This window comes from Hylobates moloch, unplaced genomic scaffold, assembly GCF_009828535.3.
Source record: "Hylobates moloch isolate HMO894 unplaced genomic scaffold, HMol_V3 SCAFFOLD_10, whole genome shotgun sequence".
In the NCBI taxonomy this organism is placed as follows: domain Eukaryota; kingdom Metazoa; phylum Chordata; class Mammalia; order Primates; family Hylobatidae; genus Hylobates; species Hylobates moloch.
In genome coordinates, this window is record NW_026652285.1 from 27,623,557 (window position 1) to 27,692,294 (window position 68,738).

The 68,738-nt window shown below is 50.1% G+C and overlaps 3 protein-coding genes across 17 annotated transcripts in view; 1 reads left to right on the forward strand and 2 right to left on the reverse strand.

Annotated features, from left to right (window-relative positions):
- Positions 1-5,723: 5,723 nt before the first annotated feature.
- LSM12 (LSM12 homolog) lies at positions 5,724-40,420 on the reverse strand. 3 transcript variants are annotated; one of them, XM_058445729.1, is made up of 6 exons: positions 40,151-40,345; positions 37,498-37,631; positions 10,937-11,046; positions 9,188-9,280; positions 8,507-8,636; positions 5,724-7,385 (listed from the first exon to the last, which is right to left on the reverse strand). In XM_058445729.1, exons 1-6 carry the CDS (start codon positions 40,272-40,274, stop codon positions 7,293-7,295), a joined length of 684 nt encoding a protein of 227 aa, XP_058301712.1. In that variant the 5' UTR covers positions 40,275-40,345; the 3' UTR covers positions 5,724-7,292. The 3 variants fall into 3 exon arrangements, with proteins under 3 accessions (XP_058301712.1, XP_032019692.1, XP_032019691.1); XM_032163801.2 differs by lacking the exon at positions 9,188-9,280 and having other exon boundaries at positions 8,507-8,633; positions 40,151-40,420; XM_032163800.2 differs by lacking the exons at positions 5,724-7,385; positions 9,188-9,280 and adding an exon at positions 7,814-8,188 and having other exon boundaries at positions 8,507-8,633; positions 40,151-40,356.
- A 4,563-nt stretch (positions 40,421-44,983) lies between these two features.
- G6PC3 (glucose-6-phosphatase catalytic subunit 3) lies at positions 44,984-50,611 on the forward strand. 2 transcript variants are annotated; one of them, XM_032163802.2, is made up of 6 exons: positions 44,984-45,454; positions 48,426-48,532; positions 48,948-49,038; positions 49,237-49,355; positions 49,578-49,719; positions 49,950-50,611. In XM_032163802.2, exons 1-6 carry the CDS (start codon positions 45,237-45,239, stop codon positions 50,311-50,313), a joined length of 1,041 nt encoding a protein of 346 aa, XP_032019693.1. In that variant the 5' UTR covers positions 44,984-45,236; the 3' UTR covers positions 50,314-50,611. The 2 variants fall into 2 exon arrangements, with proteins under 2 accessions (XP_032019693.1, XP_032019694.1); XM_032163803.2 differs by lacking the exon at positions 49,237-49,355 and having other exon boundaries at positions 45,126-45,454; positions 49,950-50,126.
- A 389-nt stretch (positions 50,612-51,000) lies between these two features.
- HDAC5 (histone deacetylase 5) overlaps positions 51,001-68,738 on the reverse strand; it is a 47,230-nt gene continuing 29,492 nt past the window's right edge. For 11 of the 12 annotated variants that reach the window (XM_032163814.2, XM_032163805.2, XM_032163804.2 and 8 more), the window contains 24 exons: positions 67,757-68,016; positions 67,496-67,667; positions 67,274-67,388; positions 66,860-66,990; positions 66,565-66,711; positions 66,356-66,468; positions 65,884-66,015; positions 65,455-65,677; positions 62,734-62,945; positions 61,742-62,026; positions 60,827-60,992; positions 59,271-59,404; positions 58,800-58,920; positions 58,058-58,107; positions 57,792-57,899; positions 57,011-57,066; positions 56,831-56,918; positions 55,019-55,138; positions 54,657-54,754; positions 54,363-54,481; positions 53,412-53,545; positions 53,058-53,142; positions 52,763-52,928; positions 51,001-52,678 (listed from right to left, as the gene is read on the reverse strand). In XM_032163814.2, coding sequence (XP_032019705.1) covers positions 52,639-52,678; positions 52,763-52,928; positions 53,058-53,142; positions 53,412-53,545; positions 54,363-54,481; positions 54,657-54,754; positions 55,019-55,138; positions 56,831-56,918; positions 57,011-57,066; positions 57,792-57,899; positions 58,058-58,107; positions 58,800-58,920; positions 59,271-59,404; positions 60,827-60,992; positions 61,742-62,026; positions 62,734-62,945; positions 65,455-65,677; positions 65,884-66,015; positions 66,356-66,468; positions 66,565-66,711; positions 66,860-66,990; positions 67,274-67,388; positions 67,496-67,667; positions 67,757-68,016 — 3,275 coding nt within the window. In that variant the 3' untranslated portion in view covers positions 51,001-52,638. The remainder of the gene's footprint in view (positions 52,679-52,762; positions 52,929-53,057; positions 53,143-53,411; positions 53,546-54,362; positions 54,482-54,656; positions 54,755-55,018; positions 55,139-56,830; positions 56,919-57,010; positions 57,067-57,791; positions 57,900-58,057; positions 58,108-58,799; positions 58,921-59,270; positions 59,405-60,826; positions 60,993-61,741; positions 62,027-62,733; positions 62,946-65,454; positions 65,678-65,883; positions 66,016-66,355; positions 66,469-66,564; positions 66,712-66,859; positions 66,991-67,273; positions 67,389-67,495; positions 67,668-67,756; positions 68,017-68,738) is intronic. The other variant, XM_032163806.2, reaches the window with a different exon arrangement.

Consider the following 68,738-nt stretch of genomic DNA (forward strand, 5'->3'; position numbering starts at 1 on the left):
CTGACTGCTGAGTTACATGGCTACATGTCCTGCCTGGAGCCAGTACGTAAGGGCAACAGCAAGACACTTTCAGAAAAGTCTCATCTGAACAAAACTGAAGTGTACATGATGACAGCACACATTTACAAGAGTGAAGGATCCCATATTATACTCACTCCCTTTCATAAATATCCTCAGCTCAACTCCCCTCTCCCTCCACAGTATAGACTGGATACATCTCTCAACCTGGCTGTACCCAACTATTCACCTTCTGTGTGTCTGCACTAAGGACACTCGACATGATTGGCAGAGGCACACAATGGGTGCCTATTTACCCCCAAAATTCATGAGCACGCATCTCTAAAAGGGCACTCAACAGTCTTACCCTATTCCCCTTTCAGGTTAACTGGGCCACCAGACAGGAAGTCACTTACCCTCACCTCCCTCACAAATCTACAGACTCACCCCCTAGCACTGCCCTCTCAGGGAAGAAGGGCCCCTCCTATCTGAGGCAAATCTACCCACTGTGGCCAGAGATCCCAACCTCTAGTCTTTTCAGAGTTCACAGGTGATGTGACAGTCACTGAATGTCTAACTCCATCCCACACTTCTCTAAGCCCAGGCTTGTTATCCAGCTGCCCATTTGCCATCTGCTCTTCAGTGTTTCCTGGGCAAGACAAAATGGCAATTCAAAAATTCCAGATTCTTCCACAAACTTCCTCTCCTATTGTTTGCCACCTACCTAGAAGGCATCTTTCATTCTTCTCTGTCCCTCACTACTTTGCCCTCACATTCGGTGCATCAAGTCCTGTCAGCTCTGAAACCAATTCTCTGCCACCACTGTCTTCCACCCAGACTGCTGCACCGACCCCTAACCCAGCAGACTCCTTGCTTCCGCTGCCACCGTCTGATACTGGACCAAGTCCCGTGGCTGCCCATAGCGCCAAAGAACCCAGTCTCTAGGATAACTGTAAGGTTCTGCACCACCTGGCTCCACCTACTTCTCTATCGTGCTGCTCAGCAGGCTTCAGCCGCCTGTCTTCTGTCAGTTCCTGAACATCCCAAGCTCTTGTCAACCTGACTTTAGCACCTGCTGTTTTCTCTAGCCAAACACTCTTAGCTAGCACCTTGTTCTTCAGATTTCAGCTGAAATCACATCTCAGTGGCCATATAAATATTCTCTCGAGACATACAGGCCCCTCCCTCCAGTAAGCATAAGCAACAACTTTAAGCTAGGAGACAGACCAGAATAAAAGGGGCCAGATCAGTAAAAGAATCCACCACTTGCTGGTCCCTCCACGAAAGACCTGTAAGAAGTTCTTGTCTAACACTGCAGGAGTCCGCACCAGAGGACCAAAGAAAAGGGAGAGGTTAGTTGATCAGTCACTGGAAATATGCCTTAGCCTCACCTTACCCAGCCAATTAAGAAACTTAGCTCCAATTTAGACTTTTCAACAAAACTGGAAATTATAGAAAAATGGGAGAGGCCAGATAGGAAGGGGGACTACAATCTGACCAGACTTGGTCCCAGCTGCCAGAGTCTGCTCTAGAGAAACCTGAGGTAGATTCCTGTTGCGTTCTGGTCTGGAACCAGGTGCATCTCTCTTTCTTCCCCTGTATCCTTTATTGGTCGTTTGTCCTCTTTCCAAACTTGAACTCTAAGCTTTCCTCAAAACCTACTCCTGGATCACTTTTCATATTGACTCAGGCAACATATCCAGTTATTACGCTGATGACTTTAAAAACTCTATTTTCCGTTCTGTCTCAACAACTGGGTGCTAGCAAATACAAAATGAGTGAATAACTTTCCCTGCCTTGGAGCCTCAAGACACCCCAATAGACCACTAAAGATAAATCTAAACAAATACCCAAAAGGCAACTCATATAGGAATCAGTTTCCATTCCAATTGTCAAGAATGGCTTCACGGGTGGCCCTGAAGCAGGGTATTGTAGAGCAAGATAGAGATCACTGAGGTTGGAAGTAATCTTAGAGATCATCTAGCCCCTTACCTTATATATATATATATATATCAATTCTAAGATGCTAATAAATTGGAGTATACCATTGACTTAACTTTGTGGACTGGAACCAGTTGGCAAGTTTCTTTTGACATCATGCACTGCACTTTCAGAAACACAAGGGGCAAGGAAAGGTGTCTAAAAATCTAGAAAACAACATTTGTATAGGAAAGAATGTGAAAGGATAAAAAAAGATGTTAACAATGTTTTAGGGGGTGGTAGATGAAAATGTCTGCCTTGTTTTCTAGTTTTTCTGTAATGAGCCACGTAAGGTTGTTTTTTGTTTGTTTTTGAGACAGAGTCTCGCTCTGTCGCCAGGCTGGAGTGCAGTGGTGTGATCTCAGCTCACTGCAACCTCCGCCTCCCAGGTTCAAGCAATTCTCCTGCCTCAGCCTCCCAAGTAGCTGGGACCACAGGTGCACATCACCACGCCCAGCTAATTTTTTGTATTTTTAGTAGAGATGGAGTTTCACCACGTTGGCCAGGCTGGTCTTGAACCCCTGACCTCAAGTGATCCATTCGCCTCGGCCTCCCAAAGTGTTGAGATTACAGGCGTGAGCCACCGCGCCTGGCTGTGTAAAGTTTTTATAACATAAAATAACAAATTTGTTTTGAAACTATTACAGTCACACAATGTATCACCAGAGCATCTTTTTCAGATACTTCATACTGTTTATCTGATTATGTTAAACCCCTAAAATTTAGGCAATATATGCAGATGATTCCAAGTTTTCTTTTTTTTTTTTTTTTTTTTTGAGGCGGAGTTGCACTCTGTCGCCCAGGCTGGAGTGCAGCGGCGTGATCTCGGTGCACGGCAAGCTTCACCTCCTGAGTTCAAGTGATTTTACTGCCTCAGCCTCCCGAGTAGCTGGGACTACAAGCATGTGCCACCACGCCTGGCTAATATTTTTGTATTTTTAGTAGAGACAGGGTTTCACCATGTTAGCCAGGATGGTCTCGATCTCCTGACCTCGTGATCGCCCGCCTCGGCCTCCCAAAGTGCTGGGATTACAGGTGTGAGCCACCACGCCCGGCGGATTCCAAGTTTCTTAAAGAGGAATTCTCTGGCACTGATGGCCTCCAGCAGTGAGAGGAAAGTAAACCTACCATGTAAATCTAACATCCTCCAACCAGGCAACCAGCTCCCTCCCACACTCTCACTTCTGCCACTGTCCTTACCACTCATCCTGTACATTTCAGCTTCCAGTACTACACATTCTCACCACAGTACCCTCCATGCTGTAGCCGCCATACCACGCAGGACAGCACACTCAATCTGTGTATGAATGAAATGCCTCTATTTCCTTTACCAGTATGTCTCAACAGGAGAACAGATTTTGAGACACATTCTTAGCTTCAAATATGTCAAGGGGCCTTTACCCTCCTCAATCAGTAGTTCACAGGCTGGAGCCACTGAACTCATATTGAAGTGCTTGAGCAATTTTCAAATTTTCAAAACACCAAACAGAAATCAGCAATGAGCTGCTCAGACTTGAATGGCACAGATTCAGTATCAACTCACTGTGGTAAGGCTGTTTATACAATAATTAGATGCTCTAAATAGCAGCAACTCCAAAGATGTGTGCACGGTGGTGGCGAGATAATCAGGTGCTGGGTGTAGAGGTGTGCGTGTGTGTATATTTGGGGAGAAAGGAGAACACCCCAAAACAAAGCCAAGGAGACACTGCAAAACTACTGTCCATGCTGCATCATAGATGTAAGCTCTCTGCACCACGCTCTTCCATGGTTCAATATGCTTTCAATCTAGGTGGCAATTTCTGCCATTCTCACTAATCTCCCGTGTTCCAGCCTCATTCTGGCAAACAAAAGTGAGCAGTACACATGCCATCACTTTGGAAAGTCCCAGTGCATTAGGAACCCATGAGTGTTAAGCCTCAGGCCTTCTTCTAGCTCTGCTACCACAAGCAGGTGGGGCACATCTAGACAAGTCACTTGGCCTCAGTGGAACTCATTCTCTATTCTGAAAAATACTTTTGAAAATTATAATCAAGGCCAGGTGCGGTGGCTCATGCCTGTAATCCCAGCACTATGGCAGGCCGAGACGGGTGGATCACCTGAGGTTGGGAGTTTGAGACCAGCCTGACCAACATGGAGAAACCCAGTCTCTACTAAAAATACAAAATTAGCCAGGCATGGTGGCACGTGCCTGTAATCCCAGCTACTCGGGGGGCTGAGGCAGGAGAATCGGTTGAACCCAGGAGGCGGAGGTTGCAGTGAGCCAAGATCGCGCCATTGCACTCCAGCCTGGGCGACAAGAGTAAAACTCCATCTCAAAAAAAAATTATAATCAAAAGCATTCCTTAGGCACTCCAAGGAAGGGTTAAGGGGTGAGATCTGTGAGACCCCTACCCCTGCCTGAACCAGATCTGCCCAGGTGCTTTACATATTAGCCTCCCTTAAAATGCCATCTAAACAAAGCCTTTTTTTTTTTTTTTTTTTAAGAGAGACAGTATCTTGCTGTCACCAGGTTGGAGTGCATCCTAGAGTGCAGTGGTACAATCACAACTCACTGCAGCCTCAACCCCCCTGGCTCAAGCGATCCTCCCACCTCAGTCTCCCAAGTAGTTGGGACTACAGGCCATGTACCATCGCATCTGCCTAATTTTTTTTAAACCTATTTTTTGTAGAGATGGGGGGTCTCACTATGCCATCCAGAATGGTCTTGAGCTCCTGCCTTGGCCTCGCAAAGTGCTGGGACTACAGGCATGAGCTAGTGCACCTGGTCTAAACTAAGGCTTCTAAAGCAAACATGGAACTTCTGGAAATCATCTACTCCAATCTCACCTCCAGATTTAACTATCCAAGGATCAAGCTAACATTTATACTAACATTTACAGAGCACTTTCTAAGTATTAGGCTTTTAAAATATCTTATTAACCCTTCATATCAATCCTAGGAGATGGATATTATTTCCACATTTACAGTTGGGAAATTTAAGGCTAAGAAAGATGAAATGACTTATCCAGGAACAACATGAAGAATGAAGTTATCAAAGCCCTTGTTCTTTCTTCCACACCTCACTGCCTGCCTTTCCAACCACACTAACTCCACCTCCTGAACTGCTTAAAGTTCCACATCATTTTAGCAACTAAAACTAAGGAGTCAAAAGTGCTTCCTGCCAAACCCAGTTGGTACTCACTTCCCCTGCATTTACAGAATTAAGACTAATGGGGGGGGGACAGGAAGATGCGGGACACATGATGAAGAGCTTCCTCCCAAGGCTTGCTGTTTCCCACTAATCACCTCCACTCGTTTCATTGTATCTCTTAGGCTTTCTAGATCTTACAAGGTCTCTTCCCTTCTCCCTCTCACCTTCTCTAAGTCTACATTCCCATGTAGGCTAAATCAAAGGCTCAATTCTTTAAATCAAGTTCTGACCAGTGGCAGGTGGATCTGAAAGTTTACTTCTCAGCTCACCGACCATTTGTGCCCTCCAAACAGTCCTGTAACAAATGGTTCTATGTATGTGACTACAGCCTTTTCCCCACACTCCACCTACACACCACTCCAAACCGTGGACCCCCATCTTAAATTACACCCTGCATTATATTTCTGGATGAGTCCATGGGGGTGAAAAGAGAGGGTAAATAGTGGGAAGAAGAGACTCTAAAGGGAAAGGTCAAATCAGACAGACGTACCGTCTTAGGGTACCTTGGATCCTCTCCCCTGGGGCCTCTAAAGGACGCACAAACCTGAGACATGAGTGATGGTTAAAAAAATTTGGGTTTTATTGTTTTTGCTAAATAATACTAAAAAAAAAATTCATTTTGAAGGCAGGGCTTGAATTATTTAATTTTGATCCATTTATTTAATTAAAAAAAAAGGAAGGGGAAAGAGATCATGGCCAAAAAAAATAGTAGTTAACCCCCACCCCACCCCCAAAGCTCTAGCCAGTCATGTGAGCATCACCCACATCCCACTCAGTGCCTGATATTCGGATGGTGGCATACTCTGCCCCAGGAGACTGCCTGAAGGCACGGGGCAATGGGTACCAATTTTAGCTCTCAGCAGGTTAGTCAACCAGACAAACTGGTGGGCTGAAGTCCAGAAATTCTTTCCAGGTTTTCTGCTCATTGGCTGAGCACATACAAACTGTCATAAGCTTGTAAAATTTAAGGGGAGTTGAGGTGGGGCATAAGAGCAAGAGGGCAGCAGGAGAAGAGAAATTATGGGTCACCCAAGCTTTTTCCTGGGCTAGTGGCTCTGGATATAGATTTAAAGAGAGGTCAGAGTAAATGGACTCTAGGTTTCTTATCAAAGAAAATTATCCCTCAAAGAGGAGCTGAGATGTGCCATGCAAGAGAGTTCTTCCTGCAGAGGCACAGGAGAAAGGGCAGCTGACTCTCTCATGTGGAGAGAGTGGCGAGGAAGTTCTTCCAGTACCATAAAGTAAGACAGGCAGAGGGAGAATCCTGAGGTTTGGGCCAAATGTGAGACTGGTACACACACAGTTAAAGACTAAAAAGCCATCAGGAACCCTCAAAGCCAAATTCTATCTGCACACTGGCTCTACAAAGTTCACAGCAAGAATCTCTTGCACCAAGTCAAGTTAGTGGCCTAGCTATGATGGATGGTGGGGAGGGCAATACATTTTTTATTTTCAGAGGGATGAGGTGGGAAGAACAGCCATGATCTAGTAAAAAGAGACCTGCAAGAAGCAGAAAATATTTAGAGAACATTTTAATATATATTTTCATATATATATTTAAAGTTAAGAAAAATAAAACTAATTCAAGCCATGCCCTGTGCAAAAAAAAAAAAAAGAAAAGAAAAAAAGGAAAAGAAAACAAAAATTTAAAGTGAGACGTTTGCTGCTCTGGTCTCAACTTAAGAATCACAGTCAGCTTGTTACTTTTATTTTGGAAGAAAAGATGTAAAAGTTTCTTTCAATCATTCAGAAGGCAAGTGTAGCCACTTATAAAAACAGAATGGCAGGAACAGACTAGGAAAGGAAAGTCAGAAGTAAAAGGGCGGAGTGGGAAAAGAATTTTCAAAAATAAAATTAACAAGGTGACTGTTCCAGAAGAGGGCTGTGAAAAGGACATGGTGGACCGAAGTCTGTTAGTCAAGTAATGATTCAACTTTTAAATTATTCTCTTGTTCTTTTTTGTTGGGTGTTTTGTTTGTTCAAGTCTAAGATTTGGAAATGCTGACCCTTTGTTAAGAGCCAACAGGACATATAGGATCCCTTCCCTCCCCCGGCCTGCCTCCGCTGAAGCCACCACCAGCGCCTCCTTGGCTGGATGCTGGAAGAGTCCTCCATGTGTACGGACTCAGGATGACAGGGCAGCCTCCTTCTGTGGTTGCTGGGCTTGTGAACGCTGCAGTATCTTTTGGCTTTCCACGTCTCTAAAATGTTTTTCAACCTGAAAAAGACCAGGCAACCCAGGTCAATAAAGGAGATAGGGAAGAAAGGTCTCCCAAACAATCCAACCCAGGTTTCCACAGCCCCATCCTGGCTGTCCAGCCCATGTAATAATATCCAGGCACCTTTGCCCTTGCTGTCTATTGGCCTTCCCAACCACAAGGTAGGCCAGGGCCTCCTGCTTCAGCCACATTTTTTTTTTGCATTTTCCACTAAGATTGGCTAGAAGAAGGTGAATCTACAAACTAAACTATAAAATATAATAAGGGGAGATTATCATGACCTAAACTCCTCCTCTCTTCTATACACAAGTAAAAAATGAAAAGCTGGTGGAGGAATTACAGTCTTATCATACCTCCTACATCTACAATGTTGGTCTCCCAATGTTCCTCAGAGGAAAAAAAAAAGCAGGAGTGTTTTCTAAGTTTAACAAATGCTAAGTCCAGTGACATATGTAGGGTCAGAGACACCGACGGCAACTGATTTATACCAACTAGATCTTTCTAGAAGGGTATCTGCAGCTAAGAAAAACCCAAAATGGGGCCAGGCGTGGTGGCTCATACCTGCAATCCCAGCACTTTGGGAGGCCAAGGTGGGCAGATCACTTCAGGTCAGGAGTTCGAGACCAGCCTGGCCAACATGGTGAAACCCCATCTCTAGCCGGGTGTGGTGGCATACGCCTGTAGTCCCAGGTACTCGGGAGGCTGAGGCAGGAGAATCGCTTGAACCCGGGAGGCGGAGGTTGCAGTGAGCTGAGATCGTGCCACTGCACTCCAGCATGGGCGACAGAGCGAGACTCTGTCTCTAAAAAAGAAAAACTCAATATGGGATGAGAGAAACTGCTCAGGCCCAATACCATGGAACAGTCTTGCTAATTCCAAAAAGCCAGCAAACGACATAGGGTCACCCACTCACTTCATTCCACACCACCCAGTGGTTCCATTCCCACAGGAGTGGCCAAGCAACAGCTGCAGAGCCCCACAGTACAGGGAAGGCAGGGAGCCCAGACAGGGCTGCTAGAGGAGGCAGAGACTGTAGCACAATGTCCTGGTCTGGTGCTAAAGACTGAAGGCCGGAGGAACCATCCTCTCTCCCCTAAAGTCTGAAGGCTCCTTTACTTACTATTTTGCGTACATGGCTCAGTGCACTCCCTTCTTTGCCTTTACAGTTTTCCACTTGATATGGGGGTGTAATAACAACTTCTTCCATGACTACGATGTTTTTTTCTTGCCATTTACAGTCTTTAATGCTGGAAGGAGAAGACAGCAGGCAAAATGTAACCTCTTGGGGGCATCCCACATCTCCTGTCTGATGAATAAATAACTCCAGAAGGCTGATCCCAAGTTCCCAGCTCACCACTCAGCCAACAACTAGATGCCAGCAGCCCATATAGTAGCCAAGAAACATTCCTTGGGTGCCACTGGCTAGAAAAGCAATGAAACTCATGCACATTTATTCTTGGGAGAGCCCAGAAATTGTTACTCTGAAGCATCAGAGACCTGGAGAGTCATAAAAATGTGATGGTGGCCTCAAGAATCCAAACTAAGATAGCAGCCTAGGGCAGAGGCTGGCAAACTTTTTCTCTTAAGGGTCTCTTAACAAACATTTTAGGCTTTGCAGGCCATATCATCTGTTACAACTAGCACTGAGTTCTGCCATAGTTGTACAAAAGTAGCCATGGACAATAGGTAAAACAGATGAGCAGATGTGGCCTGCTGGCACAGTTTGCCAATCATTGGCCTAGGGAGAAATACCACCTTTAGAAAGACAGGAGAACAGGCCAGGCGCGGTGGCTCACATCTGTAATCCCCGTGCTTTGGGAGGCCGAGGCGGGTAGATGGCTTGAGTCCAGGAGTTGGAGACCAGCCTGGGCAATATGGCAAAAACTCGTCTCTACTAAAAATACATACAAAAAATTAGCCGGTAGTGGTGGCATGCGTCTGTAGTCCCAGTTACTCCGGAGGCTGAGGTGGGAGAATCACCTGAGCCGGGGAGATCGAGGCTACAGTAAGCTAAAATTGCACCACTGCACTCTAACCTAGGCAATAAAAGTGAGACCCTGTCTCAAAAAAAAAAAAAAAAAAAAAAAAGAAAGGCTGGGAGCAGTGGCTCACGCCTGTAATCGCAGTACTTTGGGAGGCCAAAGCGGGCGGATCATGAGGTCAGGAGATCAAGACCATCCTGGCCAACATGATGAAACCCTGTCTCTACTAAAAATACAAAAATTAGCTGGGCGTGGGACTGTGCGCCTGTAGTCCCAGTTACTCGGGAGGGTGAAGCAGGAGAATCACTTGAACCTGGGAGGCAGAGATTGCGGTGAGCCAAGATTGCACCATTGGACTCCAGCCTGGCAACAGAGTGAGACTCCGACTCAAAAAAAGAGAGAGAGAACAAACTCCCCATCTTACTATGATCTATACTCTGACCCTTATCACCCATAATGGGAGCTGCTCTTCAGACTGGCTCTTCTCAATTATCAGACAGTTGGGCACTTGCCAGACTGGGAAAACCCATTCCAGTTCACAACTGGGAAGCCCCAGGGCAGCTGATGCGACTGGGAGTTCCTTCACATACCTGTAAATGTTCAGATACTCACACCATGGCCTCAAACAGCTCTGATGCCAGCTGCCATCTGTGCACCAGATCCAGGGTGGTTAAACAGAGTAACAGATGGCAGTGTGGGGCGGGGGGGAGGGGGGGTGGAGAGGGGTGTCAAATTTTCCAGTTTTTCAGCAGCTAGGGAAGCTAGTGGAGAGTCAAATGACTTCTGCTGTGACAAAATGTCTTTTTTTTTTTTTTTTTTTTTGAGACAGAGTTTTGCTCTTGTCACCCAGGCTGGAGTGCAATGCACAGTCTCGGCTCACCGCAACCTCCACCTCCAGGGTTCAAGCAAATCTCCTGCCTCAGCCTCCCAAGTAGCTGGGATTACAGGCATGCACCACCACGCCTGGCTAATTTTGTATTTTTAGTAGAGATGGGGGTTTCACCATGTTGGTCAGGCTGGTCTGGAACTCCCGACCTCAGGTGATCCGCCCACCTCGGCCTCCCAAAGTGCTGGGATTACAGGCTTGAGCCACCGCGCCCGACCAACAAAATGTCTTTTAAGAGGTGGTAAGAAGGTGGCCTGCTCTAACTCCCTGTGTTCATCCCAATCTACACTGGGAAAAGTGATACAGATATAACTTTCCCTTAATAAAAACTGCATCAGCTTTTAAAGAAAGGCACAAAACAACAAAATCAAAGAGAAGAAATCACTAGTTCTAAGTTATGGACTACTAGGTCTAGAAGGGACCGTTAGGGATAATCTAATCCAAAACTAAGTTTTACACACAAGAAACTAAAGACCAGAGAAGACAACTTGTCCATGATTACACTTCTGTGTGGAAAGGGAGCTATAGCACCTGCACCTCTGGATGCCGGTGTATTGCCAATACCCTACCCAGCTTCCCCAGTAGACTTTTAGGAAGACAATCACCCAAAAGCCTGCCACCAGACAGCACAACCAGGTAGCATTACCCCAGGACAAAGGACCTCTCTGATCCCCCAACTCACGTCTTGTGAATGGTCTGGAAGAGCTGCTGGCCCTCTAGAGAGACACCAGCACTGATTGCATAGGCCTGGCTCAGCTTCTCCTCCTTCTCTGTCCGTGCTTTGCTGGCAAGCTAAGGTGGAAGAGAGGAAAGAGACTCAGAATAGGATTCATCTTCATTCTTCCCAACAGTCAGGACCTAAGCTGAAAAAAGGAGGCCAGGAAAGACTTGTTTGGACAGATTCTGTTTTCTCAGAAGTGAAAAGTTAAACAAATTTTAAAAATCCACAACATACCTGAAGTTACTGGTATTCCAAGAAAACGTTCCTTCCTTCCTTCTAATATTTACTGCATACCTACTATGTGCCAGACATTCACTATGCTAGGCTAAATACAGCCTGAAGTGGGTGGGGGAGACAGACTATAAACAAGTAACCGAAATCAAGGTAATTTCAGACAGTGATAAGCACTAGGAAGAAAATAAAGCACTTTTAACATTATAGAGTGTGGCTGGGGGACTATGTGATGGCAAATGATGGTCAGAGATTTAAAAATATATACATTTCCCGCCAGAGGTGGTGGCTCATGCCTGTAATCCCAGCACTTTGGGAGGCCGAGGCAGGTGGATCACAAGGTCAGGAGGTCACGACCAGCCTGGCCAAGGTGGTTGAAACCCTGTTTCTACTAAAAACACACACGCAAAAAAATTAGCCAGGCGTGGTGGCGGGCTCCTGCAATCCCATCTACTTGGGAGGCTGAGGCAGAGAATTGCTTGAACCCAGGAGGAGCAGGGTGCAGGGAGCTGAGATCGCGCCACTGCACTCTAGCCTGGGTGACAGGGCAAGACTCCGTCTCAAAAAATACATACACACATACACATACACATACACACATACCAACACACACACACACACACACACACACACACACACACACACACTTCTAACTGGGTGCATCATTGAGGTCGGGAGTTCGAGACCAGCCTGGCCAACATGGTGAAACCCCGTCTCTACTAAAATTACAAAAATTAGCCGGGCGTGGTGGTGCGCGCCTGTAATCCCAGCTACTCAGAAGGCTGAGGCAGCAGAATCACTTGAACCCAGCAGGCAGATGTTGCAGTGTGCCGAGATCATGCTACTGTACTCCAGCCTGGGCAAAGAAGAGAGACTCTGTCTCTTGAAAAAAAAAAAAAAAAATATATATATATATATATACACACACACACACACACACACACACACACACACACATACACATACACACACAGAATTTCCATTTCAAAGTGAAAATGAGGATTTATCAGCTGTTGTGCTAGAGCCTCCAGTTTAAAAATTAATACATACCACACCTTCACAGATCACAATTTGAGACTCTAAAAACTCTTACAGAACCATTATCTGTGCTCACACAGGGAGCCAGGACTCAAGTAAATTTAACCATAAATGCTGTCCACCTTTAACTTCAGCTAAAGGCAACCCTGTCCTGCTTTTGAGAAAAATGAAGAGTCTGAATTCTACGTCATGTCTGTTCCTTCACTGCCCTCTGGTGGAACCATCCACAAACTGATCAAAAGAAAATCTAGTAAAATCTGGTAGTCTACTACAATCTTTTAACTTCTACCCTGTCAATCCCTATCACCTCTCCAGCACATTTCTGATCCCCACCCCACACTACTGGTTGCTAGAGATTCCAGAGGTACAAATTTGTTTGAGTGTAAGACAAAACAAATGTGCTAGACAAGGTAGTTAAAACAAATTAAGAGGCCGGGCGCGGTGGCTCACGCCTGTAATCCCAGCACTTTGGGAGGCCGAGGCGGGCAGATCATGAGGTCAGGAGATTGAGACCATGGTGAAACCCCGTCTCTACTAAAAATACAAAAAAAAAATTAGCCAGGCGCGGTGGCGGGCGCCTGTAGTCCCAGCTACTCAGGAGACTGAGGCAGGAGAATGGCGTGAACCCGGGAGGCGGAGCTTGCAGTCCAGCCTGGGCGACACAGCGAGACTCCATCTCAAAAAAAAAAATAAATAAATAAATAAATAATAAAACAAATTAAAGGCAAACAATGCATCTTAAAAGTCCAACAAATAATGTGGAGACTCTTCAGACCCATGAACATAAACAGCTGAGTCTAACAATGCTGCAGCCCATGTGCAAACACATGCGAGAACACATAATTTGTCCCCAAACATCAGTTCCTTAAATAAAAAGGGGCACTGGCCGGGCCCAGTGGCTCACGCCTATAAGCCCAGCACTTTGTGAGGCCGAGGTGGGCGGATCACCTGAGGTCAGGAGTTCGAGACCAACCTGGCCAACATGGTGAAACCCCGTCTCTACAAAAAATACAAAAATCAGATGGGTGTGGTGGTGCGCGCCTGTAATCCCAGCTACTCAGGAGGCTGAGACAGGAGAATTGCTTGAACCTAGGAGGCAGGGACTGCAGTGAGCCGAGATTGCGCCACTACACTCCAGCCTGGGCGACAGAGCAAGACTCCATCTCAAAAAAAATGGGGAGACCATACCTACAGCATGTTCCAAAAGTACCTTGATGCTTGGAATCTTCAAACATTTATATTCTGCTTTTACAGTGATCCATCAAACCATAAACCAAGCATAGTTTTTTTTCTTAGGATTGAGTTTCACTCTTGTTGCCCAGGCTGGAGTACAATGGCACGATCTCAGCTCACTGCAACCTCCGCCTCCCAGGTTCAAGCGATTCTCCTGTCTCAGCCTCCAGAGTAGCTGGGATTACAGTTGCCCGCCACCATCCCTAGCTAACTTTTTTTTTTTTTCTGAGACAGAGTCTCGCTCTGTCACCCAAGCTGGAGTGCAGTGGCGCAAGCTCTGCTCACTGCAAGCTCTGCCTCCCGGGTTCACATCATTCTCCTGCCTCAGCCTCCCAGGTAGCTGGGACTACAGGCGCCTGCCACCACGCCCAGCTAATTTTTTTTGTAGTTTTTTAGTAGAGATGGGGTTTCACCGTGTTAGCCAGGATGGTCTCCATCTCCTGACCTCGTGATCCACCCACCTGGGCCTCTCTAAGTGCTAGGATTACAGGCATGAGCCACTACGCCTGGCCATTTTTTTGTATTTTTAGTAGAGACAGGATTTCACCATGTTGGCCAGGCCAGTCTCAAACTCCTGACCTCAGGTGATCCACCCGCCTCAGCCTCCCAAAGCGTTGGTATTACAGGCGTGAGCCACCACGCCAGGTTCCAAGCATAGTTTTATAGCAGAGGAAGTAAACCGAGTGACTTAATTCTTTGTTTATAAAATTAAGCACTTTGTCAAGGCTTAGGTTTGACTATGAAAAAGAAGGAGGCCTTCAATTGCCATGGGTATTCTTGTCCTTGCAAGTTTCAAAGACTGTCTTAGGAAGGAGGAGCGGGCGTGAGCACAGAAGACCAGCTCATGCTGTCATTTCAGCCTCCCTGGGTAAGAGAGGGAAGAATGGCAAAACTCTGCAGTGATCTGAAGCCAGAGCTCCTTTTTCACAGGATCTCTAGGACATGGAGAGAGACAAATACAGCAGCAATATATATATAATCTTTCAAGACTGGCTGCCATTCTGGCCCCACCAGGCTATAACTTTACAGACAAATAAACACACAGGCTGACAGCATTCCAAGCAGTGGCAATCCCAACTGTAATAAGAAAGCCTTGTAGTTTCTATGGAAAGAGCTGCTGATGATGTATTTTAAGCAGCAACAAGCAACACTTATTCAAGCACCAAAAAAAACCCCGGTAACAAGGAGGAGTTTCCTTTTTTTTTTTTTTTTTGAGACGGAGTCTTGCTCTGTGTGGCCCAGGCTGGTGCAGTGGCGCAATCTCAGCTCACTGCAGCCTAAAGAGGAGTTTCCTTGAATCTTGCTTTCCAAACAATGCCTTAAGAAAATCTGAAGTCGGCCAGCGCTGTGGCTCACGCCTGTAATCCCAGCATTTTGGGAGGCTGAGGCAGGAAGATCACTTGAGCCCAGTAGTTACAGACCAGCCTGGGTAACATAGTGGGACCCTGTCTCCATTTAAAAAAAAAAAAAAAATCTGAAGTCTTCAAGGAAAGAAGGAAAAACTGGAGGGTGGCAGAGCTCCTGGGAAGCATCTAGTGGTCAGGCTGGCATTTACCTTATAAGCAGGCTGGAAGATCTCACTTTGAAACCTCAATCCCCTTTAAAAACATTTATTCCTGAAAATCCAAATCATCTCCGAATGCTGGGTCAGAGAAAGCTGCTTCTATAAAGCTTGTGTTGACTAGATAGTCTGAACGCTCAAAGAGTAAAATGTCGTTGTCACCTACATAGCAGCTTAAAAACATAACATCACCCCATTTAGTAAGAGACAAGAGTTGGCTCAGGAAACCAGGCATCTATGCAGAATGTTTAAGAATGGAACTGACAAATAAAGCTAGAGAAGGGGAGAAAAAAAAGCTGGAAGAAGAGCCACTTGAATTTTTGCCAGAGAGAAAATAAAATGGATATAAATCTCAGCCAGAAGTGATTCTTTAGACAGGCTGAGTAACAATGACACACTGGTTATAGAACAATGATTTCAAAATACACCCCCCACCCCCGCCCAAAATACCAGTTGTGCAAGTGCAATCTCCCCTAAAGGCTCCAAAAGCAAAGGAGAATGGACAATTCTCTATTTCAATTCTAATGCAAACATCCCAAATGCTAAATGATGTAAGGGGTCACTTGGAAAAGTCAGCAGAAATGACTATAAGCTGACTGTATGTATTTTCAGTTTGCCCCCAATATACTCAACCTACAGTAATGCTTTAGGGATCTGGAATCAGCTACACGGATCTGCTTTTACCAGGAAGCTGTACAAATGGGATAAAATCTCCTAGAGAGAACCCCATCAATTAGGGGTCCCCATCAATGTAGGAGACCGCTCTCAATAAAAGAAACTAGAAGTGTTTCCTTTTCTCAAAATTGGGGGTGGGGAGAGAGAGATTACCTTGCCCTTTTTTGTCATGAAAACTCATGCAGAACATGAATACGCCTTCTTTTGTAAAGCAAACGATTATCACTCTACCCTCAATTTAGCTGCTGTACAAATCTAAATTTTCCCACGTATTTTTGCAAATGACTATACACCTATAAATGGCCCAATTATTCCAAGTTAGTAAGTTTATGGTTTTTGCCAAACCACTGGAGAGAACCAATAAAAGCTGCCCTCAGTAGAGAAAGTGTAGAATGTGCCCTTTAGACTTGGGAGGGCCACCAAGATTACTTTTTAAAATCTATTTCTTTTTTTTTTTGAGACGAAGTCTTGCTCTGTCGCCCAGGCTGGAGTGCAGTGGTGCGATCTCGGTTCATTGCAACCTCTGCCTCCCAGGTTCAAGCGATTCTTCTGCCTCAGCCTCTCAAGTAGCTGGGATTACAGATGCCCACCACCACACCCGGCTAATTTTTGTATTTTTAGTAGAGACAGGGTTTCACCATGTTGGCCAGGCTGGTCTCGAACTCCTGCCCACGTGATCTGCCCGCCTCAGCCTCCCAAGGTGCTGGGATTATAAGCATAAGCCATCACGCCTGGCCTTCAATCTATTTCTATAGTTTTTCCTTTACTAGATATTTCATCTAAATGGAACCATATAATATGTTGATTTCTTTTTTTTTGAGATGGAGTCTTGCTCTGTCGCCCAGGCTGGAGTGCAGTGGCGCAATCTCGGCTCACTGAAAGCTCTGCCTCCCGGGTTCACGCCATTCTCCTGCCTCAGCCTCTCTGAGTAGCTGGGACTACGGGCACCCGCCACCACGCCCGGCTAATTTTTTGTATTTTTAGTAGAGACGGGGTTTCACCATGGTCTCGATCTCCTGACCTCATGATCCGCCCGCCTTGGCCTCCCAAAGTGCTGGGATTACAAGCGTGAGCCACCGCGCCCGGCCTAATATGTTGATTTCTATAGTTTTTCCTTTACTAGATATTTCATATGAATGGAATGATACAATGTGTTGACTTATGTCTCTGGCTTCTTCCACTTAGCATATTTCTGAGGTTCATCCATTTCGTTTCATGTACCAATAGTTTTTTAAATTGCTAGGTAGCATTCCACTATGAGGATATAGTTCTACCTTTTATATATTCATTCACTAGTTGATGGACAGTTGATCAAAATCTGAATTGTTTCCAGTTTTGTTTTTTGTGTTTTCTGAAACAGAGTCTCACTCTATCACCCAGGCCAGAATGCAATGGCACAATCTCAGCTCACTGCAACCTCCACCCACTGGGCTCATGCAATCCTCCCACCTCAGCTTCCCAAGTAGCTGGGACCACAGATGCACACCACCACACCCGGCTAAGTTTGTGTATTTTTTTGTAGAGATGGGGTTTCACTGTGTTGCCCAGGATGGTCTTAAACTCCTGAGCTCAAACGATCCACCCACCTTGGCCTCCTAAAGTGCTGGGATTACAGGTGTGAGCCACCCTACCCGGCTGTTTCCAATTTTTGGCAGCAGTCACACACAAGTCTTTGTGTATGTAAAAGTAAAAACATTTTACTTTTTAAAAATAAATTACATTTTACTTTTTAAAAGTAAAAAGTCTCTGTGTGTGGACATGTTTTTACTTTTTTGGGTAGATACCTAAGAGTAGAATTTCTGGGTCATATGGTAAGTGTATGTTTAATTTTTAAAGTAATTGTTTTCCTGCTAGTGAAGTTTCCTTAAAAACAAAACAAAAGGGCCAGGTGCAGTGGCTCACGCCTGTAATCCTAGCACTTTGGGAGGCCGAGGCGGGTGGATCACGAGGTCAGGAGATCGAGACCATCCTGGCTAACACGGTGAAACCCTGTCTCTACTAAAAATGCAAAAAATCAGCCGGGCGTGGTGGCGGGCGCCTGTAGTCCTAGCTACTCGGGAGGCTGAGGCAGGAGAATGGCGTGAACTCGGGAGGCGGAGCTTGCAGTGAGCTGAGATAGCGCCACTGCACTCCAGCCTGGGTGACAAAGAGCCAGACTCCGTCTCAAAAAAAAAAAAAAAAAAAAAAAAAAAAAAACTGGAGTGCAATGGGGCGATCTCAGCTCACTGCAACCTCCGCCTCCGGGGTTCAAGTGATTCTCCTACCTCAGTCTCCCGAGTAGCTGGGATTACAGGTGCCCGCCACCACGCCTGGCTAATTTTTTGTATTTTTAGTAGAGATGGGGTTTCACTATGTTGGCCAGGCTGGTCTCGAACTCCTGACCTCGTGATCCACCCAACTCGACCTCCCAAAGTGCTGGGATTACAGGCGTAAGCCACAGCGCCCGGCCCTAATGTTTGATAGTTCTAAATCGGCCACCTACTCACCAACACTGGGTACTGTTAGCCTTTCTGATCTCAGCCATTTTAGCAGAAGTATAGCAGTTTCACACTGTGGTTTTCACTTGTACTTCCCTTTATGTCTAATGATATCAAGCATCTTATGTGCTTATTTGTAATTACTGTATCTTCTCTGATACAGTATTCAAAGCTTTTGCCCATTTTTAATTGGACTGTCTTTTTTTTGAGATGGAGTCTTGCTCTGTCACCCAGACTGGAGTGTAGTGGCACCATCTCAGCTCACCACAACCTCTGCCTCCCAGGTTCAAGCAATTCTCCTGCCTCAGCCTCCAGAGTAGCTAGGACTACAGGTCCCCCGCCACCACGCCCAGTTAATTTTTGTATTTTTAGTAGAGACGGGGTTTCACCATGTTGGCCAGGCTGGTCTCGAACTCCTGACCTCAGATAATTCACCTGCCTCGGCCTCTCAAAGTGCTGGGATTACAGGCATGAGCCACCATGCCCAGCCTGGATTGTCTTATTATCATTATTATTTTCTTTTTTGAGATAGGTCTTGCTCTGTTGCCCAGGCTGGAGTGTACTGACACAATCATGGCTCACTGCAGCCTTGACCTCCTTGGCTAAAGCAATCCTCCCACCTCAGCCTCCCAAGCATCTGGAACCACAAGCAAGGACCACTAATGCCTGGCAGGTTTTTTTTTTTTTTTTCTAATTTTATGTAGCGATGGGGTCTCCCTATGTTCCCTAGGCTAGTCTCAAAACTCCTGATCTCAAATCATCCTCCCACCTCAGCCTCCCAAAGTGCTGGAATTATAGGCATAAACCACCATGCCCAGGCTGCCTTATTAGGAGTTCTTGGCTGGGCGTGGTCACTCACACCTGTAATCCTAGCACTTTGGGAGGCTGAGGAAGGCAGATCACTTGAGCCAGGAATTCGAGACCAGTGTGGACAACATAGACAGTGTCTGTATTAAATACACACACACACACACACACACACACACACACAAATATTCTGGACACAAGTGCTCTACAAGATACATGTTTTGCAAATTATTTCTCCCAGTCTATGGCTTGTCTTGTCATTTTCTTTATGCAGCAAAACATAGAAAAATTTTTTCCAGGCCAAGGGCAGTGGCTCATGCCTGTAATCCCAGCACTTTGGGAGGCCAAGGAAGGCACATCACTTGAGCCCAGGAGTTCGAGACCAGCCTGGTCAACATAGCGAAACCCCATCTCTACAAAAATTACAAACATTAGCCGGGCACAGTAACATGCACCTGTAGTCCCATCTACTTGAGAGGCTGAGGCAGAGGAATTGCTTGAACCCGGGAAGCGGAGGTTTCAGTTAGCCGAGCTTGCACCACTGCACTCTAGCCTGGGTGACAGACAGAGACTCCATCTCAAAAAAAAAAAAAAAAGGTAACCATAAAAATTCAATGACTATCACCCATACTACACCCATTTTCAATGCAAACATGCTAGCTGCTGGCCTCACTACGAATCAGTTAGAAGCACTAACTGGTTAGCATCTCAAAGAATAAAAAGCACCAAGTTTAAGAACACACTGGGTTCAGGCAAACCAAGAAGCATAAACTTACAAATATTTGTTGTTAATGTGCATATGGCTTACTTGAAATCACTGCACATGACAATCTGTGCTTACCTGGCTCTCCTTTCTTTTTTTTTTTGAGACGGAGTCTCGCTCTGTCACCCAGGCTGGAGTGCAGTGGCGCGATCTCGGCTCACTGCAAGCTCCGCCTCCCGGGTTCACGCCATTCTCCTGCCTCAGCCTTTCCGAGTAACTGGGACTACAGGCACCTACCACCACGCTCGGCTAATTTTTTGTATTTTTAGTAGAGACGGGGTTTCACCATGGTCTCGATCTCCTGACCTCGTGATCTGCCCGCCTCGGCCTCCCAAAGTGCTGGGATTACAAGCGTGAGCCACTGCGCCCGGCCTGGCTCTCCTTTCATTCTGCATGATTCCCAGTGAAAACACAGTCCTTGTATACTAACCAGTGCTTCCTCCTGTGCCCGTTTTATATATAGCACCTTGATGTGGGCAAAGGAGAAAAGTATATGCATTCGATATCAAAGCACAACAATATTAAAAGGCTCATTCCTATACTCCTAGCACTTTGGGCGCAGTGGCTCATTCCTATACTCCCAGCACTTTGGGAAGCCAAGGCAGGAAGATCACTTGAGGCCAGGAGTTCAGGCCAGCCTGGCCAACTTTATGAAACCCCGTCTCTACTGGGTTAGAGCCACGCATGGTGGTGTGCACCTGTAGTCCCAGCTACTTGGGAGGCTAAGGCAGGAGAATCGCTTGAACCCGGGAGACGGAGGCTGCAGTGAGCTGAGCTTGTGCCACTGCACTCCAGCCTGTGTGACAGAGACTCTGCCTTAAAAAAAACAAAACAACAACAACAAAAACCAGCTTCTAATCATGACTGATGCTGGGTAACCCTTATTTTTGTTTGTTTGTTTGTTTGTTTTTAAGAGACAAGGTATCACTCTTCTGCCCAGGCTGGAGTGCAGGGGCATGATCCTAGCACAATGCAGCCACAAACTCCTGGGCTCAAGTGATCTTCCCACCTCAGCCTACTGAGTAGCTGAGACTATAGGTGTGCGCCACCACACCAGCTACTTTTTTTTATTTTTGTAGAGACGGGGTCTTGCTATATTGCCCAGGCTGGTCTTGAACTTCTGGCCTCCAGCAATCCTCCCGCCTCAGCCTCCCAAAGTGCTGGGATTAAATGCATGAGCCACCGTGTCCCACAAGTGAGTGATTTAATGAACACCAAGGACACACATCTCGTTTGCACGCAGTGACACGGAAGGAAAAGGGAGGAGCCAAAAGAACAAAATCCAAGCAATATGCACTTCATTTTGTTATTCAGTCACCAGCTGGGCCATCTTATTTCCACATGCCCAGACCAGGAAGGCACAGGTGCCGTGGGGAATCCAAAGGGATTCCTACTACAAGTATTTAACAGGCTGAGACAGCTGATACAACAAGGGAAACAGAGAAGCCAGAGAGGAGCCTGCTGGGTGTGACCTACTGACTCCAATGAGCCACTCTCAGTTTGTCTTCTCTGTGTATTTGGGTCTTCCAACCAGCTGTCCTCACAGAGGGCTTAGGAAACACTGCAGCTGCTGCCCAGAACTGCTTGTGACGCCTGCAAGCCTGGTGGGTGTCAAGGGATGGCAGACCAGAGTGGCTAAGAACAACTGTTATCATAAGGGCCCTTGCATGTTCCCTATGTTTTGAATCTGGGGTAGGCTCTTGGAAAGCCTTCATTCTTTTTCTTTTTATTTTTTTGAGACGGAGTTTCTCTCTTGTTGCCCAGGCTGGAGTGCAATGGCGCGATCTCAGCTCACTGCAACCTCCACCTCCCAGCTTCAAGCGATTCTCCTGCCTCAGCCTCCCAAGTAGCTGGGGTTACAGACATGTGACACCATGCCCAGCTAATTTTTGTATTTTTTTTTTTTTTTTTTTAGTATGAGACGGAGTCTTGCTCTGTCGCCCAGGCTGGAGTGCAGTGGCGCACTTTCGGCTCACTGCAAGCTCCGCCTCCCGGGTTCATGCCATTCTCCGGCCTCAGCCTCTCCGAGTAGCTGGGACTACAGGCACCCGCCACCACGCCCGGCTAATTTTTTTTTTGTATTTTTAGTAGAGATGGGGTTTCACCGTGGTCTCGATCTCCTGATCTCGTGATCCGCCCGCCTCGGCCTCCCAAAGTGCTGGGATTACAAGCGTGAGCCACTGTGCCCGGCCGAGACGGGGTTTTGCCATGTTGACCAGGCTGGTCTCGAACTCCTGACCTCAGGTAATCCACCCGCCTCAGCCTCCCAAAGTGTTGGGGTTACAGGCATGAGCCACCACACCCGGCCAAAGCCTTTATTCTTAGCTAGCAACAAACAGGCTCTCAAAAATATATCTTCCGAATATCAGCATCCCCAGGACAACTGTTCCTAGCTGAAAGCTTGTGCCTGAACATTTCTTTTTTCTTTTTTTTTTTTTTTTTTGAGATGGAGTCTCGCTCTGTTGCCCAGGCTGGAGTACGGTGGCGTGATCTAGGCTCACTGTAACCTCCACTTCCTGGGTTCAAGTGATTCTCCTGCCTCAGCCTCCAGAGTAGCTGGTATTACAGGCACATGCCACCACAACCAGCTAATTTTTGTAGTTTGAGAAGAGATGGGGGTTTCACCCTGTTGGCCAAGCTAGTCTCGAACTCCTGACCTCAAGTAATCTGCCTGCCTCAGCCTCCCAAAGTGCTGGAATTACAGGTGTGAGCCCCGGTGCCCAGTGTGTCTGAACATTTCTAATAAAATACTGTTCCTGGACAGGCGTGGTAGCTCACACCTATAACTCCAGCACTTTGGGAGACAGGTGGGTGGATACTTTGAGCTCAGGGGTTTGAGACCAGCCTGGGCAACATGGCAAAACCCTGTCTCTACAAAAAAATTTTTAACAAATTAGCTGGGGGGCTGGGCATAGTGGCTCACACCTGTAATCCCAGCACTTTGGGAGGCTGAGGTGGGCAGATCACGAGGTCAAGAGATCGAGACCATCTTGACCAACATGGTGAAACCCCCTCTCTACTAAAAATACAAAAATTGGCTGGGAGCGGTGGCTCACGCCTGTAATCCCAGCACTTTGGGAGGCAGAGGAAGGCAGATCACGAGATCAGGAATTCGAGACCAGCCTGGCCAATATGGTAAAACCCCGTCTCTACTAAAAATACAAAAAGCCAGGCGTGGTGGCGGGCACCTGTAGTCCCAGCTACTGCTGAGGCAGGAGAATCGCTTGAACCTGGGAGGCGGAGGTTGCAGTGAGCCAAGATCGTGCCACTGCTCTTCAGCCTGGCGACACAGCGAGACTCCATCTCATAAAAAAACAAAACAAAACAAAACAAAACAAAAACACAAATTAGCTGGGTGTGATGGCACACTCCTATGGTCCCAGCTTCTTGGGAGCCTAGCTTGTGCCTGGGAGGGGGAGGTGGCAGTGAGGTGAGATTGCACCACTGCACTTTAACCTGAGTGACACAGTTAAGACCTTGTCTCGGGGGGGAAAAAAAAAAATATATATATATATATATATACTGTTCCCTACAAATTGGACAGTTAGGAACTAAAAAAATACAGTACTCTACTTGAAGTTCTGTCCTAGAATACATAAGAGTAAATAAATAACAATGAATCAAAATATTGAATTAGCCGGGCGTGGTGGCTCACGCTTGTAATCCCAGCACTTTGGGAGGCCGAGGCGGGCGGATCACGAGGTCAGGAGATCGAGACCACGGTGAAACCCCGTCTCTACTAAAAAAAATACAAAAAATTAGCCGGGCGTGGTGGCGGGCGCCTGTAGTCCCAGCTACTTGGAGAGGCTGAGGCAGGAGAATGGCGTGAACCTGGGAGGCGGTGCTTGCAGTGAGCCAAGATTGTGCCACTGCACTCCAGCCTGGGTGACAGAGCAAGACTCCGTCTCAAAAAAAAAACAAAAAACAAAAAACAAAAAAAACAAAATATTGAATCAGGCCAGGATTGGTGGCTCATACCTGTAACCCTAACACTTTAGGAAGCCAAGACAGGAGGATGGCTTGAGTCCAGGGGTGCAAGACCAGACTGGGCAACATAGCAAGGCCCCTGACTCTACCAAAAAAAATGTTAGGCCAGGCACAGTGGTTCACACTTATAATCCCAGCACTTTGAGAGGCCGAGGCGGGTGGATCACTTGAGGTCAGGAGTTCAAGACCAGCCTGGCCAACATGGTGAAACCCCATCTCTACTAAAAATACAAAAATCAGCTGGGTGTGGTGGCATGTGCCTGTAATCTCAGCTACTTGGGAGGCTGAGGCAGGAGAATTGTTTGAACCGGGGAGGCGGAGGTAGCAGTGAGCCAAGATCGTGCTACTGCACTCCAGCCTGGGTGACAGCAAGACTCCATCTTACAAAAAATTTAAAAAGTTTAAATTAGCCAGGCACGGTGGTGCACGCTTGAGCCATGGAGGTCGAGGCTGCAGTGAGCTATGATCATGTCACTGCATCCCAGTCTGGGCAACAGAGCAAGTCCCTATGTCTAAATTAAAAACAAACAAACAAACAAAAAACCTGAGCCCAGCCTGGGCTTAACAGTGAGACCCTGTTTCTACAAAAAATGAAATTTAAAAAAATCAGCCAGGTGTGTTGGCATGCACCTGTAGTCTCAGCTACCTGAAATGCTGAAGTGGGAGGATCGCTTGAGCCCAGGATGTCAAGGCTGCTGCAAGCCGTGTTGGAACCACTGCACACTAAGCTGGACAACACAGCGAGAACTTGTCTTTAAAGAAACAAACAGGCCGGGTGCGGTGGCTCACACTTGTAATCCCAGAACTTTGGGAGGCTGAGGCGGCGGATCATGTGAGGTCAGGAGTTCGAAACCAGCCTGCCCAACATGGTGAAACCCCATCTCTACTAAAATTACAAAAATTAGCCGGGCGTGGTGGCGGGTACCTGTAATCCCAGCTACTTGGGAGGCTGAGGCAGGAGAATCGCTTGAACCCGGGAGGTGGAGGTTGTAGTGAGCTGAGACCGTGCCATTGAACTCCAGGCTGGGCAACAAGAGCGAAACTCTGTCTTAAAATATATATATATTTATATAAATAAATAAATAATCTATTTATATTTTATATATATATTTTTATATAAATTTATATAATAAATTAATAAATCACCACTCCAGCCTGGACAAGAGCAAAACTCTGTCTTAAAAATATAAATAAATAAATAAATAAAGTGTTACATGCTGTCTGAAAAATAAATACTGTTCTTTAATAGTCTCTTCCCTCCTTTTTGAGAACTAACAACCTCCAGTTCAGCTCAACAGAAAAGCATCAAGTTCTAAATTGCAGAGGTGGACAAACTGAGCACTCCCAAATCAACTTGATCCCTTTTCTCTTCCTTCCCTTTCTCTGAATAATTGCCATTTATTTTTCAAGCCCCTCCTCCACTGTCACATCTGAAGTGTCTTCCCTAAAATGCTCACTACTCTATACCAAGGGTTGGCAAACAGCCTCCTGTGGGCCAAATTCAGCCAACCACTTGTCTTAGATAAGTTTCATTGGAACACAGCTATGCCCATTTGTTTACACGTTGTCTAGGGCTGCTGTGCTACAACGGCAAGGTCGAGTAGATGTGACCAAGACCACACGGCCAATACAGCCTAAAAGACTTACTATCTGGCCCTTTATAGAAAAAGTTTGCTCCTCCCTGCTCGATGCTGTCATGTACCTTGCACATATGACCACTAGTGCAGAGCGGGTCTCACCATATTGTTATCACTAAGTTAAATGCTGCTGTCCCTCACCACTCCCAACAAATGTGAGATTCTGGAGGGCAAGAGCAGTGTTTTAATCATCCTGGCATTTCCCAGCACCTTGAAGGGAGAGAGCGCAACAGAGAAGACAGAAAAAAGGAGAAGAAACAATGACTATCAGAGATTCAGAGGACCAGTCACAAAACAGTTCCCAGAGGTCACACATTCATTAACAGCACAGTTGGAAAAACACTGCTGTCCTTCAAACTCCCTATATCTTATTCCACAATACTTTTAGCATAATGTGTAGATCCTTTAATTTTCCAGCTCAGGTAGAATTTGCTTCAATCTCCAGGGTAGTTTCTGATATTTACCTGAGCTAGTCTTAAAATTCCATTGCCAGAATTTGACTCTACCACTTGTTTGGTTCCCCTACCCCACCCCAAGCCCATTCTCTGCCAGAAAAAGTTTTAGTTAGAATACCCTTCTCTTAATACTGGAGGAATTACCACCACTGACCCACCCTAATGTCCTTATTTTGAACTGTCTCCACTCAAGGGTAGGGTGCAGAGGTGGCTGCAACAACACACCTATGGCACAACTCTGCCAGACTCACCTGGGCTCAACAATTTATCTTTTCAGGAGGACAACAATTCTATTCCCCACTTCCATGTCCTATGAGGCCAAGAAGGTCCCCTTGGGAACTAAACTCTTGGCTTAACAAGAGCCCCACTGTGTCAGCAGACTGCCATACGCTATAACCTGAACCGAGTCATGAGTTCTAGCCTGCAGCACTGTACCCCCATCATGATTCTGTCAGGTTGACCCCAAAGATTGAATGCCATTGAATCTGACTTCAAAAAGCCAATGGGTTTTGTTGTTGTTGTTGTTGTTGTTGTTTTTAGACAGGGTCTCACTCTGTCACCCAGGCTGGAGTACAGTGGCATGACTGCAGCTCACTGCAGCCTTGACCTTCCCAGGTTCAAGTGATCCTCCCACCTCAGTCTCCAAAGTAGCTGGGACGACAGGCACACCACCACACCTGGCTAATTTTGTATTTTTTGTACAGACAGGATCTATGTTGCCCAGGCTGGTCTTGACCTCCTGGCCTCAAGCAATCTACCCACCTCAACCTCCCAAAGTGCTGGGACTATAGGTGTGAGTCACCACACCCACCAAGTCGGTGATTTTTAAAATGGCAATAAATTATTCCACCTTTCTGACCCATTTGACACCACTCACTACTTAACATGCCCCTGCCACTCAGCAGTGATGGGATCTTCCTCTCCATCTCCCACCTGTATCTTCATGACACTTCTATGATGAAACAGCTATCTGCTCAAAGCCAGGTGCAAGTTTTACCCATGGACTCTCACCAGGGACTGTGGCCTTGGCGACATTTTCTTTTTCTTTTTTTTTTTTTTTAATTTTGAGACAGAGTCTCACTCTGTCGCCCAGGCTGGAGTGCAGTGGTGCAATCTCGGCTCACTGCAACCTCTGCCTCCCGGGTTCAAGGGATTCTCCTGTCTCAGCCTCCCAAGCAGCTGGGACTACAGGCGTGTGCCACCATGCCCGGCTAATTTTTCATTTTTAGTAGAGTATTTTTCTATTTTTAGTATTTTCACCATATTGGCCAGACTGGTCTCAAACTCCTGACTTTGTGATCTGCCCGCCTCGGCCTCCCAAAGTGCTGGGATTACAGGTGTGAGCCACTGCATCCAGCCAGAAACATTTTCTAACCAAGTTAATCATGAGGTTACAGCCTCTAAAAGCCAGAAAAACTATCTGTAGTAAAAACTTGCTTGCCTTAGACAAGTGGTTCTTCGTTCCCACATTCACATACCTTCTTACTTCCTACTAAAGTATACATAGCTAAACATAGGCTGGCCAGGCCATCTCTGACTTCACTGGACACGTCCATACCTCAACATATTAGGGTCAAGATATGACCAAGGGCCAGGCGCAGTGGCTCACACCTGTAATACCAGCACTTTCAGAGGCTGAGGCAAGTGGATCATCTGAGCTCAGGAGTTCAAGACCAGCCTAGGCAACATGGTGAAGCCCCGCCTCTACCGAAAATACAAAAAAAAAAAAAAAAAAAAATTTGCCGGGCATGGTGGCGCATGCCTGTAGTCCCAGCTACTCAGGAGGCTGAGGCAGGAGAATTACTTTAGCACAGGAGGTAGAGGCTGCAGTGAGCAGAGATCATACCACTGCACTCTAGCCTGGGTGAGAGTGAGACCCTGTCTGAAATATATATATATAATTTATATATATAAAGATATAACCAAGAGCCCTGCTAATAGGCTATGTCCACAAACATAGGCTACAATGCAATAATTATCATATCAACCCCAGGAATTTACTGATACTTGGGTTTAACCCTCAAATCACCAGAAAGCCACAGGGTTATACTGAATTTTAACTGTGAAACTGGTAGAATTCAAAATAAAAACGAATTCTCCCCTCAATGTGACATGATACCTAAAGGTACCCTGGGTAGGGCGTGGTGGCTCATGCCTGTAATCCCAGCACTTTGGGAGGCCGAGGTGAGTGGATCACCTGAGGTGGGGAGTTCGAGACCAGCCTAACCAACACGGAGAAACCCCATCTCTACTAAAAATACAAAAAAAAATTAGCCAGGCATGGTGATGCATGCCTGTAATCCCAGCTACTCGGGAGGCTGAGGTAGGAGAATTGCTTGAAACCGGGAGGCGGAGGTTGTGGTGAGTCGAGATCGCGCCATTGCACTCCAGCCTGGGGAACAAGAGTAAAACTCTGTCTCAAAAAAAAAAAAAAGGCCGGGCGCGGTGGCTCAAGCCTGTAATCCCAGCACTTTGGGAGGCCGAGGCGGGTGGATCACGAGGTCAGGAGATCGAGACCATCCTGGCTAACACGGTGAAACCCCGTCTCTACTAAAAAATACAAAAAAATTAGCCGGGCGTGTTGGTGGGCGCCTGTGGTCCCAGCTACTCGGGAGGCTGAGGCAGGAGAATGGCGTGAATCCAGGAGGTGGAGGTTGCGGTGAGCCGAGATCGCGCCACCGCACTCCAGCCTGGGGGACAGAGAAAGACTCCGTCTCAAAAAAAAAAAAAAAGCGAACTCTGGCTGGGCGCAGTAGCTCACTCCTGTAATCCCACCACTTTGGGAGGCTGAGGTGGGAGGATCACTTGAGGCCAGGAGTTTGAGACCAGCATTGGCAGTATAGTAAGACCATGTCTCTACTCCCCAACCGACAAAAAATTGTTTTTTTTTAATTAGCTGGACGTGGTGGCACACACCTGTAGTCCCAGCGACTCAGGAGGGTAAGGCAGAAGGACTGCTTGAGATTGGGAGGCATGATGGCGTGCGCCTGTGGTCCCAGCTACTCAGGAGGCTGAGGCAGAAGAATTGCTTGAACTCGGGAGGCAGAGGTTGCAGTGAGCTGAGATTGCACCACTGCACTCCAGCCTTGGTGACAAAGGAAAACTCCTCTCCAAAAAAAGAAAAAAATATACAGCCTGGTACAGTGGCTCACACCTCTAATCCCAGCACTTTGGGAGGCTGAGGCAAATCACCTGAGGTCGGCCGTTCAAGAACAGTCTGACCAACATGGAGAAACCCTGTCTCTACTAATAATACAAAATTAGCCAGGTGTGGTGGCACATGCCTGTAATCCCAGCTACTTGGGAGGCTGAGGCAGGAGAATCGCTTGAACCCGGGAGGCGGAGGTTGTGGTAAGCCGAAATTGTGCCGTTGCACTCCAGCTTGGGCAGCAAGAGTGAAACTCTGTCTCAAACACATAAAAAAATAAGACGGATGTGCTGGGGCGCACCTGTACTCCCAGCTACTCGGAAGGCTGAGACAGGAGAACTGCTTTAGCACAGGAGGCGGAGGTTGCAGTAAGCTGAGATAGAGCCATGGCACTGCAGCCTGGGCAACAGAGTGAGACTTTTTTTTGTTGTTTTTTGAGACGGAGTCTCACTCTGTCTCCCAGGCTGGAGTGCAGTGGCGCACTCTTGGCTCACTGCAAGCTCCGCCTCCTGGGTTCACACCATTCTCCTGCCTCAGTCTCCCAAGTAGCTGGGACTACAGGCGCCCGCCACCACACCTGGCTAATTTTTGTATTTTTAGTAGAGACGGAGTTTCACCATGTTAGCCAGGGTGGTCTCGATCTCCTGACATCGTGATCCACCCGCCTCGGCCTCCCAAAGTGCTGGGATTACAGGCGTGAGCCACCGTGCCCGGCCAAGACTTCGTCTTAAAAAAATAATAATAATAATGTGCCAGGCGCAGTGGCTCATGCCTGTAATCCCAGCACTTCGGGAGGCCGAGGTGGGTGGATCATGAGGTCAGGAGTTCAAGACCACCCTGGCCAAGATGGTGAAACCCCGTCTCTACTAAAAATACAAAAATTAGCCAGGTATGGTGGCCGATGCCTGGAATCCCAGCTACTCCGGAGGCTGAGGTAGAGAACTGCTTGAACCTGGGAGGCAGAGGTTGCAGTGAGCCGAGATAGCGCTACGGCACTCCAGCCTGGGAGACAGAGGGAGACTCTGTCTCAAAAAAAAAAAAAAAAAAAAACCAAAATAATAATAATAATACATAAAGTCGAAGTTTCCAAGAACCTACCAACGACGTTAAGTGAGAGCCTAGTGTAATGGCATAAATATTCTATGGGCCCTTTGTCATACTGCCCTCCTTCCCCTGCCTTATCTCATTCTATAATTCAATGAGCATTAGTTAGCTACAATAAAAAAATCCGGGCCGGGCACGGTGGCTCACGCCTGTAATCCGGGCACTTTGGGAGGCCAAGACGGGCGGATCATGAGGTCAGGAGATCGAGACCATCCTGGCTAACACGGTGAAACCCTGTCCCTACTAAAAATACAAAAAAATTAGCCAGGCGTAGTGGCAGGCGCCTGTAGTCCCAGCTACTCAGGAGGCTGAGGCAGGAGAATGGCGTGAACCCAGGAGGCAGAGATTGCAGTGAGCCGAGATCGCGCCACTGCACTCCAGTCTGGGGGACTGAGCGAGACACTGTCTCAAAAAAAAAAAAAAAAAAATAATAATAATAATAATAATAATAATAACAATTTGGGAGACATTAACTAACATCTGCCAAGTCTAATGATTTTAAAGACTGATCTACTTGGTTCATTCCTAAGTCCTTTCTACTAGACTGCCCTGCCCCTGACCACAGAACATAGATGTTTTTCTTTACTTAGGAACATTATTACCTAGAGGCTGGGCCAGTGGCTCATGCCTGTAATTCCAATACTTTGGGAAGCCGAGGAAGAAGGATTGCTTGAGCCCAGGAGTTAGAGACCATCCTGGGCCACATAGTAAGACCCTGTCTCTACAAAAAAAAACTAGGCCGGGCGCAGTGGTTCACGCCTGTAAACCCAGCACTTTGGGAGGCCAAGGCGGGCGGATCACGAGGTCAGGAGTTCGAGATCAGCCTCGTCAACATGGTGAAACCCCGTTTCTACTAAAGATACAAAAAATTAGCCAGGCATGGTGGTGCACGCCTGTAATCCCAGCTACTTGGGAGGCTGAGACAGGAGAATTGCTTGAACCTAGGAGGCAGAGGTTGCAGTGAGCCAAGATCACGGCACCATTGCACTCCAGCCTGGGCGACAGGGCGAGACTCCATCTCAAAAAAGAAAGAAAAATTAGCCAGGTGTGGTGGTTTGTGCCGGTAGTCCCAGCTACTTGGGAGGCGAGGTAGAAAGATCACTTGAGCGAACCCTGGAGGTTGAGGCTGCAGTGAGCTGTGACTGCATCATTTGCACTCCAGCCTGGGCACAGTGTGAGACTAACTAAAAAGAAACAAAACAACTACCCAGGTGTGGTGATGGGAGCTTATAGTCGACTCCAGCTACTCAGGAAGCTAAGGTGGGCAGATCACTTGAGCCTATGAGCCAGAAGTTTGAAGCTGCAGTGAGTTATGATCATGCCACTGCACTCTAGCCTGGTCAACAGAACGAGACTATATCTCTAAAAAACAGAACAAATACACACATACACACACACACGAAACATAACTTAGCATTATACATTATTTAGGGTACTTCATGTCGCCAAACTATGAGTTCCTTGGGCTAAGCACAAAGTAATAGAAAAACAGGGGACTTGGTCAGGTGCAGTGGCTCACGCCTGTAATCCTAACACTTTAGGAGGCCGAGGCAGGTGGATTATCTGAGGTGAGGAGTTCAAGGCCAGCCTGGTCAACACGGCAAAACCCCATCTCTACTAAAAATACAAAAATTAGACGGGCGTGGTGGCAGCGGGCGCCTGTAATCCCAGCTACTCAGGAGGCTGAGGCAGGAGGATCGCTTGAACCCAGGGGGCGGAGGTTGCAATGAGCCGAGATCACACCGGGCAATGGACTGAGACCCTGTCTCAAAAAAAAGAATTCCCCCTACTGCAACTCTACTGTCCTCTCCCAAGCTTCCTCTTACATGCTACTGCTGGAGATAGAAATAAGACTTCTTAGCCTGAAGTGAACTATCAATCGAAAGCAAAACAGGTAAATTTCCAAGAAGCTGCTAGTTTATACCTTCCCTAGTTGGGCTATTATTAAGTATTTCCTGTATAAGCCCTTCTCTTCCATTTCCTCCTAGGTCAGAGTCAATAAATAATCCGGTTTTTATCAACAGGTTTAATTAAGCAGATCACTTACTATGTCAGCAAGATGAGCTAATATGTGATGATACCTTTCACTAAAGTTAGAGTAGACAAGTAGTGCTTCTCCAGACTGCAAGCTTCTGAAACTTCAACAATTTTCTTCCAGACATCCCAGAGTAAGTTAGTTCCCTTCCACTTGCTTAAATGATCCTCCATCTTAAGAAAAACTCAAGTCCGTGCTCTTAAAAATGAGACAAACTTTTCACGTCATTCATGCAACATGTTAATAGCTGCCCAAAATAGCTGTTTTCAGCAATAGCCCAACAGGCTCTCTCTAATTCTAAGTCAATCTCCAAAGAGAAATCGCAAAGCATCCTAAAAGGTTGATTTCAAGGGAAAGCCAATATAGCTTACTCATAAACATCTCTGCAAACGGAAGAATGAATAAACGAAATCCAAAGATAACCCTCCAACCTAATTTTAGTTTTTAGTTTCTGACTCCTCTTCCCAGCAAACCTTTTTCAAGATTTGGCAAGCAGGCCACAGAGTAAGAAAAGGAAAGATTTCTGGTGTTCCCCAAGCTATTACTTCCTGCTGCTTTCCTCAAAGAGTGGGTAATCAGCTAGTTTACAACAATGCTAGTAAACAAGGAAAACTGACCAGCAAAAAAGCAAAACCCTAAAGGCAAAGATAATCCACAAACTAACCAACAGCTATTTCTACCTGAGGTCAAATATAAGAAGAGAACTGCTTCTTAACAGCTCCCACTTAACAGTCCCACCCACACTACCCCACCCCCTCCTAAATGGTGGCACTTGATGGTCACAAGAGCCAACTTTCTAACTTCAGAAAATCATCTCTCTTTCAGATCTTTACTACTCACTAAAGATCTAGTGACAGACTTATCATACCCTATAAACACCAATAAATAACTCAGAGCCTATTTGGTTCTTTAACATACTAGGAATAATGCTGGGCACATGTGGGCAGCAAGCCACCCAGGTGCCGAGGCAAGAGACCGCGGACACGAGCTGTTCCAGTATAATAAAATATAAAACAAGAATAGTCATACCAGATATAGATCTTAGATATTATATATATCATTAATCATTAGTTGGTAGTAATTACTCTTTATCCCAATATTATAATAATCCCTGCTCTATAATCATAACCTAGGAAAAACCAGGCCATACAGAGATAGGAGCTGAGGGGACATAGTGAGGTGTGACCAGAAGACAGGAGTGCGAGCCTTCTGTTATGCCTGGACAGGGCCACCAGAGGGCTCCTTGGCCTAGCGGTGATGCCAGCATCTGGGAAGATGCCCATTGCCAGGTGGACCCTGGTCTAGCGGTAGCAAAAGGTGTCAAGGAACAACGCCTGCTACTTAGTAGACCGGGAAAGGGAGTCACCTTTTCCCCGGGGGATTTTAGAGAAGACTCTGCTCCTCCACCTCTTGTGGAGGGCCTGACACCAGTCAGGCTTTCCCGCAGTTATCCAGAGACCTAACCGTCTCCCTGTGATGCTGTGCTTCAGTGGTCACACTCTTAGTCCACCTTCATGTTCCATCCTGTACACTTGGCTCTGCTTTCTAGACAGCAGTAGTAAATTAGTGAAAGTACTCAAAGTCTCTGATACGTAGAAATAATGGCGTAAGCTGTCTTTCTCTTTGTCTTCTCTCTCTCTGCCTCGGCTGCCAGGCAGGGAAGGGCCCCCTGTCCAGTGGACACGTGACTCACGTGACCTTACCTATCACTGGAGAAGACTCACATTCTTTACCCTGCCCCTTTTGCTTTGTATACAATAAATAACAGCGAAGCCAGACATTCGGGGCCACCACCGGTCTCCGCGCATTGGTGGTAGTGGTCCCCCGGGCCCAGCTGCCTTTTCTTTCTTTTATCTGTCTTGTGTCTTTATTTCTACACTCTCTCATCGCCGCACATGGGGAGAGACCCACCAACCCTGTGGGGCTGGACCCTACAGGCACAGTGGCTCACGCCTGTAATCCCAGCACTTTGGGAGGCTGAGGCGGGCGGATCACCTCAGGTCGGGAGTCTAAGACCAGCCTGACCAACATGGAGAAACCCCGTCTCTACTAAAAATACAAAATTAGCTGGGTGCGGTTGTGCATGCCTGTAATCCCAGCTACTCGGGAGGCTGAGGCAGGAGAATCACTTGAACTCGGGAGGCGGAGGTTGCGGTGAGCCGAGGTTGCGCCATTGCACTCCAGCCTGGGCAACAAGAGTGAAACTCCATCTCAAAAAGAAAAAAAAAAAAAAAAAAAAAACAAGGAATAAATTATTTCACAAGTCTTTTAAAATTTCATGAGCTTATAGAAGACACCCAAAGAGCTCCCATACTCTGGTAGAAGGTATATTACTAAGCCAGGGTTTCAAAAACCTATAAGCTTCAAAGAATGGGACATCCCATATAAGACAACACCCATATGAACTCAATAGCCTTCCAAATCTGTCCCTGGCCATCACTAAAAAATGTGTGGCATTTCCCTAGAATCTGACAAGATAGTAACTCCAGATCTGAGGTAACGACATTCACTAGCCTCAGCCTCAGTTACTCTCTATTATTTTAGTTGCCTAAGTGTTTCCTTGCTTTGCTGAACTGTACAGAACACACCACATTCCCAAGAGAGGCAAAGTAATACCATTATTGCAAGACTCCTCTACAGGGAAAAACCTCCACCACATTAATTCAAGAGACTTAATGAAAGGCACCTGCTACTAAAATCAGAGGCATAACTTATTCATCCAACAAATATTTATTAAATACTCTGTGCAAGGCTCTGTATATTCAATAGTAAATAAAATAGGTATGGTTCCCATCCCTGCAGAATAAAGTTTAGTGAGACAGACACTAGACAAGTAAACAAATACATAATTACAAAAAAAGCTATGGCCAGGCGCGGTGGCTCATGCCTGTAATCCCAGCACTTTGGGAGGCCGACGCGGGCGGATCACAAGGTCAGGAGATTGAGACCATCCTGGCTAACACAGTGAAACCCCATCTCTACTAAAAATACAAAAAAGTTAGCCGGGTGTGATGTCGGGCGCCTGTAGTCCCAGCTACTAGGGAGGCTGAGGCAGGAGAATGGTGTGAACCCGGGAGGCAGAGCTTGCAGTGAGCCGAGATGGCGCCACTGCACTCCAGCCTGGGCGACAGAGCGAGACTCCGTCTCAAAAAAAAAAAAAAGCTATGAATAGGGTAATCTAATCTATACCTGTTGTCCCAGTGTACAATAAAAGCATTCCCCTTTACTCTCAAAAATGTCCCAGGTTTGGCCGGGTGCGGTGGCTCACGCCTGTAATCCCAGCACTTCGGGAGGCCGAGGCGGGTGGATCACGAGGTCAGGAGATTGAGACCATCTTGGCTAACATGGTGAAACCCTGTCTCTACTAAAAATATAAAAAAGTAGCTGGGTGTGGTGGTGGGCGCCTGTAGTCCCAGCTGCCTGGGAGGCTGAGGCAGGAGAATGGCATGAACCTGGGAGGCGGAGGTTGCAGTGAGCCGGAGGTTGCAGTGAGCCGAGATCGCGCCACTGCACTCCAGCCTGGGCGACAGAGCAAGACTCCGTCTCAAAAAAAAAAAAAAAAAAAAAAGTCCCAGGTTGGACTTCAAATGATATGGTCACCTTAACTGTGAAGGACAAGGTACTATGAGAATAATGCAGGCAAATTATTTTAGCCTGGGTGATCAGAGAAGACTTCTTGGAAGACGTGCCATTTAACTGAGTCCTGATGGGTGGTAAGGCTCCAGTCATTCTGGAAGGAAAAATGTTCCAAGTACAGGGGACAGCACAGGCTATGACAGAGCTTGGGGCATTATTATCATCAACATCAATTTTGACTAAATAAATGGAACTGTCAAAAAAGTGACTTAGGGCGGGGCATGGTGGCTCACAGGTAATCCCAGCACTCTGGGAGGCCAAGGCAGGCAGATCACTTGAGGTCAGAAGTTCAAGACCAGCCTGGCCAGCATGGTGAAACCCCATCTCTACTAATAATACAATAATTGAGCCAGGAGCGGTGGCTCACACCTATAATCTTACCACTTTGGGAGGCCAAGGCAAGCGGATTGCCTCAGCTCAGGAGTTCAAGACCAGCCTGGGCAACACAGTGAAACCCCGTCTCTACTAAAATAAAACAAATTAGCCAGGTGTGACAGTGTGCGCCTGTCTCCAAAAAAAAAAAATTTGACCAGGCATGGTGGCACACACCTGTAGTCCCAACTACTCCAGAGGCTGAGGCATGAGAATCACTTAACCCGGGAGGCGGATGCTACAGTGAGCCGAGATCGTGTCACTGCACTCCAGCCTGGGCGACAGAGAGAGACTCTGTCTCAAAAAAAAAAAGGCCAGGAACAGTGGCTCAAAAAAAAAGAAAGACTTGGGCAGGTGTGGTGACGCATGCATGTAATCCCAGCTACTCAGAAGGCTGAGGCAGAAGGGTCACTTGAGCCCAGGCGTTCAAGTTCAACCTGGGCAACAAAGCGAGACCCTGTCTCACACATACACACACAAAGGTGACTTGGGGGTTCCCAGAGATCAACTTGTATGTGCAAGATTAAAATACGCTAAGCGGCCGGGCGCGGTGGCTCACGCTTGTAATCCCAGCACTTTGGGAGGCCGAGGCGGGCGGATCACGAGGTCAGGAGATCGAGACCACAGTGAAACCCCGTCTCTACTAAAAATACAAAAAATTAGCCGGGCGTGGTGGCGGGCGCCTGTAGTCCCAGCTTCTCGGAGAGGCTGAGGCAGGAGAATGGCGTGAACCCGGGAGGCGGAGCTTGCAGTGAGCCGAGATTGCGCCAGTGCACTCCAGCCTGGGCGATAGAGCGAGACTCCGTCTCAAAAAATAAATAAATAAATAAAATAAAATAAAATAAAATAAAATAAAATACGCTAAGCATGTAATTGTTAGAACTCAAAATTCAAACATAAAGACAAAAAAGAACCTTTAAGACAGTGGCTTTCAAACTTTTATAAGTCATGAAACCCTCCGAGAATCTGAAAAACACTTTAGATCTTCACGCAGAAAATGCATATATTCAAGTATGCACACATCCACATATACACAATTTGAAGACGTTCATAGGTAACGCCACCACCCAAACCCCAGCAGCACCATTAGTTCGTCATGAACTCCAAGATTTAAAAAGTCCTCTTTCATAAAGGCAGAAGCAAGTTCTCAACTTATCTGGGAGTTAAGCTATTTCTTAAGATCTACTGATAACATCCACGAATAAAGAGAAAAACTAACCGTACATTTTTTAAAAAGGTATCAGAACAAACAATTTTAACCCAATTAAAAAAATGAAAAATAGACAACAATGTATCACCAAGACTCAATGAGACTCATCTTTCCCAGCATTTTAGAGAGCCAGATCTGCCCTTGAGTCCTTACCTTACTAACATTGAGTGAAGCTAGGGGAGGAGGGGTTTCTGTTCGGTCATTAATTATTTCCACTTCTGAAACATACTGTAAGTTTATGAGCAAGATGTCTGCATGGTTGGGCTTTCCACTGGAAGAGGGACATTCTGGTGAGAAAAAAAAAAGTTAAGGAAAAATAGGACAAGCAGAGGTACTGACACATCCCAAAAGGGGCATAGAAAACACAATTCACACAAGGCTTGTAAAAGGCAGGCCAGGAGCATGAGGGCCTTATGAGAATCACACTTCTCAGGAAATCTCTGCCTGTCACCTTCCTCCTGCCCAAATCCTTGGAAGCTTCCAAAGGAGTTCTGTCACCTTCTCTCTACTGGCTTTATGGAGAGGCATAATGCAGATTTAATGCATTTGTCTTGACCTATGAGCCAGACAAAAGAGCTAGACCTTTCTGTTCTTCGTATAATACTCTCTGTGTCTGCACAGTATTCTTTCTACTCTTTCAGATGTGAGCTTTCCCATTTTGCAGAGGAGAAAACTACACATTGGAAAGGAAATTCACCCAAGGTGACCCAGCTAGTTAATCCATTCATTCACTCACATACTCATTCTCCAACCATTTAAGAGCCTACTGTATGTCAATTAAAAGTTGAGTAATTCAGCCAGGCGCTTACGCCTGTAATCTCAACACTTTGGGAGGCTGAGGCGGGCAGATTACTTGAGGTCAGGAGTTCGAGACCAGCCTAGCCAACATGGCAAAACCCCGTCACTACCAAAAAAACAAAAAAAAATTAGCCGGGTGTGGTGGCACATGCCTGTAATCCCAGCTACTCTGGAGCCTGAGGCAGGAGAAATACTTGAACACGGGAGGCGGAGGTTGCAGTGAGTCCAGATGGTGCCACTGCACTCCAGCCTAGGTGACAGAGCGAGACTCCGTCTCAAAAAAAAAAAAAAAGTAATTCCTAGTTCCAAGACCCTTCCAACTAAACCACTAATGTAAAAGGGCTTATTTCTTCCAGGTGTAACCTCTTATTTTTTAAAAAAGCAACTATTCTTAGGCCAGGCGTGGTGGTTCACGCTGGTAATCCCAGCACTTTGGGAGGCCGAGGTGGGTGGATCACCAGGTCAGGAGATCAAGACCATCCTGGCTAACACGGAGAAACCCTGTCTCTACTAAAAATACAAAAAATTAGCCGGGCATGGTGGCGTATGCCTGTAATCCCAGCTACTCGGGAGGCTGAGGCAGGAGAATCGCTTGAACCCAGGAGGCGGAAGTTGCAGTAAGCCGAAATCACGCCATTGCACTCCAGCCTGGACAACAAGAGTGAAACTCCGTCTCAAAAAAAAAAAAAAAAAAAAAAGCCAGGCGGTGGCTCAGGCTTGTGATTCCAGCACTTTGGGAGGCTGAGGCCAGATCACAAGGTCAGAAGTTCAAGACCATCCTGGCCAACATGGTGATACCCCATCTCTGTTTAAAAATATATATATACAAAAATTAGCTGGGCGTGGTGGCGCGTGGCTGTAATCCCAGCTACTCCGGAGGCTGAGACAGGAGAATCGCTTGAACCAGGGAGTCGGAGGTTGCAGTGAGCCGAGACTGCGCCACCGCACTCCAGCCTAGCGACAGAGCGAGACTCCATCTTAAAAAAAAAAAAAAGATGCCATAAAAAATTACTCCTCCAAAAAAAAAAATTTCAATAAACCCACCTGTAGCTCACATAAAAAGGGAAGCCGTGGCACATTTATCCCAACAAGGAAGTGTTTCATTTCCAAGACTGAGTTTTCCTGGAGTAATTCAGAAGTCATTTCCACCCCAAAGAAGCAGGCCAGCTTTTCCAATCAGTTTAACATTGCTACTTTCAAAAGGGAGGCTACTACTACGTAAAAGGACTCCATGTGCTGGACTGATCAAGGCAGCATGAGAACTTCATTCACTCTTTCACCTGTAACTCACACATCCCCAACCCACATAAGCCCCTGGCAAGCCCTCTCTGGAACACGTTTCCAATGCAAACATCCCCTAAACAGCAATTTCCAAATGACCGAGAAGCCTAAAAATCAGCACAGCCCCCCCCACCACACATACACGCGCATCAGCGAAACAAGCCACTATCCCCAGTTCAGATACAAACTCTGCCCTGAACTTACTCTGTTTTGCCCCCAAAACAGGCAAGGACCAATTTGGTCACCATCCCACCGCCCTTCCTTGGACGAAATCTCATCAGTGCACATGCCCTCCTAAATTCCATACCTTTGCCCTACCAGCAGTTCCTTACCCTAAACACCCCTCCTCATAATATTTCACCCGCCCCTCCTTTCCATCCGGGCTCCAATCCACCAGCCCCCTCCCACCACCACCCCCTCTCCTAATCACTGTGTCCCCTCTCATAACGTTCCCCCCGAAAAGCCATCCCCGTGTCAAGCCCTCCTCCACCCACTGATCCTCGGTAAAGCCCCAGCTCCTTCAAGGGGAGACAGGATCCCCAAAGCTGACCGAAGGGCCCGCGGGAGGGGGAGGGGAGCTCAGGGCCGTGCGCATGCGCCCCGGGCGCCGCGGTAGCCGGTCGCCCCTAGGCCCGGAGAGAGCCCCAGCCACCGCCGTCGTCCCCCACCCCCCGACCAGCGCACCTACACGCCGGCCCGGACTCGGGCTTCACGCAGAGAAGGATACTTAAAGCCAGCATTTTGGATTGGTAGTCAAAGGCTACCACCTCGCCCTGCAGCCGCTGCTCCTGGCACGTCCGGCACGACACCTGGCTCCCAACGCTGAAGTACTCGCCCGGAGGAGCCGCCATCTTGGGAGTGCAGCCGCGGCCGGCGGCGGCGGCGGCAGCAGCGGGCGAAAGCCGGGCCCCCAGTGAGCGCCGCGACGCGACGCCGCGCACGGAGCGTGCTTGCGTCACACGCCGGGGCGTGGCCTGGCGCTGGGTGGGGCGGGAGCCTAGGTGGACTAGGAAAGAAGAGGAAATAAAGGGGAATCTGAAAAATATTTGTATAGCTGCATCCGCTCGGTTAAGTGCCTGTAGAGTCCATTTTTGAAGTTAAGGATAAATGACCTACGTGGAATGAAAAGGGGAAAGAGGAGGGAGGTGCAGTCTCCATTATATGCACACCTTCCACACAAGAGTTTAATGAATGAATTTTATAAAATATGTTAACCCCATTTTGCATATGAGGAATCAGAGCCTCAGAGGACTTAAAGATACTTGGACAAGATGATTATAACGGCCGGGAGCGGTGGCTCACGCCTGTAATCCCAGCACTTTGGGAGGCCGAGACGGATGGATCACCTGAGGTCAGGGGTTCGAGACCAGCCTGGCCAACATGGCGAAACCCCATCTCTACTAAAAATAGAAAAATTAGCCGGGTATGGTGGCGCGTGCCTGTAATCCCAGCTACTAGGGGGACTGAGGCTGGAGGATCTCTTGAACCTGGAAGGCGGAGGTTGCACTGAGCCAAGATTGTGCCACTGCACTCTAGCCTGGGCAACAGTGAGACTCTGTCTCAAAACAAACAAAAAAAGATGATTATAACTACAGAGTGATAGTGGAAAGAACATTGGTTGTGGAGTTAGATAAGCCGGAACCAGAATCTGAGGTCAGCGTCTTACTAAATCACCTGACCTTGAGCAAGCAAATTACCTGATTCTGTTTCTTCATAGGCATTTGTATTGTCACTTCTTGAGCATCTAACAGCCCTTTGAGGTAGGAATCAATGTCCTCCTTTTACATAAACTAAGTTTTAGACTAAACTTGTCCACGGTTCCACAACTAGCAAAAACAGTCTGCCTATTTCCAAGGACGGTGCTATTTACTGCTATACTCTGTTAGATAATAATACCTACCTCATAGGAGGTTTAAATGCGATAACGTGTATAAGTGCATGGCACGTACTAGGTCTTTAATAAATGGTAGTTCCCCCTTAGTCACCCATCACTCTTAGAAGTCAAGACACTTCCCCTTCTCCCTTTTTGCCCTCTCTCCCAGAAAGTCAGGCAAAAGGCAGGAATGAGGAGCAGAGGATAGTGACAAAAAGGGGCTTGGAGGAGGGGTTTTGCGCCCCTGCCCTTTAGTGTCCATCTGATATACAAAACAGTCGTTTTCTTAATCTTATGCAAAGGACTATGCGCGTGCATTTTCAAGCCCTACTACCACCAATGGCTGTCGCTAACCCACCCACCCCTCACTATAGAAATTTTGGATCCTCGCTTCACGTATAAGAAACAGGTTGACCGGCCGGGCGCGGTGGCTCACGCTTGTAATCCCAGCACTTTGGGAGGCCGAGGCGGGCGGATCACGAGGTCAGGAGATCGAGACCACGGTGAAACCCCGTCTCTACTAAAAATACAAAAAAATTAGCCGGGCGTAGTGGCGGGCGCCTGTAGTCCCAGCTACTCGGAGAGGCTGAGGCAGGAGAATGGCGTGAACCCGGGAGGTGGAGCTTGCAGTGAGCCGAGATCGCGCCACTGCACTCCAGCCTGGGCGACAGAGCGAAACTCCGTCTCCCAAAAAAAAAAAAAAAAAAAAAAAAAAAGAAACAGGTTGACCTTTCTGTAGTCCAGAGAGAGGCAAAGGGCCAGTCTTGGCGCGGCTTAACCTGAACAAAGTTCAAAAGTATTTCCTTGCCCTCCAAGAAACATAAACTTCCTGGTGTTGGAAGTATTGATACACTCATTATAATAGGAATAAAAATTCTGCTCCTTCATAGTGTGCTTTTTCAGAGAACTTTTTTTTTTTTTTTTTGAGATAGAGCCTTGTTCTGTCACCCAGACTGGAGTGCAGTGGTGCCATCTCGGCGCACTGCAACCTGCACCTCCCAGGTTCAAGTGATTCTCCTGCCTCAGCTTCCTGAGTAGCTGGGATTATAGGCGCAAGCCACCATGCCTGGCTAATTTTTTTTTTTTTTGAGACGGAGTCTCGCTCTGTTGCCCAGGCTGGAGTGCAGTGGCGCGATCTCGGCTCACTGCAAGCTCCGCCTCCCGGGTTCACGCCATTCTCTTGCCTCAGCCTCTCCGAGTAGCTGGGACTACAGGCGCCCACCACCACGCCCGGCTAATTTTTTGTATTTTTAGTAGAGACGGGGTTTCACCATGGTCTCGATCTCCTGACCTCATGATCCGCCCGCCTCGGCCTCCCAAAGTGCTGGGATTACAAGCGTGAGCCACCGCGCCCAGCCGCTAATTTTTGTACTTTTAGTAGAGATGGGGTTTCACCATGCTGGCCAGGCTGGTCTCAAACTCCTGGGCTCAAGCAATCTTCCCTCCTTGGCCGGCCTCTCAAAGTGCTGGGATTCCGGGCGTGAGCCATTGTGGCCGGCCTCAGAGAACTTTCATGCCTCTCATCCTTGTTCTGGCCCCCATAATAAATCATACATAATTGCCATTCCAGTTTTCCACTTTTTATATGGAATCGTGATTATAGGTTTTCATGTAAGACTTCTAGGAGCCATTAGGAAAGGCCTTCTTAGAAGAAGTGAAAAATCTCTACTGAGACCTGAAGGATCGGCAAGGAAAAGGAGTGGCCATGTTCCAGGCAGAGGGAACTGCATGGGCCAGGACCCCTAAGAGGAGCGAACTTGGTGATTTCAAGGAATGTATGGCTCAGAAATATTACAAAGCGGAGTGCGGGAGTAGGCTGCTGAAGGTTGAGGGCAAACTTTCAAAGACTCAGTAAACAATGTAGGCTTTCTCCTTGGGCAATTCAAAAACTTCCTAGTATTGTCCGGGCGCAGTGGCTCACGCCTGTAATCCCAGCACTTTGGGAGACCGAGGCAGGTGGATCACGAGGTCATGAGATCGAGACCATCCTGGCTAACATGGTGAAACCCCGTCTCTACTAAAAATACTAAACATTAGCCAGGTGTGGTGGCGGGTGCCTGTAGTCCCAGCTACTCGGGAGGCTGAGGCAGGAGAATGGCGTGAACCTGGGAGGCAGAGGTTGCAGTGAGCTGAGATCGCGCCACTGCACTCCAGCCTGGGGGACAGAGCAAGATTCTGTCTCAAAAAAAAAAGACTTCCTGGTGTTGGAGGTATTGGTATAATCATTGTAATAGGAATAAAAATTCTGTTCACTACAAAGGCAATAAACGAAGATTTATATCCAGCTTCCCTCCCTTACACCTTTTTTTTTTTTTTTGAGACGGAATTTCGCTCTTGTTGCCCAAGCTGGAATGCAATGGTACAATCTCGGCTCACCGCAACCTCCACATCCTGGGCTCAAGCGATTCACCTCCCTCAGCCTCCTGAGTAGCTGGGATTACAGGCATGTGCCACCACACCCAGCTAATTTTGTGTTTTTAGTAGAGACACAGTTTCTCCACGTTGGTCAGACTGGTCTCCAACTCCTGACCTCAGGTGATCCACCTGCCCTGGCCTCCCAAAGTGCTGGGATTACAGGGGTGAGCCACTGTGCCCAGCACCTTTTTTTTTTTTTTTTTTGAGATAGAGTCTCGCCCTGTCGCCCAGGCTGGAGTGCAGTGGTGCCATCTCGGCTCACCGCAACCTCCACCTCCCGGGTTCAAGCAATTCTCCTGCTTCATCCTCCCTAGTAGTTGAGACTACAGGCGCGTGCCCCCACGCCCAGCTAATTTTTGTATTTTTAGTAGAGATGGGGTTTAACTATGTTGGCCAGGCTGGTCTGGAACTCCTGACCTTGTGATCAGACCGCCTCAGCCTCCCAAAGTTCTGGGATTACAGGTGTGAGTCACCGCGCCTGGCAAAAAATAAAATAAAATAAAATAAACTTTTCAAGAACAAAGTTGATTGAGGTAGGAAGAAACTAAGGAGACACTGTTCAACAGTCTTCTAGGCAGGACCTCGCCTAGAATAGCTGAGATTTCTATTTTCTATGTGAGTTCCCCCAGATGACTGTTTCAAACTCTGTCGCGGGTGTGTGCCAATCCTCTTCCCATACGAACACTGTTACTATCTCTTGGTTTCATCTGCCTAAGCAGGGTTTTGGATGGCAGGAGAATGGGGGTGGGGGAAGCAAGGGAAGAACTGGAAGGAAGTGTGACTTTGCGCTATATGTGAGAATTCGCCTTTTTAGGGAAGACCCCTCAAAATCAAGAGACTTATCTGTCAGCCTCCAAATTAATAGCAGGCGAATTAGAAAGGGGGAGTCTTGAGGTGGGGGAGGAAGGGGTGAACTGATTAGGGGTGTATGCAAATTTAGGATCCCGCTTCGGCTCCCAGGAGGAGGGCTGTCTGCAGCCTTTTCTCCAAAGGATCTCAGATTTTTTCTTTTTTTTTTTTTTTTTTTGGTGGGTATTGGTACTGGAGAAGAGAGGTCCGGTCAGGAAAGAATCCCGGCCCTGGAGATTATATATCCGCCTTCGCATCAGCAGAGCAGGGACGCTAGGAGCGCGGGCGGCCCGCCGGCTAGTCCGTCCCCTGACCCGGAACCGCACTGGTGCCGCCACTAGCCGGCTGCCCACGTGCCGGCAACAGCGGCCACGTGGGGCCCCGAGGAAACGCCTTTACAAAGGTTTGTCCCCTACGCCGCCCAGTAGGGAGGAAAACCGGAGGAGAGCGCAGGAGGAAACAGTACCGGCTGGAGGCCGGTCTTGCAGGAGCCAGGGACTGCCGGGGGCGGGGCCGGGGCGGGGCCGGGGGCGGGGCTTGGTGGTGACCGCTGGCGGGGCGGGGCCTGGGACTAGAGGGGTGGGCTTTGGAGATCAGCGGGCCGACGCTGCTTCGTTGACTGGACTCTGGTTTCCGCCCTGGAGCAAGCCCTGGCCTGGTCGGCAGCTGGGCCGCCATGGAGTCCACGCTGGGCGCGGGCATCATGATAGCCGAGGCGCTACAGAACCAGCTAGCCTGGCTGGAGAACGTGTGGCTCTGGATCACCTTTCTGGGCGATCCCAAGATCCTCTTTCTGTTCTACTTCCCCGCGGCCTACTACGCCTCCCGCCGTGTGGGCATCGCGGTGCTCTGGATCAGCCTCATCACCGAGTGGCTCAACCTCATCTTCAAGTGGTGAGACAGAGAAGCCCTCCGGCATCATGGTCCCCACCCCCGAGGGCCCTGAGTCATGTGTAAGCCCTGGTCTCTTTCAGCAACTGTCTCAAGGGCCTTGCCACCCCTACTCTGTAGTCCCTGATTTTTTTTTTCCCCTTGAGCATCTTTGTGCAGTTTGGACTCAAACCTCAGAGTCCAACCATCCTACTCATTAGACTAGTGTTCTTCAAACTGGTCTGATCGAAAAATCACCTAAGGGGCGTGTCTAAAATGTAAATATCCCATCCTCATCTCACACTAATTTAGAAACTCCAAGGGGTTGGGAATTTATTTTTTATTTTTTATTTTTGGTTTATGGGAATTCATATTTTAACAAATATCTATGGTGATTTAAGTAGTGGAGAGTCCTACCTCTCAACTCACTTTTTCATTCATCTATTCATTCATTTGCTATAATTTTTCAGAAGCATGCTTTGTGCTGGGCATCACAGTAGCTGCTAAGGACAGAGACACCTTGCAGATTAAGGTGTGGTCCCTGGACCATGCCCAACGGCATAGGCAGCACTTGAAAACTAGCTAGAAATGCAGACTCTCAGGCCCTGGGCCAGAGCTACTGAATCAACATCTGCATTTTAACAAGGTTCCCAGGTGATTCCCTGTGCGTATGCAGTAAAGTTTGGGCTAAAGCACTGCTTTCCAGGGAACGCTTTCTCTTCTTTCTCTTTCATTCACCAGTAGACTCTTCACACGGAGACTTAGAGGCCAGGAATCCCAGGGACATGGGTGGAGGCCCTGTGGCCCTTGGGGCTGGGCATGCAGCCACACCTCCCCTCACCTCAGCCTCTGTTGCCAGATCCTCAGCCTGGGGGAAGGAAGGGAGGCTTATAGGAGGTATTTCAATGGGCTGGAATGACTTGCTGAAAAACAACATAGAGTTCCCCTCCCTTCCACTCTTTTCCACGAGGGCCTCATCCTTATGTAAAGGGAACCACAGTGGTCTGTTCACTTCTTTCTTGCCTAATTGCTGTTTGCTTTGTGCTCTCTCCTCCCTCAAAGTCTGTATAAGCCTCCCCCTCTAGTCCTTGTCCCCCAAAGATCACAATCTCCTTCAGACACTATTAATGTCCCCCAAGTGGCAAAGTCCCTATTCATTTTCATTTTCTTTTTCTTTTTTTTTTTTTTTTGAGACGGAGTCTCGCTCAGTCACCCAGGCTGGAGTGCAGTGGCACGATCTCAGCTCACTGCAAGCTCCGCCTCCCGGGTTCATGCCATTCTCCTGCCTCAGCCTCCCAAGTAGCTGGGATTACAGGCGTGTGCCACCACACTCGGCTGATTTTTGTATTTTTAGTAGAGAAGGGGTTTTGCCTTGTTGGCCAGGCTGGTCTCAAACTCCTGACCTCAGGTGATCTGCGTGCTTCAGCCTCCCAAAGTGCTGGGATTATAGGCATGAGCAACCTGGCATTTTTTTTTTTTTTTTTTTTTTCTTTTTGAGATGGAGTCTTGCTCTGTTGCCCAGGCTGGAGTGCAATGGCATGATCTTGGCTCACTGCAACCTCTGTCTCTCAGGTTCAAGAGATTCTTCTGCCTCAGCCTCCCCAGTAGCTGGGATTATAGGCACCCACGACCACACCCGGCTAATTTTTGTATTTTTAGTAGAGACAGGGTTTCGCCTTGTTGGCCAGGCTGGTCTCGAACTCCTGGCCTCAAGTGATCCATCCTCCTCTGCCTCCCAAAGTGCTACGATTACAGGCGTGAGCCACCACACCTGGCACCCCCGTTCATTTTCTGTGTGAGCACTTGATGTATAGTAGGCTCGGTTTTCAGAGAGGAGAGGCAGGTGCCTTCTGTATCTCCCTTCCCAGCACGTGGCTTCCTGCCAGCATCTCTTTTGCTATCCCATCTTTTCTCTTCCTGGCCACAGCAGCCTCTTCATTGTGTGGTTCCCAGGGCCCAGCCAAGCACTTGCTAGACCAGAGGATTTTGACATTTTTTTGTCCTCCTTATTCTTTCTCAGCCTTCTCTGTCCATTTCCCACTCCCATTTTCAGACCTGAGAGGCTCACCTAAATAATTTAGGTGTGGATAATTCAGGATGTAACTGGGGACATGGAGGGAGGGGTAGCAAGAGGGTTAGTGAGGGCCTGGGGGAGAGAGCCGGGTCCTGGGCTCTCTGTGGATGATGAGTGCTGGCTCTGTAGTGAGAGGGGGAAGAGTGGGACAGCTGAGTATCTCAGAGCACACACACATGCTTACCACAATCTCTTGCCTCTGTATCAGTTTCATTTTTTATTTTATTTACTTTTTATTTTTTTGAGACAGGACCTCACTCCATCACCAGGCTGGTGTACAATGGCACAATCACAGCTCACTGCAGCCTCAACCTCCTGGGCTCAAGTGATCCTACTTCAGCCTCTGGAGTAGCAGGGACTACAGGCGCACCCCACGATGCCTGGCTAATTTTTGTTATTTTTTGTAGAGATGGAGTTTTGTCATGTTGCCCAGGCTATTCTCGAACTCCTGGGCTCAAGTGATCTGCCCGTCCAACCTCCCAAGTAGCTGAGACTATAGGTGTGCACCACCACTTCCAGCTAATTTTTTGTTTTTGTTCAATCTGGGTCTTGCTATGTTGCCCAGGCTGGTCATGAACTCCTGGCTTCAAGTGATCCTCCAGCTAAGGCCTCCGAAAGTACTGGGATTACAGTCATGAGCCACTGCACCTGGCCCCAGACTAGTTTTTAAAAACAGTGTTTCCACAGGCTCTGAAGGTTAGGAAAAAAAAAAGAAAAGAAACAGTGTGCTTTCTTTCTCCTGTTCTAAGATAGAAAACCATGGCAAGGTATCCATGGATACCTTGAGAGCAGTGGACAGAATCGTAGTCCCTTTTTGACTTCACCCTTCGGGTCCTCCAGAGTACTCCATGTCCTGCCCACCTCGTACCCCCCTGGCTGTGTGTGCATGTGGAAAGTCATCTTGCATCTGTTCTCTTCCAGGTTTCTTTTTGGAGACAGGCCCTTTTGGTGGGTCCATGAGTCTGGGTACTACAGCCAGGCTCCAGCCCAGGTTCACCAGTTCCCCTCTTCTTGTGAGACTGGTCCAGGTGGGAAGCCTCAAACATTCTCCCTTTCCCAATGTGGTTAGGGTACGGGTGAACATTTCAGAGTACTTTTCAGCCTGGGTGGCCCAACCAAAGGACCAGCCTCTCAATTACTGGCCCAGAGAACAAAGGAACCCCAGGGAGACCAAGCTGAGTTATGGGAGGAGGGCACTCATGCTATGTACCAGCTGCCCACCTTGTATAGAGTACAGCCAAGAGACACAGATCAGGACAGAAACCTGAGCGCAGTGACCTCAGGTGGCAGTAAAAAGGCCTCAGAGCAGAGCGAGTTATGGATCAGTGCTGGGGAAAAGCTCTCTTCTCAGCCAGGAGAGGCAGCTGTATTACTGAGGCATCACCAGAAGCCCCAGGGTTCTGCCTCCATCTTCTCACCATGAGCTTCTGGATTTGCTGGCAGGCAGCCCTTCTGGACACTGCATGATCACAGGAGCAGCCCTCTGGCCCATAATGACAGCCCTGTCTTCGCAGGTGGCCACTCGGGCCCGCAGGTATACCCTTGGCATTGCCCACCATCGGGAGCAGGGGTGATGGCACCCTGTACCTAAAAGACCCAGCAGCATGGCAGCCTGGGAGCTGGAGTTTTGGGGACGCTAGGTTGTGTGGTTCAACCATGGGGTACCTGGGTGCCGCAGGAGGCCAAGCTGTGTATGGACGCGCTCTGAGCTCCTTGCCTCTCTTCTTTCTAGCCGCTGGGTAAGGGTGATGCCTAGCCTGGCTTATTGCACCTTCCTCTTGGCGGTTGGCTTGTCGCGAATCTTCATCTTAGCACATTTCCCTCACCAGGTGCTGGCTGGCCTAATAACTGGTGAGCAACTGGGACAACGGGGTGGACTGAGAGGATGCCTTTGGCAGTGGGAGGATCAGTCTAGGATCTTCCCATCGCTCCCAGCTTCTGTAGAGCCCACCGCAGAGGCCCCCCGTTATGTCTCTGTTTGTTCTCTTGCCAAGCTGCACTGCAGCTGGGGGTCGGGGTGGGGAGGGTCATATCCCCAAACTCCTTGAAGCTGCCGTCACTCCACTCTCCTAGGCGCTGTCCTGGGCTGGCTGATGACTCCCCGAGTGCCTATGGAGCGGGAGCTAAGCTTCTATGGGTTGACTGCACTGGCCCTCATGCTAGGCACCAGCCTCATCTATTGGACCCTCTTTACGCTGGGCCTGGATCTTTCTTGGTAAGTCTCGTTTTGAAGCCTGGGCAGGCTGGGCCCTGTCCTATCTCGCCTGCACCTAGCCTGGTGTGTCTCTGGTTCATTATGGCTAAAAAAAAGGACACATTACCTATTCACATAGACCCTCACAGGCACAAAACAGAACATGGGAGTGGGCCCCAAGGGCAGATGGCCAAGAGCCAGTGGCCTTCTATGTTCCAGCCTCTCCTGGCAAGAACTCTTCTTTCCCACAGGTCCATCAGCCTAGCCTTCAAGTGGTGTGAGCGGCCTGAGTGGATACACATGGATAGCCGGCCCTTTGCTTCCCTGAGCCGTGACTCAGGGGCTGCCCTGGGCCTGGGCATTGCCTTGCACTCTCCCTGCTATGCCCAGGTGCGTCGGGCACAGCTGGGAAATGGCCAGAAGATAGCCTGCCTTGTGCTGGCCATGGGGCTGCTAGGCTCCCTGGACTGGCTGGGCCACCCCCCGCAGATCAGCCTCTTCTACATTTTCAATTTCCTCAAGTACACCCTCTGGCCATGCCTAGTCCTGGCCCTCGTGCCCTGGGCAGTGCACATGTTCAGTGCCCAGGAAGCGCCGCCCATCCACTCTTCCTGACTTCGTGTGCCTCCTTTCCTTTCCCTCCCACAAAGCCAACGCTCTGTGACCACCACACTCCAGGAGGCAGCCCCATCCCCTGCCAGCCCCTAAGTAGGCCCTCCCCTCCCTAAATCTGCTTCCCCACAACCTGGTCTTAGCCCCAAAGATGGGCCTTCTCTCTCCCAGATAAGCTGGTCCTCCCTCTGCCTTTCCTCTCAAGCCCCCAAAGAGCAAAGGCAACAGCAAGACCAGCGGGTTCCTGCAACACTGTGAGGGGCGGCCAAGGCGGCCCCAATAAAGCCCTTGAATACTTTGAGATTCCTTTCTTGCCTATGCGCACATCTCCACGGGCCTTGCCTGTGTGTGCACAAGTGGAACCTTTGCCAGGCTGCTCCAGTGGTCCCTGTGCCACATCCAGCCCTGTTTCCAGGGGCAGAGAGGCAGGAAAGGAGAGGGCTGTAAACTCAGGTGAGACCTCTCAGCCCTGGGTCCCCTGCCTCATCACTGCCTAGGCCACATGAGAGGTCCCATGAGATGCTGTGACTATATTCAGTGTAACCCTATCTTTCACTTACAGGACAGATCTTGCGCCCCAACCTCCAGTTTCCTAAATTGGCTTCTAGTCCAGAGGTTGGAGAAAAGAGTAGTGTTCTTGGCTAGGAAGGAGGATGAGAACCTCTACTCCATTTGGGAGCCCAGAGAATAGAGACATTGGCCCCAGAAGGCACTGCCAGAAACAAGTTTATTTACACAAGGACACACAGTGTAACGGGTTACAAAATACTTAACTGAAATCCATATCCAGGGAGACAAAGCAAGGAGTGGGTTTACATGAGAACCAGACCAGCCACAGGGAGAGAGTGGGTAAGGGGCCGGGAGCCTGGGGCTCAGCACAGAGAGGCCTAGTACACTAGGCCTAGCCCCATCCCCATCCCCCAGGAGGATCTAAAACAAACACACAAGCACACAATGAACCGATGATGCTGGGACTCCTGCCCCTCCCCTGGCTCCCTCAATCCTGCTCAGGCCCCCATAGGATAATAAATATGTAAACAGACTGGTGGGGCCCTGGGGATAGAAGGAGAGAAAGTGTATGTGGTACTGGGGAGGAGGAAGAAGGAAGAGTCAGCCCCCTAGGAGCCACTTCCCATCTTTGGTTTCCTACAGGCTGGATGGCATTCCCTGGAAGCCTTGTAGGCCCACAGCCCCTGGCAGGGCTCCTGGGAAAGAGAAGGGACAGCGCCCAGCCCCCTCCTGGTCTTAGCTCCCTTGGGCTGGTGGTCAGCAAAGGGAGCCCAGGAGGTATGGAAGCTCCAGCTGAGAGCCAACTCCTGGATCCCTGGGTTCTGGCCTTACCCCTTCTAGAACCTCCATTCTCACCATCCCCAGGCTCCAAAGCAAAAGGCCCCAGGAGGGAGGTGAGCCCCTGCCCCTTCTCCCCGCAGCATGCTGGATGGCTGGGGAAATCTGGTCCTGACAGCAGGGGGGCTCTCACCAGCCTGGAGCCCCCCTGCAGGGACCACCTTCTCGCCCTGCCCAGGCTGTGCCAGCAGAGGGGCAGGGAGGCCATCCGAGTAAGGTGGGGAGCAGACCTGGTTCTGTGGCTCCTCCTGGCCCCTAAGAACCCAGGAAACCAGTCCTCTCCTTCCCCACACACTTTCACCCTCTCAGCCCCAGGGAAGGGGAAGCAGGGTGTGAGGAGTGTGAGGCAAGACAGCCCTCCTCACAGACTGCAGGCCACACCTTGGGCACCAGCCTCCCATCAGTGCTGAGACCAAGAGGAAGGAGGAGGAGAGGGGTCTGTGCAGAGATGGTGAGGACGAAAGAAGGGGAAAGGGTGGAGAATCGCAGGGTGGGTGCCCACCTCCCCTCCACTCTGCATCTTAGACAGTAGTGGATCCTCCAGATCCTCCCCTGAGGCTGGAGAAGGGAGGAGGGTGAAATTAAGGCATTTCCCCCCAAGTCAGCTGAAACCAAGGCACCGACTTCGTGTTCCCTCCTCACTCAGGGGGGCCCCAGAACTGGAGAGTACTGTCTGGGCCCCCATGCCCACCTTGAGCTGGCCCAGGCTCCAAGGGGGAAAAGGACAGAATGCAGGAAAATGGGTGGAGGGACACATGGGACAGGGCTGGGAAGACACCCCCACCCCCTGCAGAGGGAGCAGGCTTCTAGAGCTGAGGTGGAGGACACAGGGCTGGGGGCCTGAGGCAGCGTAGAGGAGCAGGAGGGGCAAGGCTGAGAGACCCACACGGCACACCTTGTTGAATGTGTGACTTTTTGTTTTTAATAGAAAAAATAAACAAAATCACAATGGTGAAGCCCAGAGGGATGGGGGCCGGGGCGTCACAGGGCAGGCTCCTGCTCCATGGGCTCCTCTGCCGGCCTGTGGGGCAAGCACAGGGGAGGGTATTGAGTGGGGTGCAGCAGCAAGGGCGAGGGTAGAGAGGTGGTGCGGGTTGCTGCTTACCTGGGGCTGTGCTCCCGGGCTGCCGCAGCCTGGGCCTGCTCGGCCCCCACCGACAGCAAGGCCATGGCGCTCACAGTCTCGGCCTCCTCGGTCTCACCTGCTTGGGCCTCTCGCAGGGAACGGCCCAGACCAGCAGCAAACTTCTGCACACAGCTCCAGTGTTTGCCTGTGGACGAGAGACAGGCAAGGGGTCAGGGAGGGCAGAGGACACGCACATGAACAGTCCCAGTCCTGGTGCTCCCACAAGCTCCGTGCCCCCTTGGCAGCCTGAGCCCCTCTACGTGTCCCCACGCACTCTGGATCTCGATGACTTTCTCTAGCGTGGCCACTGCGTTGATGTTGGGCTTTTGCTGCAAGACTGCCTCGTCCAAGGGCTGCAGCTGGCAGGGGAAAGAAGAGAAGGCTTAGGGTGGGGAGTAGGGTTGCCATGCATACCCCTCTAACTGCCCCACTCAGCCCCAGATATCCCTCACAACAGGGGCAAACACGGCCTTTTTGGACAAACCCATACTCAGAAAGCCTTCCCTGGCCATTAACTATTCCTTAGGACCACGGAAATGCTTCCTAAGGGGCTCGAAGTGCTGGCTGACCCCTTGCTGGCCCCTCAGCCCTCTGGCCTGTCACCTCCCAGCTCCTTCCCACCCCTTACCTCTACACTGAGCAGAGCCGAGACACAAGCCTCAGAGGCATCACAGATGGCGGTCAAGTCATGGCCTCCCTCCAGGGCCAGCACCACCCGGCCCCCTGCCAGGGTCATCAGCTGCCTGGTCAAGTGGCCAAAACCTTTGAGGATGGGTGAAAGGAGGAAGAAGAAATGGCGAAAGGTAATCAATTCAAGAGCCAGTAAGAGGAAGAGAGAAAAAAGGCCAGGCGCGGTGGCTCACGCCTGTAATCCCAGCACTTTGGGAGGCCAAGGGGGGCAGATCACAAGGTCAGGAGTTCGAGACCAGCCTGACCAACATGGTGAAACCCTGTCTCTACTAAAAATACAATAATTAGCCGGGCATGGTGGCACGCGCCTGTAATCCCAGCTACTTGGGAGGCTGAGGCAGGAGAATGGCATGAACTCGGGAGGCAGAGGTTGCAGTAAGCCGAGATCATGCCATTGCACTCCAGCCTGGGCGACAGAATGAGACTCCACCTCAAAAAAAAAAAAAAAAAAAAGAAAAGGAGAGAAAAAAAACACAAGAGGTGGGACAAATAGCACAAAATATGATGGGAGATATAAACCCAAATATATCCATAATAAAATAGAGCATCAGTGGACTAAATGCCCTATCACAGCCAAAACATTAACAGACTGGCTAAAGACTCCAATGACAAAGAGCATCACTGAAACACCAGGGACCAACAAGCCCATCTCTACAGCTCTGGCAGGATACATCCTCTATCCTCTGCTACCCCACTTCCACCTCCTATCCCCTCAAGGCCGGGGTTGGCAGAGGACAAATTGGGGGAGTTACCAAGATGATTCCAAGTCTAGGCCCTGCCCCCTGCTTTCCCCGTCCCCTGCAATATCAGTCTGTTCCCTGCCCCATGCCCCACTGGACTCGATATCCTCACTGTTTCACTTCCTCCCTCAATCCCCCAGCAGGCTTACATCTGGCGGTGACAGAGTAGCCACCCAGAGGAGACAGATGTCCTTCAACAGCATCAAACCCAGCAGAGACTAGGACCACATCAGGTGAGAACTCGTGGGCAATGGGCATCACCACTGTCCTGCAAAGGGATGGCCCAAGCTGAGCCCGGCAGATGGCCAGGCCAGGCCTCGCCCCACTGTTACCCTCCCAGAGACAACCCCCTCTACCCACACTGAACTGAGTGCCTTCTGCCCCTCCCACTGCAGGGCCCAGAGGGGCTCCCCTTGACTACCATGGCGCTTTTCAGTCCCTACCTGAAGGCTGTAAGGTACTCCACGTCTCCAATGGGGGGGTCCACACCTCCTGTCCATGCCACGTTCACATTGTACCCCACACCTGGCCCTCCACCAACCTGGCACCAGAGTTGGGGAGAGGGCTATTCTCACCACCTGGGAATCCCAAACATTGCCCCTGCCCTCACCCCTGCCTCCAGATCTCACTCCACTGACCTCTGCTCTGCCTGGAGGGGCAGTCAGATCAGTGTGGTCCTCCCACTAGGAGCCCAGACTCCCCAGGTACCAACACCACCATGGGCCTCCGTGGCTCCCCGCCAGGTCCCATTGTGCCACCTCCCAGAGGGGCCAGGAGGGTCTGCATTTACGCCCAGGAGCTGTACCTCTTCAGCAGCCCCAGAGCCTGGAAAGAAGTTCCCGTTGTCATAGCGATGCAGAGAGATGTAGAGCACAGAGGGGTCGTTGTAGAACGCCTGCTGGGTGCCATTGCCATGGTGAATGTCCTATGAGAGGAGGTAGAAGCATCAGGAAAATGGCCCACGCTCTGACCCAATGGTCAAATTCCACCTGTCAGCCGAGCACTCTAGCTCACGCCTGTAATCCTAGCATTTTGGGAGGCTGAGGGCTGGGAGGATCGCTTGAGCCTAGGACTCCACCCTTGGCCACAGGGCATCCATATTCTGTTCACAATGGTACTACACATCCCACACTTCTCTAACTAGGTCTGAGCCTCTGTGGTGTGGCACTGTGTAGGTGATATTCAAAACCACGGGATAAATGTGGCATATCTCCCTACAGAACCCATTCCACTTCACAGTTTGGGGGAAAACATTAAGGCTAGTAAGGAATTTAAAACAAGCAGATAAGATTCTTTTTTTTTTTTTGAGACTGAGTTTCACTCTTGTTGCCCAGGCTGGAGTGCAGTGGCACGATCTTGGCTCACTGCAACTTCCACCTCCCGGGTTCAAGCGATTCTCCTGCCTCAGCCTCCCAAGTAGCTGGGATTACAGGCGCCCACAACCATGCCTGGCCAATTTTTTTTGTATTTTTAGTAGAGATGGGGTTTCACCATGCTGGCCAGGCTGGTCTCAAACTCCTGACCTCAGGTGACCCACCCACCTCAGCCTCCCAAAGTGCTGGGATTACAGGCATGAGTCACTGTACCCGGCCTTTTTTGTTTTCCTTTTTCTTTTTCTTTTTTTTTTTTGAGACAGAGTCTCACTCTGTCATCGAGGCTGGAGTGCAGTGGCATAATCTTGGCTCACTGCAACCTCCACCTCCCGGGTTCAAGCAATTCTCCTGCCTCAGCCTCCCCAATAGCTGGGATTACAGGCTCCCACCACCACACCTAGCTAATTTTTTTGTATTTTCAGTGGAGACAGGGTTTCACCATGTTGGCCAGGCTGGTCTTGAACTCCTGACCCCAAGTGATTCACCCACCTTGGCCTCCCAAAGTGCTGGGATTACAGGCTTTGAGCCATTGTGCCCAACCACAAGCACATAAGATTCTGAAGGAGGATCCAACATTTACATGAATTTTTAAACCAGAGTTGGGCTTCCAAGAGATTTTGTCCTTCCTGAGGCTTGCTCCTGGCTGCTTCCCCAGCTCACAGAGAGTGGTGTGTGCCTCTGCCTCCACCATTAGGAGCAGGGTTTGGGAAGCACCCATGGTAGCAAGAGCAGAGTGCTGGGGCCAAAAGGCTTGTTCTGAAACCCAGTTACGACATCCCCAGCTGAGTGGCCTTGGGTAAGTCACGCAACAACACCTTTGTTCACAGAAATGGACATCCTCGTTCTTACTACTCGAGGTGGCCATAAAGTACTCATTGGGTTCCTGGTATACAGTCTGCTCCTAATTGTAGGGGGTGGGAGGAAATATTGGCTACTAGCAATGGCGGCAGCGTCACTACCGTTCAAGGTAGGAAATCCCCTTCGTTGCTTGAAACTGCAACCTGAGGGCCAAGATGGAACAGGAGCTAAATGTCTTTCACAGTTGAGGAGGGAGCCCTGTTGGAATGTGACATTAGTCATCCGGCAGGAGCCCCAGCGCCCTTCCTTCTGCACCCGCACCCAGCACCCGAGGATAAGGACGACTGGGGTGCTTGGAGGTGGGGCTGGGGGAGGAGACTTCCTGAAGGCTGACCCTGGTCCCAGCTCTACCCGCCCGTGCCCAGCCCCACCAGCTCACTGCCTACCCAGTCCACGATGAGGACCTTGCCCACGTTCAACTTCTGCTGTAGGAGTTTTGCGGTGATGGCTACAGAGTTGAAGAAGCAGAATCCCCTGAGGAGGGGAGAAAAGGGCGGGAGGTCAGCCTCAGCATGACATTTGCAAGAGACAGGAAGGGGCGAGGGCAGAGCATCTAGGGCACTCACATGGCTGTGGATTCCTCGGCGTGGTGTCCTGGGGGCCGGATGATGGCAAATCCATTCTGAAGAGGTGCAGGCAGAGGTGAGGGACAAGATCCAGGCAGGAAGGCCGTGGAGGGGGTGGCACAGGACAGAAGCACAAGCCAGGCAGGGAAGTGAACACAAACCAGAAAAGCAGATCTATATGTTCAACGAACAGTTTTGTTGGGGTTCCTTTGTTTTTTTTATGGGTTTTTTTGGAGACAGAGTCTTGCTTTGTCACCCAGGCTGGAGTGTAGTGGCGCAATCATGGCTCACTACAACCTTGGCCTCCCAGGCTCAGATAATCCTTCCACCTCAGTCTCCTGAGTAGCTAGGACTACAAGCACACGCCACCACACTTGGTTAATTTTTTGTAGAGACAGCATTTCACTGTGTTGCCCAGGCTTGTCTCGAACTCCTGGGCTCAAGCTATCTGCCCACCTCGGCCTCCCAAAGTGTTGAGATTACAGGCGTGAGCCACTGTGCCCAGCCTCAACGGACCATTTTGAATGCCAACCATGAGGCTTGAGCAAGCAGACACTATTTCTGCCTCGAGACACTCACGAGAGCACTGGGCATTAGTGTCTTTTTGTTGGTCCCTCATAACCTGAATTCCCAGCTGGTAACTCCTTCCCACCCTGGTGCCTGAGAGTTAAGCTTGCAAAGGACAGTGCCTCACTGAAAGGATCCCAAGGCTGCCCCTGTCCTCTGCCTCTGAGGAGCAGGACCATGCCAAGGGGCACCGAGGTCACAAGCACACGCTCACCTTGAGCTCTCCTGCAGCCACCTTGAAGGCCAGCTCCAGCAGGCAGCCCACTGCCATGCGCACAGCACTGGAGGAGTGCATCTCATTCCACACGGTGTCACTGTCCACCTGCAGGGCAGGAGAGCAGGTTTCAGCGTGCCCCCCGCAGGGGGAGGGCAAGAACAGGGGAAGGCACCTGGACAGTGGGCCAGCGGCTGTGGTAGGCAGGGAAGAGACAGACCTAGGAGAGCCGCCCGCCCACCCCCACTGCCGTACGCCCTACTCACCCCGATGCCCCCACAAGGCAGCACGGCATACATCTTCTGGCTGATGGGGCCTGCAGGGAAGAGGAATAGAGCTACTCTAGAAGTGGCCTCGGGCAGATCACCTGAGGTCAGGAGTTCGAGACCAGCCTGGACAACATGATGAAACCCCATCTCTACTAAAAATATAAAACTTAGCTGGGCATGGTGGCACACGCCTGTAAACCCAGCTACTCAAGAGGCTGAGGCAAGAGAGTCGCTTGAGCCTGGGAGACGGAGGTTGCAGTGAGCCGAGATTGCACCACTGTACTCCAGCCTGGCCAACAGAGCAAGACTGTCTCAAAAAAAAAAAAAAAAAAAAGGCGCCACAGGGCTTAGCCACCAAAAATAATGAGGGCTCAGACCCAAGTACAAGACAGGCCTCTGCAGCCCACACCAGTTGGGAGCTGTCAGTCCTCTGTCCTTGGGGACGTCCTACCTCTGGGAGCAGGTGGCAGGGAGAGAAGAGCATGATAAGCCGGGGGCGGGGAGCAAAGCAGTCCCCCAAACCAAGCACTTCCATCCTCCTGCACCGCGCCCCACAGCATGCTCTATGTTAGTGGTGCCCTCTGGAGGTGTGTGACGTGATAATTGTGCCACCTCTGCCGCAATAATGCCCTGTGCCCGTGGGGACAACCCTCCTAGCCTGGCCAGGCGGTCCTCCTGAGAGCCCCCATCCCACCCTGACACTGGACATGCCCACCTGCCCGCCCATGTGCCAGCTCACCGAGCAACTTCTTGCTGTCTAGCTTCTGCCGGTTGAGGGGGCTGGTCCCATAGAGCAGGGTGTGGTATTCAGAGTGCACTGTCTGGATCTCATCTAGCGTGGCTTTGCGACCCCGGATCCGCTGCCAGGAGGATCAGTAAGAGGGGTCACACAAAGGTGCAGCTCTCTCAGACCCTCTCTGCCCCATAGCCAGGGCACACAGAGCCACTTCCTGGCCTCAGGAGATCCAAATATTTTTTAGAAAGTAGATCCTGGCTCCATCATGACCTTACTCCCGGATCCTCCCCCACTCAGCTGGGGACCATTGGGGAAAACAGGCTGCAAGGGATGGAACAGGAGGTGGTGGGAGAACTGGCCCCGAAGTCTGGGGCTGAAGAGAGGATGAGGAAGAAGCATGAAGAGAGGCTTATCTAATGAGGAAACAAAGGCTGGATTTAAGTTGAGAGCCAGAGCAAGGAGGGGCTCCCTTACCTCGCACTTGCTAAGCAGGCCTGTCTCCTGCAGCCGGGACCAGATGCTCTGGATCCGGCCAGCATGCTCAGGGTGCACGTGTGTGTTCCCGCACATGCACTGGTGCTTTAGCATGAACGTGTCGTAGACCACACCTAGGCCACAGACCTATGTGTCAGCCAGCACTGCTCTGGGCCCAGGGTCCCAGCCTGGCTACCATGATCCTCAGCAGGGCTCATGGAGCTGTCTCCAACCCCCAGGTCCAAACACCTCTCCCTGGCCACCGCAGCCACCCTGCCACACACCTGCCCCCTCTCCTCTCCAGCTTTTTTTTTTTCTTTGAAACAGGGTCTCACTCTGTCACCCAGGCTGGAGTGGAGTGTGCAGTGGTGCTATCATGGCTCACTGCAGCCTCAACCACTGCCCCTACCACCCTGGGCTCAAGTGATCCTCCCACCTCAGCGTTCTGAGTAGCTTGGACTATAGGCGCTACCACACCTAGCTGTTTTTTTTTTTTTTTTTTGAGACAGAGTTTTGCTCTGTCGGCCAGGCTAGAGTCCAGTGGCACGATCTCGGCTCACTGCAACCTCTGCCTCCTGGGCTCAAGCAATTCTCCTGCCTCAGCCTCCCGAGTAGCTGGGATTACAGGCATGTGCCACCACGCCCAGCTAATTTTTGTATTTTTAGTAGAGACGGGGTTTTACCATGTTGACCAGGCTGGTCTCGAACTCCTGACCTCAGGTAATCCACCTACCTCGGCCTCCTGAAGTGCTGGGATTACAGGCGTGAGCCACCGCACCCAACCTATTTTTAATTTTTTTTTAAAGAGACGGGGTCTCACTATGTTGCTCACGTTGGTCTCAAACTCTTGGGCTCAAGTGATCCTCCCACCTTGGCCTCCCAAAATGCTGGGATTACAGGTGTGAGCCACTGCACCTGGCCTTTCCTTTCCAGCCTTTGCCCCCTCTTGACTCCTCCTGAAATTCCTTTGCTCCATTATTGCCTGTCAGAAGCTTCCCTGCTCCTCAAGCCCCAGCAAGGCTGTCCTGGACACTCGCATGAGTCTGATCTCTGCCAGCTGTGCCTCCTCGGCTGCACCCTTCTCACGGCACCTCCTGCTTTCCCCCTCCTGCCAAACCCCTGTGTCTTACTCCCCACTGGTGATACAGGGCCATCCTCAGGCACGTCTGTGTCCCCCCAGAGCCCAGCCTGTGGCACCTTCATGGGGAAGAGGACTCCGGTCTCATCCCAGACCTCACAGGGAGAAGGAAGGGAAGGGAGAAGGTCAGGGCCCAACAGGGACAGCAGGCTCTCTCTACCCGGCACTTCAGGCTATGGGGCAGTCCTTCCTTCAGCGGGGTGAGAAAGATGCTACCCACTCTCCCAGCTGAGGCAGAAGGCCCTGCCACTACCACGAACAGCTCTGGGGTACAGGGAGAGAACGAAGGCCTGTGTCCCCTCCTTTCAGGGTGCCTAAGGGGCCCCAGCAGCCTCTTCCCTCTCTGCCCATGGGGCAGACACCACACACAAGCCCTCTGGTGCCTGGTAGAAGGACATAACAGGTGGTAGGGGCTCACCTGTGGTGAAGAGGTGCTTGACAGGCTGGTCTGGGGGGCTCTTCATGCCCCCAGGGGCAGCAGGGGAGGACTGGGTGCGGCCCAGGGCCTGGTGGGGCACAGTGGCCAGGCTGAGGGGCGCCTGGTACACCTGCAGAGGCTGCAGTGGCTGGGCATCTGAGAACAGCTGGAGGAGAGGAGAGTGGGAGGGGGCTTGGGTCAGACTCAGCCAGGACAGGGGTGAGGGCAGGCCCTGTCAGGGCCTCCAGTGGGGCCCCAATCCAACCCTTTTCTTCCAAGTCTCCTCCTTCCCCCACCTCCTCCCACTTGCTCCCTCCAGGGACAGGAGACACATCTCCTCTGAGATGGGGAGGGACGGGGGAGATGTGATGAGTCACATCAAAGAGTAGCATTGAGGTAAGAGGCTGGGAGGGGCGGGGGCGGGGGCGGGATGGGGGCGGGATGAGTCAGGCCTGGAGGGCTCGGCTGTGTCCGCAATGAATGGAGTGCCAGCTAGGCGCGAGGCAGACAGTAGTAACGGCGGGGGCGTGTGTGTACACACACGCACAGGCACGCACAGGGACCAACGCACAGCCGGCCCTACGCAGGCAGAAATGCAGATACACACAGGACACGTGTGCACACGCGCACACCCGCGCATGCACTCACAGACACGCAAGCAGAGAGGCAGGCCAGTATCACAGACATAGGGAGGGAACTGGCAGCCTAGGGCAGACACAGCTCTGAGATCAACACAAAGAGCTCCCCCTTCTCCCCACTGGCCTCCTTCCCACTCCCCTTTTGCTCTCTACAGAAAGCTGCTCCTGCACAGCCTGGAAACCGCAGATGAGGGAGAGGGAAAGACAAGTGCAGAGGCAGGGGTGGGGAAGGACAGACGGGTGGTGACCAAGGACTGGGACCAAGGACGGGGCTCACTTTTTTGTAACCAGCACTAGGCTCCTCCAAGTCAGGCCCCTCCTCAGCACCACTCTCGCCCTCCTCATCCTTGACCTGGATGCAATCCTCCTCCTCCTCCCCATCCTCTTCCTCGTCCTCCTCCTCCAGGTCTTCCTGTGTGCTCTCACTCTCTGTGGAGCCCTCCCGGGGCATGGTCAGGGCTCCCTCCCCCAGCAAGGCCTCCTGCTGCTCCGTCAGCTCCTCCTCTGTCTCCTCAGGGTGGGTGGTGGGCTGCCTGGGCAGCTCCCCCGTCTTGGTGAGGATCTGGTAACAGAATATGGGGGCACATCAGCTGGGAGTTGGGGAGCAGCTATGCAGCCTATAACCCAGAACAGTCTATCCTTCCCTCCCTCCCTTCTTCCAGGCAGAGCTTCTATGTGAGTTAGAAAAAGGCAAGGTAGCTCCTCTTGAGAGGAGGACTTTTTCTTTTTCTTTTTTTTTTTTTTTTTTTTGAGACAGTCTCCCTCTGTCGCCCAGCCTGGCATGCAGTGGCGCGATCTCGGCTCACTGCAACCTCCACCTTCCAAATTCAAGAGATTCTCCTGCCTCAGCCTCCCCAGTGACTGGGATTCCAGGTGCATGCCACCACGCCCAGCTAATTTTTGTTTGTTTTTTTGAGACAGTCTTGCTCTTGTCACCCAGGCTGCAGTGCAATGGTGCGATCTGGGCTCAGTGCAACCTCCATCTCCCAGGTTTAAGCGATTCTCCTGCCTCAGCCTCCCGAGTAGCTGGGATTATAGGTGCCTACCACCACGGCTGGCTAATTTTTGTATTTTTAGTAGAGACGGGGTTTCACCATGTTGGCCAGGCTGGTCTCAAACTCCTGACCTCAGGCGATCTGCCCACCTCGGCCTCCCAATCAGGCGCAAGCCACCGTGTCTGGCCTGAAAGGAGGACTTTTCTGCCAGCCTGGTGCTCTCCTGTGTCCTGCCCCCAGCACAGCCCCAGGCCATTCACCTTTCCAGGCTCACCTTGCCCAGCTGTAGTTGCTGCTGCTTCTGCTTTTCCAGGAACTGCTGGTGCTGTTGTTGCATGACCAGCTGCTGCAGGGCCTGGGGACTCTGCGGCAGCGGTGAGGACTGAGTGCGGCTCAGGGGCCGATGCCGCGGGAGCTTGCCTACTGTCCGCATGCTGGTGGCCACACGTTCACCCGTCACTAGTGGGGACTGCCCGTGGAGTGGCACTATGGAGTTGGGGGTGATGACTAAGCACCATTGTCAGGGCACCTGACTGCCCCCACCACCGACCCTGAATCTTGCCCCCATAACCCCCTCTGGAATATCACCACCTACATACTCAGGAAAAACCCTGGGGGACCTGAAGCACCCTCCACCCAAACCTGAGCTCCATTCTTCCTCTTCCCCATGAATGAAGAGTTTCATGGCTGTAAGGTACTGCCTCCAGCAAGCCTTCCTGGATTCACCATCTTTTCCCTTCGATTTCCTTAACTGAATAAACTGAGTATACATGTAGTCTTGAGCCCTCTGAGCGAACAATGACTTGTTCTCCCCGTGGATCTTGCCAGGCTAGGAAGCCCTAGGACCAGGATCATGTATCTTTCAAGCAGAACCTCTTCTGGTGCCAACAGGTACTTAAGGGCTGTCTAAAGCTGTGCTGTCTAGTCCCATAGCTACTAGTTACATGTGACTGCTGAGCCCTTGAACACAGCCTGTCTAAACTGAAATGTGATATAAGTGTGAAGTATACACTAGATTTCAAAGACAGTATGAAACAAAAAGCAAAATATCTCATTGGTAACTGCATATTGGCCAGGCACAGTGGCTCACACCTGTAATCCCAGCACTTTGGGAGTCCAAGGCGGGGGGATGGCTTGAGCCCAGGAGTTCAAGACCAACCGAGGCAGCTGGGTACGGTGGCTCACACCCGTAATCCCAGCACTTTGGGAGGCTGAGGCAGGTGGATCACTTGAGATCAGGAGTTCAAGACCAACTTGGCCAACATGGTAAAACCCCGTATCTACTAAAAATACAAAAATTAGGCCAGGCGCAGTGGCTCACGCCTGTAATTCCAACACTTTCGGAGGCCAAGGTGGCTGGACCACCTGAGGTCAGGAGTTTGAGACCAGCCTGGCCAACATGGTGAAACTTCTTCTCTAATAAAAATATAAAAAATTAGCCGGGCATGGTGGCACATGCCTGTAATCTCAGCTACTTGGGAGGCTGAGACAGGAGAATCGCTTGAACTCGAGAGGCAGAGGCTGCAGTGAGCCAAGATCTTGCCACTGCACTCCAGCCTGGGCAACAAAAAAAAAAAAAAAAAAAAAAAAAAATTAGCTGGGTGTGGTGGCACATGCCTGTAGTCCCAACTACTCAAGAGGCTGAAGCAAAATAACCGCTTGAACCCAGAAGATGGGCACAGTGGCTCACACCTGTAATCCCAGCACTTTGGGAGGCTGAGGCGAGCAGATCACCTGAGGTCAGGAATTCGAGACCAGCCTAGCCAAGATGGTGAAACCCCAGCTCTATTAAAAATACAAAAATTAGCCAGGCGCGGTGGCAGGCGCCTATAATCCCAGCTACTTGGGAGGCTGAGGCAGGAGAATTGCTTGAACTCGGGAGACAGAGGTTGCAGTGAGCCAAGATCACGCCATTGCACTCTAGCTTGGGCGACAGAGCGAGACTCAGTCTCGAAAAAAAGATCAGCCTGGGTAACACAGCAAGATCCTGTCTCTACAAAAATTAAAAAATAGAAAGAATAACTGCATATGTATTACAGAAATTATAATATTCTGGATATAATGAGTTAAATATATGTGGTGAAATTAATTCCACTTGCTTCTTTTTTTTTTTGAGACGGAGTCTCACTCTGTTGCCCAGGCTCGAGTGCGATGGAGAGATCTCGGCTCACTGCAACCTCCGCTTCTTGGGTTCAAGCAATTTTCCTGCCTCAGCCTCCCAAGTAGCTGGGATTACAGGCACCCGCCACCACGCCCAGCTAATTTTTGTATTTTTAGTAGAGACGGGATTTCACCATGTTGGCCAGGCTGGTCTCAAGCTCCTGACCTCAAGTGATCCACCTGCCTTGGCCTCCAAAGTGCTGGGCTCACAGGCGTGAGCCACCATCTATGGCTCCACTTGCTTCTTTTAATTTTTTTATTTTTTTGAGACGGAGTCTCACGCTCTGTGCCCCAGGCTGGAGTGCAGTGGCACGATCTTGGCTCACTGCAAGCTCCGCCTACCGGGTTCACGCCGTTCTCCTGCCTCAGCCTCCTGAGTAGCTGGGATGAGACTACAGGTGCCCACCACCACACTCGGCTAATTTTTTGTATTTTTAGTAGAGACGGGGTTTCACTGTGTTAGCCAGAATGGTCTTGATCTCCTGACCTCGTGATCCACCCACCTCGGCCTCCCAAAGTGCTGAGATTTCAGGCGTGATCCACTGCGCCCAGCCTTCTTTTTACATTTTTTAATGTGGATGCTAGAAATTACGTATGTAGATTGTATTATGTTTCTACTGAACAACACTGCTCTGGGATGTGAACTCCAAGATGGCAGCAGATTTTGTCAAGAACAGTGCCTGGCATCCTGTAGGTATCCCATGGTTCCAGAACGTGGAAGAAATCACTAATGCTGTCGATTCTGCTAAGGGGAACTGTGACAGGGCTGGAGAGTATCCCTAACAGTTGGTCCTGACCTTAGCCCCCTCCCTTGCACAGCTACCTGTCCACTCACCAGCAATGAGGGTGCTCTGCTGCCGGGCCTGCTCCAGCAACAGCACATGCTGCAGCAGGGAGGCATGCCCGTGGGGGCTCCCGTCGCCCTCCAGTGCCACGCCCAGCAGGCAGCCAGGGATAGAGGATGTGCTCATGAACTTGCCCGTCAGCGTGCCACCCTGCCGCAGGGACTGGAGGGCCTGCCTCTCGGCCTCCTGCTGTGTCGACAGCTTCGGGGAGGCCTGGGGGGTGAAGGGAGGGGCTTATACAGCCTCAGTCCTGCCAACTTTGGACTAGCATCCCCATCTACCCACTATCTACTCCCCAGCTCTGGGTAGGGCCAACAGATCTCCCTTAGGGCCTTGGAAGGGGAAAACCCCAGCCGGGGGCATGCAGGACCTGTGACCTCAACACCAGAGGGAAGACGGGGTATATGCCCTGTACTTACAGTGAGGTGTGAGTTGGTGACAGTGACCGTGGCCTGCAGCCCTAGGGAGATGTTGGGCAGAGAAGGAGACGTGTAGAGGCTGAACTGGTTGGGGGAGCTGTCCAGAGGGAGGGCTCGGTGCTGAGGGAGCATCTGGGGAGCAGTCAGAAGAGACAGGCATGAGAGTGTGCAAAGGGGAGGCAACAAGGGAGGGCAAACTGGGGCCAAGGCCAAGGTCTCTGAATGGTGCCCAGTTCCCTCTACCCTGAGCTCCCACTGAGGGAGACTGAGCCATCAGGGCTCTTCATAATCCTGTGGGACAAATTCCCCTTCAATGCAATTAAGTCCAAGCAAGGACTCTCCAGCCTATTCATGTGGGCAGAGAGGTCTCTGCTGGGCACTCAAGCAGACAGACTGGAAGGAGCTGCACTCTTTCTTCCATGGGAAGGAGTAACTCTGTCCCCGCCCCACCAGCCCCCAGCCAGGCCTGTACCTCGGTGGAGATGTTGGGGACTGAGCCAGTAAAGCCATTCTCAGCGATGGTGCTGTGGGAGCTGTTGGGAGAGCTGGGGCCGGAGCCGGGTGCGCTGTTACACACGGACGATGCTATAGGAGAAGTGGCTGTCACCTGGGCCTGCTCTGAACTACCCCCCACCCCCGATTCCCAGACCCTCAGAACAGGTACATGAGAGCAGCCCTTACCCCCAGGCCCGGCACCTGTGATCTCAACAGCTCTCTTCTTAAAGGTGCTAATAACAGTCCCATCCTTGCGACGCAGGAGGGGACTGCTTCTCCGCTCGGCCACCTTCTGTTTTAGCCTTGAACGCACTTTCAAGTTGGGTTCAGAGGCTGGAGAGAAGGTAACCAAGGTTCAGATACGTGCACAGCAGCACACATCTGCAGTTGAGCCCACTGGGGTCAGGGCTGACACTGCCACAAGCCCACCTCTGCATCCCAGGAGCCATATTCTGGGAGGCCAGGTGGGGGACTCACTCACCTGTTTTGCGGAGGGGGAAGTCGTCTCGACTGTCGTAGGGCCCAGGCAAAGGCAGTTTGTAGGAGGGAGGCGTCCCAGGGGGGCCGCTCTGGGGAGGGGAACTCTGGTCCAAAGAAGCATGGTGGGCTCCCCTGGGGTGGGGGGGGTGGGGATGGAAGCAGATCTAGGTTATCACCCAGTCTGCTGGACCTGCCACCTGGCAATCTACATTTATGAAAAATCGTTTGTATGTAGGAAGAGGACATGGATCTTGGGGAAGGAATGAGGAAATAAACCAGGGATGGGGGTCCTGTCTCTAAGGAGAGATTGCAGGGCCCATATATGGGCACGGGGAAGAAGCCCCTTGCCATCCTATAGCCAGGCAGCCCCTGAGTGGCTCACCTATGCCCACCCATGCCTGCCCAGGGCCATTACCAGCATTTGGGGTGCTGTGGGAGGGAATGGTTGAGGCCGCCTGGTGTGGGCTCCTTTGACTTCGACAAGAGGAATTCCTGGAGCCTCAGCTTTACCTCGGTGCTGGCAATGGCACCTGCAGGACAGGGCACAACTGACCTGGCTGCTTGGGGCCAGACCCCCCATGGCAGGGATAGGCGTCACGGGCGGGGGCCTAGGAGGTCCCAGGAGGCCCCGCCTTACTCTCTTTGCTCTTCTCCTTGTTCCGCAGGATGAGCAGCTGCTGCTCCAGCCGCTGCTTCTCCAGCTCTTCCTGCCGCTGCTGCTCCCGCTGCCGCTGCTGCTCCAGCTCCTGCTGCCGTTTGGCTGCCAGCATCTCCTGCTGCTGCTTGGCTGCCAGCATCTCCTGCTGCTGCTGCAGGGGCATGGGGAGGGAGGCAGGAGTGAGCCAGGCCCGGGTGGGGGTTGGAGGTCTGGGTGGCCCCCCACACCCCCCTCACTCACCTTGAGGTGCTTCTGCAGCTGGACCTCATGCTGCCTTGTCAGGTGGTCATGCTGTTTCTGGAACTCAGCGAACAGGAGCTGCTTCTGCAGCTGCTGCTGCTGCTTGAGCGCCAGGAGCTCCTGCTGCAGTTGCTGCTCCCGCAGTGTGGGGTCCACAGAGCCCACCAGAGCCCCCCGTAGCTCCACAGGGCTGGGGCTGCCTCCACCCCCACCCCCCATGGAACTGGGCATGGCTCTTGGCAGCACCGGCTTCACCTCCACTGCAGGCAGAAGAGACAGGAAGGAGTTAGTGGGCCCAGCCCCAGACTCCAGTCATGCCTGAGGCCCAAAGGCTACCACGCAGGATTCTAGGAGACCCAAAGAGAACAGAGACAGAGGGGAAGTCAAATCCCTCTCCATGGATGCAACATTTTACCTTAATTAAATGAGGCTGAAGCCATGAACTTCAATAGGAAAATATAGGCCGAGCACGGTAGCTCACACCTGTAATCTCAGGTTACTTTGGGAGGCTGAGGCAGGCAGATCACCTAAGGCCAGGAGTTTGAGACCAGCCTGGCCAACATGGTGAAACCCACTCTCTACTAAAAATATAAAAATTAGTTGGGTGTGATGGTGCACACCTGTAATCCCAGCCACTCAGGTGGCTGAGGCATGGGAATCTCTTGAACCCCGGGAGGCGGAGGTTGCAGTGAGCCAAGATCATGCAACTGCACTCTAGCCTGGGTGACAGAGCAAGACTCTGTCTCCAGAAAAAAAAAAAAGGTTGGGGGGGGGGCCCGGGCACGGTGACTCTTGCCTGTAATCCCAGCACTTTGGGAGGCTGAGGCGGGCAGATCACGAGGTCAGGAGATCAAGACCATCCTGGCTAACACGGTGAAACCCTGTCTCTACTAAAAACAAAAAAAATCAGCTGGGCACGGTGGCACATGCCTGTAGTCCCAGCTACTCGGGAGGCTGAAGCAGGAGAATCACTTGAACCCTG

What these genes read in the sequence shown, in the direction of transcription:
- G6PC3 (XM_032163802.2), top strand. Translation starts at nt 45,237, where the DNA reads ATGGAGTCCACGCTGGGCGCGGGCATCATGATAGCCGAGGCGCTACAG. An exon ending in CTCAACCTCATCTTCAAGTG is followed by an intron (nt 45,455 to 48,425) that starts GTGAGACAGAGA and finishes GTTCTCTTCCAG; the next exon opens with GTTTCTTTTTGGAGACAGGC. An exon ending in CTGGGCCTGGATCTTTCTTG is followed by an intron (nt 49,720 to 49,949) that starts GTAAGTCTCGTT and finishes TCTTTCCCACAG; the next exon opens with GTCCATCAGCCTAGCCTTCA.
- LSM12 (XM_032163800.2), bottom strand. Translation starts at nt 40,274, where the DNA reads ATGGCGGCTCCTCCGGGCGAGTACTTCAGCGTTGGGAGCCAGGTGTCG. An exon ending in TTCCAGACCATTCACAAGAC is followed by an intron (nt 8,634 to 10,936) that starts GTGAGTTGGGGG and finishes TTCTCCTTCCAG; the next exon opens with CATTAAAGACTGTAAATGGC. An exon ending in TGAGCCATGTACGCAAAATA is followed by an intron (nt 8,189 to 8,506) that starts GTAAGTAAAGGA and finishes TTTCTTTTTTAG; the next exon opens with AGACAGAGTCTCGCTCTGTC.